The sequence below is a fragment of the Schistocerca gregaria genome, chromosome 5 (assembly GCF_023897955.1).
Source record: "Schistocerca gregaria isolate iqSchGreg1 chromosome 5, iqSchGreg1.2, whole genome shotgun sequence".
NCBI classification, from domain to species: Eukaryota; Metazoa; Arthropoda; class Insecta; order Orthoptera; family Acrididae; genus Schistocerca; species Schistocerca gregaria.
In genome coordinates this window covers 21,448,004-21,520,092 of record NC_064924.1, presented here as the reverse complement: position 1 = coordinate 21,520,092, position 72,089 = coordinate 21,448,004, and positions in this window count along the sequence as shown.

Here is a 72,089-nt window from a genome sequence, read left to right as displayed (position 1 = left end):
GTAAACTTATTGAGACATTACCCCAATGGAGGAAAGTGTGCATGGTGACTGTTGTATTCAATCCCGATGCAATTTCTGTCTTTCATCAACATTCTGATAGTCCACAGATTACAGAATGCCACCAGATGTGCATCGGAAACAACTACTGGTCTTCGAGGGAACGATCAAAGCGTAGACTGTTTGAGACATTACTCCCATGGAGGAAAGTGCGCATGGTGACTGTTGTATTCAATCCAGATGCAATTTCTGTGTTTCATCAACACTCTGATAGTCCACAGATTACAGAATGCCTCCATATGTGCATCGGAAACTACTACTGGTCTTCCAGGGAACGATCAAAGCGTAGACTGTTAGAGACATTACACCCATGGAGGAAAGTGCGCATGGTGACAGTTGTATTCAATCCTGATTCAATTACTGTGTTTCATCAACACTTTGATAGTCTACACATTACAGAATGCCACTAGATGTGCATCGGAAACTACTACTGGTCTTCCAGGAAACGATCAAATCGTACATTGTTTGAGACATAACTCCCGTGAAGGAAAGTGCGCAAGGTGAGTGTTGTATTCAATCTCGATGCAATTCCTGTGTTTCATCAACACTCTGATAGTCCACAAATTACAGAATGCCTCCAGATGTTCATCGGAAACTACTACTGGTCTTCCAGGAAACGATCAAGGCGTAGACTGTTTGAGACATAACTTTTATGGAGGAATGTGCGCATGGTGACTGTTGTATTCAATCCCGATGCAATTACTGTGTTTCATCAACACACTGATAGTCTACACATTACAAAATGCGACCAGATGTGCATCGGAAACTACTACTGGTCTTCAGGGAACGATCAAAGCATAGATGGTTTGAGACATTACTCCCGTGTAGGAGAGTGCGCATGGTGACTGTTGTATTCAATCCCGATGCAATTTCTGTGTTTCATCAACACTCTGATAGTCCACAGATAACAGAAGGCCTCCAGATGTGCATCGGATACTACTACTGGTCTTCCAGGGAACGATCAAATCGTAAACTCTTTGAGACATTACTCACATGGTTGAAAGTGCGCATGGTGACAGTAGTATTCAATCCCGATGCAATTTCTGTGTTTCACCAACACTCTGATAGTCCACAGATTACAGAATGCCACCAGATGTGCATCGGAAACTACTACTGGTCTTCCAGGGAACGATTAAAGCGTAGACTGTTTGAGAATTACTTCCATGGAGGAAAGTGCGCATGGTGACTGTTGTATTCAATCCCGATGTAATTTCAGTGTTTCATCAACACTCTGATACTCCGCAGATTACAGAATGCCTCCAGATGTGCATCGGAAACTACTACTTGTCTTCCAGGGAAAGATCAAAGCGTAGACTGTTTGAGACATTACTCCCATGGAGGAAAGTGCGCATGGTGATTGTTGTATTCAATCCGGATGCAATTTCTGTGTTTCATCAACACTCTGATAGACCACAGATTACAGAATGCCTCCAGATGGGCATCGGAAACTACTACTGGTCTTCCAGGGAACGATCAAAACGTAAACTCTTTGAGACATTACTCCCATGGAGGAAATTGCGCATCGTGACTGTTGTATTCAATCCCGATGCATTTTCTGTCTTTCATCAACACTCTCATAGTCCACAGGTTACAGAATGCCTCCAGATGTGCATCGGAACCTACTACTGGTCTTCCTGCGAACGATCAAAGCGTAGACTGTTTGAGACATTATTCCCATGGAGGAAAGTGCGCATGGTGAATGTTGTATTCAATCCTGATGCAATATCTGTGTTTCATCAACACTCTGATAGTCCACAGATAACAGAATGCATCCAGATGTGCATCGGAAACTACTACTGGTCATCCAGGGAACGATCAAAGCGTAGACTGTTTGATACATTACTCCCATGGAGGAAAGTGCGCATGGTGACTGTTGTATTCAATCCAGATGCAATTTCTGTGTTTCATCAACACTCTGATACTCAACAGATTACAGAATGCCTCCAGATGTGCATCGGAAACTACTACTGGTCTTCCAGGGAACGATCAAAGCGTAAACTCTTTGAGACATTACTCCCATGGAGGAAAGTGCGCATGGTGACTGTTGTATTCAATCCCGATGCAATTTCTGTGTTTCATCAACATTCTAATAGTCCACAGATTACAGAATGCCTCCAGATGTGCATCGGAAACTACTACTGGTCTTCCAGTGAACGGATGAAGCGTAGACTGTTTGAGACATTACCCCCATGGAGGAAAGTGCGCATGGTGACTGTTGTACTCAATCCCGATGCAATTTCTGTGTTTCATCAACACTCTGACAGTCCACAGACTTCAGAATGCCTCCAGATTTGCATCGGAAACTACTACTGGTCTTCCAGTGAACGGATGAAGCGTAGACTGTTTGAGACATTACCCCCATGGAGGAAAGTGCACATGGTGACTGTTGTATTCAATCCCGATGCAATTTCTGTGTTTCATCAACACTCTGATAGTCCACATTTTACAGAATGCCATCAGATGTGCATCGGAAACTACTACTGGTCTTCCAGGGAACGATCGAGGCGTAGACTGTTTGAGAATTACTCCCATGGAGGAAAGTGCGCATGGTGACTGTTGTATACAATCCCGATGTAATTTCAGTGTTTAATCAACACTCTGATAGTCCACAGATTACAGAATGCCTCCAGATGTGCATCGGAAACTACTACTGGTCTTCCAGGGAATGATCAAAGCGTAGACTGTTTGGGACATTACTCCTATGGAGGAACGTGCGAATGGTGATTGTTGTATTCAATCCTGATGCAATTTCTGTGTGTCATCAACACTCTGATATTCCACAGATTACAGAATGCCTCCAGATGTGCATCGGAAACTACTACTGGTCTTCCAGGGAACGATCAAAACGTAAACTCTTTGAGATATTACTCCCATGGAGGAAATTGCGCATCGTGACTGTTGTATTCAATCCAGATGCATTTTCTGTCTTTCATCAACACTCTGATAGTCCACAAGTTACAGAATGACTCCAGATGTGCATCGGAACCTACTACTGGTCTTCGTGGAACGATCAAAGCGTAAACTGTTTGAGACATTATTCCCACCGAGGAAAGTGCGCATGGTGACTGTTGTATTCAATCCCGATGCAATTTCTGTGTTTCATCAACAGTTTGATAGTCCACAGATATCAGAATACCACCAGAAGTGCATCGGAAACTACTACTGGTCTTCCAAAGAACGATCAAAGCTTAGACTGTTAGAGACATTACACCCATGGAGGAAAGTGCCCATGGTGACATTTGTATTCAATACCGATGCAATTACTGTGTTTCATCAACACTTTGATGGTCAACACATTACAGAATGCCACCAGATGTGCATCGGAAACTACTGCTGGTCTTCCAGGGAACGATCAAAGCGTAGACTGTTTGAGACATTACTTTTATGGAGGAATGTGCGCATGGTGACTGTTGTATTCGATCCCGATGCAATTTCTGTGTTTCATCAACACTCTGATTGTCCTCAGATTACAGAATGCCTCCAGATGTGCATCGGAAGCCACTACTGGTCTTCCAGTGAACGATCAAAACGTAGACTGTTTGAGATATACCTCCCGTGTAGGAAAGTGCACATGGTGACTGTTATATTCAAACCCGATGCAATTTCTGTGTTTCATCAACACTCTGATAGTCCACAGATTACAGAATGCAGCCAGATGTTCATCGGAAACTACTAATGGTCTTCCAGGGAACGATCAAAGCGTAGACTGTTTGAGACATTACTACCGTGGAGGAAAGGGCGGATAGTGACTGTTGTATTCAATACCGATGCAATTTCTGTGTCTCATCAACACTCTGATACTCCACAGATTACAGAATGCCACGAGATGATCATCGCAAACTACTACTGGTCTTCCAGGGAACGATCAAAGCGTAGACTCTTTCAGACATTACTCCCATGGAGGAAAGTGTGGATGGTGACTGTTGTATTCAATACCGATGCAATTTCTGTGTTTCGTCAACACTCTGATAGTCCACAGATTACAGAATGCCACCAGATGTGCATCGGAAACTACTACTGGTCTTCCAGGGGACGATCAAAAGCGTAGACTGTTTGAGACATATCTCCCGTGGAAGAAAGTGCGCATGGTGACTGTTGTATTCAATCCCGATGCAATTTCTGTGTTTCATCAACACTCTGATAGTCCACAGATTACAGAATGCCGTCAGATGTGCATCAGAAACTACTACTGGCCTTCCAGGGAACGATCAAAGCGTAGACTGTTTGAGAATTACTCCCATGGAGGAAAGTGCGCATGTTGACTGTTGTATTCAATCCCGATGTAATTTCAGTGTTTCATCAACACTCTGATACTCCACAGATTACAGAATGCCTCCAGATGTGCATCGGAAACTACTACTTGTCTTCCAGGGAACGATCAAAGCGTAGACTGTTTGAGACATTACTCCCATGGAGGAAAGTGCGCATCGTGATTGTTGTATTCAGTCCCGATGCAATTTCTGTGTTTCATCAACACTCTGATAGTCCACAGATTACAGAATGCCTCCAGATGTGCATCGGAAACTAATACTGGTCTTCCAGGGAACGATCAAAGCGTAGAATGTATGCGACATTACTCCCATGGAGGAAAGTGCGCATGGTGATTGTTGTATTCAATCCTGATGCAATATCTGTGTGTCATCAACACTCTGATAGTCCACAGATTACAGAATGTCTCCAGATATGCATCGGAAACTACTACTGGTCTTCCAGGGAACGATCAAAACGTAAACTCTTTGAGACATTACTCCCATGGAGGAAATTGCGCATGGTGACTGTTGAATTCAATCCCGATGCATTTTCTGTCTTTCATCAACAGTGTGATAGTCCACAGGTTACAGAAACCCTCCAGATGTGCATCGGAACCTACTACTGGTCTCCCTGGGAACGATCAAAACGTAGACTGTTTGAGGCATTATTCCCATGGAGGAAAGTGTGCATGATGACTGTTGTATTCAATCCCGATGCAATTTCTGTGTTTCATCCACACTTTGATAGTCCACAGATTACAGAATACCACCAGACGTGCATCGGAAACTACTACTGGTCTTCCAAAGAACGATCAAAGTTTAGACTGCTTGAGACATTACTCCCATGGAGGAAACTGCGCATGGTGACTGTTGTATTCAATCCCGATGCAATTTCTGTTTTTCATCAACACTCTGATAGTCCACAGATTACAGAATGCCTTGAGATGTGCATCGGAAACTACTACTGGTCTTCCAGGGAACGATCAAAGCGTAGACTGCTTGAGACATTACTCCCATGGAGGAAACTGCGCATGATGACTGTTGTATTCAATCCCGATGCAATTTCTGTGTTTCATCAACACTCTGATAGTCCACAGATAACAGAATGCCTCGAGATGTGCATCGGAAACTACTACTGGTCATCCAGGGAACGATCAAAGCGTAAACTTATTGAGACATTACTCCCATGGAGGAAAGTGCGCATGGTGACTGTTGTATTCAATCCCGATGCAATTTCTGTCTTTCATCAACATTCTGATAGTCCACAGATTACAGAATGCCTCCAGATGTGCATCGGAAACTACTACTGGTCTTCCAGGGAACGATCAAAGCGTAGACTGTTTGAGACATTACTCCCATGGAGGGAAGTGCGCATGGTGACTGTTGTATTCAATCCAGATGCAATTTCTGTGTTTCATAAACACTCTGATACTCCACAGATTACAGAATGCCTCCAGATGTGCATCGGAAACCACTACTGGTCTTCCAGGGAACGATCAAAGCGTAGACTGTTAGAGACATTACACCCATGGAGGAAATTGCGCATGGTGACAGTTGTATTCAATCCTGATTCAATTACTGTGTTTCATCAACACTTTGATAGTCTACACATTACAGAATGCCACCAGATGTGCATCGGAAACTACTACTGGTCTTCCAGGGAACGATCAAATCGTACATTGTTTGAGACATAACTCCCGTGAAGGAAAATGCGCATGGTGAGTGTTGTATTCAATCCCGATGCAATTCCTGTGTTTCATCAACACTCTGATAGTCCACAAATTACAGAATGCCTCCAGATGTTCATCGGAAACTACTACTGGTCTTCCAGGAAACGATCAAGGCATAGACTGTTTGAGACATAACTTTTATGGAGGAATGTGCGCATGGTGACTGTTGTATTCAATCCCGATGCAATTACTGTGTTTCATCAACACACTGATAGTCTACACATTACAAAATGTGACCAGATGTGCATCGGAAACTACTACTGGTCTTCCAGGGAACCATCAAAGCATAGATGGTTTGAGACATTACTCCCGTGGAGGAGAGTGCGCATTGTGACTGTTGTATTCAATCCCGATGCAATTTCTGTGTTTCATCAACACTCTGATAGTCCACAGATAACAGAAGGCCTCCAGATGTGCATCGGATACTACTACTGGTCTTCCAGGAACGATTAAAGCGTAGACTGTTTGAGAATTACTTCCATGGAGGAAAGTGCGCATGGTGACAGTTGTATTCAATCCCGATGTAATTTCAGTGTTTCATCAACACTCTGATACTCCGCTGATTACAGAATGCCTCCAGATGTGCATCGGAAACTACTACTTGTCTTCCAGGGAAAGATCAAAGCGTAGACTGTTTGAGACATTACTCCCATGGAGGAAAGTGCGCATGGTGATTGTTGTATTCAATCCCGATGCAATTTCTGTGTTTCATCAACACTCTGATAGACCACAGATTACAGAATGCCTCCAGATGGGCATCGGAAACTACCACTGCTCTTCCAGGGAACGATCAAAACGTAAACTCTTTGAGACATTACTCCCATGGAGGAAATTGCGCATCGTGACTGTTGTATTCAATCCCGATGCATATTCTGTCTTTCATCAACACTCTCATAGTCCACACGTTACAGAATGCCTCCAGATGGGCATCGGAACCTACTACTGGTCTTCCTGGGAACGATCAAAGCGTAGACTGTTTGAGACATTATTCCCATGGAGGAAAGTGCGCATGGTGACTGTTGTATTCAATCCCGATGCAATTTCTGTGATTCATCAACATTCTAATAGTCCACAGATTACAGAATGCCTCGAGATGTGCATCGGAAACTACTACTGGTCTTCCAGTGAACGGATGAAGCGTAGACTGTTTGAGACATTACCCCCATGGAGGAAAGTGCGCATGGTGACTGTTGTACTCAATCCCGATGCTATTTCTGTGTTTCATCAACACTCTGACAGTCCACAGATTACAGAATGCCTCCAGATGTGCATCGGAAACTACTACTGGTCATCCAGTGAACGGATGAAGCGTAGACTGTTTGAGACATTACCCCATGGAGGAAAGCTCGCATGGTGACTGTTGTATTCAATCCCGATGCAATTTCTGTGTTTCATCAACACTCTGATAGTCCACAGATAAGAGAATGCATCCAGATGCGCATCGGAAACTACTACTGGTCATCCAGGGAACGATCAAATCGTTGACTGTTTGAGACTTTACTCCCATGGAGGAAAGTGCGCATGGTGACTGTTTTATTCAATCCCGATGCAATTTCTGTGTTTCATCAACACTCTGATAGTCATCAGATTACAGAATGCCTCCAGATGTGCATCGGAAACTACTACTGGTCTTTCAGGGTACGATCAAAACGTAGACTCTTTCAGACATTACCTCCAAGGAGGAAAGTGCGAAAGGTGACTGTTGTATTCAATACCGATGCAATTTCTGTGTTTCATCAACACTCTGATGGTCCACAGATTACAGAATGACTCCAGATGTGCATCGGAACCTACTACTGGTCTTCGTGGGAACGATCAAAGCGTAAACTGTTTGAGACATTATTCCCACCGAGGAAAGTGCGCATGGTGACTGTTGTATTCAATCCCGATGCAATTTCTGTGTTTCATCAACAGTTTGATAGTCCACAGATATCAGAATACCACCAGAAGTGCATCGGAAACTACTACTGGTCTTCCAAAGAACGATCAAAGCTTAGACTGTTAGAGACATTACACCCATGGAGGAAAGTGCGCATGGTGACATTTGTATTCAATCCCTATGCAATTACTGTGTTTCATCAACACTTTGATGGTCAACACATTACAGAATGCCACCAGATGTGCATCGGAAACTACTACTGGTCTTCCAGGGAACGATCAAAGCGTAGACTGTTTGAGACATTACTTTTATGGAGGAATGTGCGGATGGTGACTGTTGTATTCGATCCCCATGCAATTTCTGTGTTTCATCAACACTCTGATAGTCCTCAGATTACAGAATGCCACCAGATGTGCATCGGAAACCACTACTGGTCTTCCAGTGAACGATCAAAACGTAGACTGTTTGAGATATACTTCCCGTGTAGGAAAATGCGCATGGTGACTGTTATATTCAATCCCGATGTAATTTCTGTGTTTCATCAACACTCTGATAGTCCACAGATTACAGAATGCCGCCAGATGTTCATCGGAAACTACTAATGGTCTTCCAGGGAACGATAAAAGCGTAGACTGTTTGAGACATTACTACCGTGGAGGAAAGTGCGGATTGTGACTGTTGTATTCAATACCTATGCAATTTCTGTGTCTCATCAACACTTTGATACTCCACAGATTACAGAATGCCACGAGATGATCATCGGAAACTACTACTGGTCTTCCAGGGAACGATCAAAGCGTAGACTCTTTCAGACATTACTCCCATGGAGGAAAGTGTGGATGGTGACTGTTGTATTCAATACCGATGCAATTTCTGTGTTTCATCAACACTCTGATAGTCCACAGATTACATAATGACACCAGATGTGCATCGGAAACTACTACTGGTCTTCCAGGGAACGATCAAAGCGTAGACTGTTTGAGAATTACTCCCATGGAGGAAAGTGCGCATGGTGACTGTTGTATTCAATCCCGATGTAATTTCAGTGTTTCATCAACACTCTGATACTCCACAGATTACAGAATGCCTCCAGATGTGCATCGGAAACTAATACTTATCTTCCAGGGAACGATCAAAGCGTAGAATGTTTGGGACATTACTCCCATGGAGGAAAGTGCGCATGGTGATTGTTGTATTCAATCCTGATGCAATTTCTGTGTGTCATCAACACTCTGATAGTCCGCAGATTACAGAATGTCTCCAGATATGCATCGGAAACTACTACTGGTCTTCCAGGGAACGATCAAAACGTAAACTCTTTGAGACATTACTCCCATGGAGGAAATTGCGCATGGTGACTGTTGTATTCAATCGCGATGCATTTTCTGTCTTTCATCAACACTCTGATAGTCCACAGGTTACAGAATGCCTCGAGATGTGCATCGGAAACTACTACTGGTCTTCCAGGGAACGATCAAATCGTACATTGTTTGAGACATAACTCCCGTGAAGGAAAGTGCGCATGGTGACTGTTGTATTCAATCCCGATGCAATTTCTGTGTTTCATCAACACTCTGATAGTCCACAAATTACAGAATGCCTCCAGATGTGCATCGGAAACTACTACTTGTCTTCCAGGGAAAGATCAAAGCGTAGACTGTTTGAGACATTACTCCCATGGAGGAAAGTGCTCATGGTGATTGTTGTATTCCATCCCGATGCAATTTCTGTGTTTCATCAACACTCTGATAGTCCACAGATTACAGAATGCCTCCAGATGTGCATCGGAAACTACTACTGGTCTTCCAGGGAAAGATCAAAGCGTAGACTGTTTGAGACATTACTCCCATGGAGGAGAGTGCGCATGGTGATTGTTGTATTCAATCCCGATGCAATTTCTGTGTTTCATCAACACTCTGATAGTCCACAGATAACAGAATGCATCCAGATGTACATCGGAAACTACTACTGGTCATCCAGGGAACGATCAAAACGTAGACTGTTTGAGACATTACTGCCATGCAGGGAAGTGCGCATGGTGACTGTTGTATTCAATCCAGATGCAATTTCTGTGTTTCATCAACACTCAGATACTCCACAGATTACAGAATGCCTCCAGATGTGCATCGGAAACTACTACTGGTCTTCCAGGGAACGATCAAAGCGTAAACTCTTTGAGACATTACTCCCATGGAGGAAAGTGCGCATGGTGACTGTTGTATTCAATCCCGATGCAATTTCTGTGTTTCATCAACATTCAAATAGTCCACAGATTACAGAATGCCTCCAGATATGCATCGGAAACTACTACTGGTCTTCCAGAGAACGGATGAAGCGTAGACTCTTTGAGACATTACCCCCATGGAGGAAAGTGCGCATGGTGACTGTTGTATTCAATCCCGATGCATTTTCTGTCTTTCATCAACATTCTGAAAGTCCACAGATTACAGAATGCCACCAGATGTGCATCGGAAACTACTACTGGTCTTCCAGGGAACGATCAAAGCGTAGACTGTTTGAGACATACCTCCCGTGGAAGAAAGTGCACATGGTGACTGTTGTATTCAATCCCGATGCAATTTCTGTGTTTCATCAACACTCTGATAGTCCACAGTTTACAGAATGCCATCAGATGTGCATCGGAAACTACTACTGGTCTTCCAGGGAACGATCGCGGCGTAGACTGTGTGAGAATTACTCCCATGGAGGGAAGTGCGCATGGTGACTGTTGTATTCAATCCCGATGTAATTTCAGTGTTTAATCAACACTCTGATGCTCCGCAGATTACAGAATGCCTCCAGATGTGCATCGAAAAGTACTACTTGTCTACCAGGGAACGATCAAAGCGTAGACTGTTTGAGACATTACTCCCATGGAGGAAAGTGCGCATGGTGATTGTTGTATTCAATCCCGAAGCAATTTCTGTGTTTCATCAACATTCTGATAGTCCACTGATTACAGAATGCCTCCAGATGTGCATCGGAAACTACTACTGGTCTTCCAGGGAACGATCAAAGCGTAGACTGTTTGGGACACTACTCCTATGGAGGAAAGTGCGCATGGTGATTGTTGTATTCATTCCTGATGCAATTTCTGTGTTTCATCAAAACTCTGATAGTCCACAAATTACAGAATGCCTCCAGATGTGCATCGGAAACTACATCTGGTCTTCCAGGGAACGATCAAAGCGTGGACTGTTTGAGACATTACTTTTATGGAGGAATGTGCGAATGGTGATTGTTGTATTCAATCCCGATGCAATTTCTGTGTTTCATCAACACTCTGATAGTCCACGGATAACAGAATGCCTCCAGATATGCATCGGAAACTACTACTGGTCATCCAGGGAACTATTAAAGCGTAAGCTCTTTGCGACATTACTCCCATGGAGGAAAGTGCGCATGGTGACTGTTGTATTCAATCCCGATGCAATTTCTGTCTTTCATCAACATTCTGATAGTCCACAGATAACAGAATACCTCCAGATGTGCATCGGAAACTACTACTGGTCTTCCAGGGACCGATCAAAGCGTAGACTGTTTTAGACATTACTCCCATCGAGGAAAGTGCGCATGGTGACTGTTGTATTCAATCCAGATGCAATTTCTGTGTTTCATCAACACTCCGATACTCCAAAGATTACAGAATGCCTCCAGATGTGCATCGGAAACTACTACTGGTCTTCCAGGGAACGATCAAAGCGTAGACTGTTAGAGACATTACACCCATGGAGGAAAGTGCGCATGGTGACTGTGGTATTCAATCCCGATGCTATTACTGTGTTTCATCAACACTTTGATAGTCTGCACATTACAAAATGACACCAGATGTACATCGGAAACTACAACTGGTCTTCCAGGGAACGACCAATCGTAGATTGTTTCAGACATAACTCCCGTGAAGAAAAGTGCGCATGGTGACTGTTGTATTCAATCCCGATGCAATTTCTGTGTTTCATCAACACTCTGATAGTCTACACATTACAGAATGCGACCAGATGGGCATCGGAAACTACTACTGGTCTTCCAGGGAACGATCAAATCGTACATTGTTTGAGACATAACTCCCGTGAAGGAAAGTGCGCATGGTGACTGTTGTATTCAATCCCGATGCAATTTCTGTGTTTCATCAACACTCTGATAGTCCACAAATTACAGAATGCCTCCAGATGTGCATCGGAAACTACTACTTGTCTTCCAGGGAAAGATCAAAGCGTAGACTGTTTGAGACATTACTCCCATGGAGGAAAGTGCTCATGGTGATTGTTGTATTCCATCCCGATGCAATTTCTGTGTTTCATCAACACTCTGATAGTCCACAGATTACAGAATGCCTCCAGATGTGCATCGGAAACTACTACTGGTCTTCCAGGGAAAGATCAAAGCGTAGACTGTTTGAGACATTACTCCCATGGAGGAGAGTGCGCATGGTGATTGTTGTATTCAATCCCGATGCAATTTCTGTGTTTCATCAACACTCTGATAGTCCACAGATAACAGAATGCATCCAGATGTACATCGGAAACTACTACTGGTCATCCAGGGAACGATCAAAACGTAGACTGTTTGAGACATTACTGCCATGCAGGGAAGTGCGCATGGTGACTGTTGTATTCAATCCAGATGCAATTTCTGTGTTTCATCAACACTCAGATACTCCACAGATTACAGAATGCCTCCAGATGTGCATCGGAAACTACTACTGGTCTTCCAGGGAACGATCAAAGCGTAAACTCTTTGAGACATTACTCCCATGGAGGAAAGTGCGCATGGTGACTGTTGTATTCAATCCCGATGCAATTTCTGTGTTTCATCAACATTCAAATAGTCCACAGATTACAGAATGCCTCCAGATATGCATCGGAAACTACTACTGGTCTTCCAGAGAACGGATGAAGCGTAGACTCTTTGAGACATTACCCCCATGGAGGAAAGTGCGCATGGTGACTGTTGTATTCAATCCCGATGCATTTTCTGTCTTTCATCAACATTCTGAAAGTCCACAGATTACAGAATGCCACCAGATGTGCATCGGAAACTACTACTGGTCTTCCAGGGAACGATCAAAGCGTAGACTGTTTGAGACATACCTCCCGTGGAAGAAAGTGCACATGGTGACTGTTGTATTCAATCCCGATGCAATTTCTGTGTTTCATCAACACTCTGATAGTCCACAGTTTACAGAATGCCATCAGATGTGCATCGGAAACTACTACTGGTCTTCCAGGGAACGATCGCGGCGTAGACTGTGTGAGAATTACTCCCATGGAGGGAAGTGCGCATGGTGACTGTTGTATTCAATCCCGATGTAATTTCAGTGTTTAATCAACACTCTGATGCTCCGCAGATTACAGAATGCCTCCAGATGTGCATCGAAAAGTACTACTTGTCTACCAGGGAACGATCAAAGCGTAGACTGTTTGAGACATTACTCCCATGGAGGAAAGTGCGCATGGTGATTGTTGTATTCAATCCCGAAGCAATTTCTGTGTTTCATCAACATTCTGATAGTCCACTGATTACAGAATGCCTCCAGATGTGCATCGGAAACTACTACTGGTCTTCCAGGGAACGATCAAAGCGTAGACTGTTTGGGACACTACTCCTATGGAGGAAAGTGCGCATGGTGATTGTTGTATTCATTCCTGATGCAATTTCTGTGTTTCATCAAAACTCTGATAGTCCACAAATTACAGAATGCCTCCAGATGTGCATCGGAAACTACATCTGGTCTTCCAGGGAACGATCAAAGCGTGGACTGTTTGAGACATTACTTTTATGGAGGAATGTGCGAATGGTGATTGTTGTATTCAATCCCGATGCAATTTCTGTGTTTCATCAACACTCTGATAGTCCACGGATAACAGAATGCCTCCAGATATGCATCGGAAACTACTACTGGTCATCCAGGGAACTATTAAAGCGTAAGCTCTTTGCGACATTACTCCCATGGAGGAAAGTGCGCATGGTGACTGTTGTATTCAATCCCGATGCAATTTCTGTCTTTCATCAACATTCTGATAGTCCACAGATAACAGAATACCTCCAGATGTGCATCGGAAACTACTACTGGTCTTCCAGGGACCGATCAAAGCGTAGACTGTTTTAGACATTACTCCCATCGAGGAAAGTGCGCATGGTGACTGTTGTATTCAATCCAGATGCAATTTCTGTGTTTCATCAACACTCCGATACTCCAAAGATTACAGAATGCCTCCAGATGTGCATCGGAAACTACTACTGGTCTTCCAGGGAACGATCAAAGCGTAGACTGTTAGAGACATTACACCCATGGAGGAAAGTGCGCATGGTGACTGTGGTATTCAATCCCGATGCTATTACTGTGTTTCATCAACACTTTGATAGTCTGCACATTACAAAATGCCACCAGATGTACATCGGAAACTACAACTGGTCTTCCAGGGAACGACCAATCGTAGATTGTTTCAGACATAACTCCCGTGAAGAAAAGTGCGCATGGTGACTGTTGTATTCAATCCCGATGCAATTTCTGTGTTTCATCAACACTCTGATAGTCTACACATTACAGAATGCGACCAGATGGGCATCGGAAACTACTACTGGTCTTCCAGGGAACGATCAAATCGTACATTGTTTGAGACATAACTCCCGTGAAGGAAAGTGCGCATGGTGACTGTTGTATTCAATCCCGATGCAATTTCTGTGTTTCATCAACACTCTGATAGTCCACAAATTACAGAAAGCCTCCAGATGTTCATCGGAAACTACTACTGGTCTTCCAGGAAATGATCAAGGCGTAGACTGTTTGAGACATTACTTTTATGGAGGAATGTGCGCATGTTGACTGTTGTATTCAATCCCGATGCAATTACTGTGTTTCATCAACACACTGATAGTCTACACATTATAGAATGCGACCAGATGTGCATCGGAAACTACTACTGGTCTTCCAGGGAACGATCAAAGCATAGATGGTTTGAGACATTACTCCCGTGGAAGAGAGTGGGCATGGTGACTGGTGTATTCAATCCCGATGCAATTTCTGTGTTTCATCAACACTCTGATAGTCCACAGATAACAGAATGCCTCCAGATGTGCATCGGAAACTACTACTGGTCTTCCAGGGAACGATCAAATCGTAAACTCTTTGAGACATTACTCACATGTTGGAAAGTGCGCATGGTGACGGTTGTATTCAATCCCGATGCAATTTCTGTGTTTCATCAACACTCTGATAGTCCACAGATTTCAGAACGCCATCAGATGTGCATCGGAAACTACTACTGGTCTTCCAGGGAACGATTAAAGCGTAGACTGTTTGAGAATTACCCCCATGGAGGAAAGTGCGCATGGTGACTGTTGTATTCAATCCCGATGTAATTTCAGTGTTTCATCAACACTGTGATAGACCACAGATTACAGAATACCTCCAGATGGGCATCGGAAACTACTACTGGTCTTCCAAGGAACGATCAAAACGTAAACTCTTTGGGACATTACTCCCATGGAGGAAATTGCGCATCGTGACTGTTGTATTCAATCCCGATGCATTTTCTGTCTTTCATCAACACTTTCATAGTCCACAGGTTACAGAATGCCTCCAGATGTGCATCGGAACCTACTACTGGTCTTCCTGGCCACGATCAAAGCGTAGACTGTTTGAGACATTATTCCCATGGAGGGAAGTGCGCATGGTGATTGTTGTATTCATTCCCGATGCAATTTCTGTGTTTAATCGACACTTTGATAGTCCACTGATAACAGAATGCATTCAGATGTGCATCGGAAACTACCACTGGTCATCCAGGGAACGATCAAAGCGTAGACTGTTTGAGACATTACTCCCATGGAGGAAAGTGCGCATTGTGACTGTTGTATTCAATCCAGATGCAATTTGTGTGTTCCATCAACACTCAGATACTCCACAGATTACAGAATGCCTCCAGATGTGCATCGGAAACTACTACTGGTCTTCCAGGGAACGATCAAAGCGTAAACTCTTTCAGACATTACTCCCATGGAGGAAAGTGCGCATGGTGACTGTTGTATTCAATCCCGATGCAATTTCTGTGTTTCATCAACACTATAATACTCCACAGATTGCAGGATGCCTCCAGATGTGCATCGGAAACTACTACTGGTCTTCCAGGGAACGATCAAAGCGTAGACTGTTTAAGACATTACTGCCATGGAGGAAAGTGCGCATGGTGACTGTTGTATTCAATCCCGATGCAATTTCTGTGTTTCATCAAAACTCTGATAGTCCACAGATTACAGAATGCCTCCAGATGTGCATCGGAAACTACTACTGGTCTTCCAGGGAACGATCAAAGCGTGGACTGTTTGAGACATTACTTTTATGGAGGAATGTGCGCATGGTGATTGTTGTATTCAATCCCGATGCAATTTCTGTGTTTCATCAAGACTCTGATAGTCCACAGATAACAGAATGCCTTCAGATGTGCATCGGAAACTACTACTGGTCATCCAGGGAACGATCAAAGCGTAAGCTCTTTGCGACATTACTCCCATGGAGGAAAGTGCGCATGGTGACTGTTGTATTCAATCCCGATGCAATTTCTGTGTTTCATCAACATTCTGATAGTCCACAGATAACAGAATGCCTCCAGATGTGCATCGAAAACTACTACTGGTCTTCCAGGGAACGATCAAAGCGTAGACTGTTTTAGACATTACTCCCATGTAGGAAAGTGTGCATGGTGACTGTTGTATTCAATCCAGATGCAATTTCTGTGTTTCATCAACACTCCGATACTCCACAGATTACAGAATGCCTCCAGATGTGCATTTCAAACTACTACTGGTCTTCCAGGGAACGATCAAAGCGTAGACTGTTACAGACATTACACCCATGGAGTAAAGTGCGCATGGTGACTGCTGTATTCAATCCCGATGCAATTACTGTGTTTCATCAACACTTTGATAGTCTACACATTACAAAATGCCACCAGATGTGCATCGGAAACTACTACTGGTCTTCCAGGGAACGACCAATCGTAGATGGTTTCAGACATAACTCCCGTGAAGGAAAGTGCGCATGGTGACTGTTGTATTCAATCCCGATGCAATTTCTGTGTTTCATCAACACTCTGATAGTCTACACATTACAGAATGCGACCAGATGTGCATCGGAAACTACTACTGGTCTTCTAGGGAACGATCAAAGCGTAGATGGTTTGAGACATTACTCCCGTGGAGGAAAGTGCGCATGGTGACTGTTGTATTCAATCCCTATGCTATTTCTGTGTTTCATCAACACTCTGATAGTCCACAAATAACAGAATGCCTCCAGATGTGCATCGGAAACTACTACTGGTCTTCCAGGGAACGATCAAAGCGTAAACTCTTTGAGGCATTACTCTAATGGAGGAAAGTGCGCATGGTGACTGTTGTATTCAATCCCGATGCAATTTCTGTGTTTCATCAACATTCTAATAGTCCACAGATTACAGAACGCCTCCAGATGTGCATCGGAATCTACTACTGGTCTTCCAATGAACGGATAAAGCGTAGGCTGTTTGAGACATTACTCCCATGGAGGAAAGTGCGCATGGTGACAGTTGTATTCAATCCCGAAGCAAGTTTCTGTGTTACATCAACACTCTGATAGTCCACAGATTACAGAATGCCTCCAGATGTGCATCGGGAACTACTACTGGTCTTCTAGGGAACGATCAAAGCGTAGACAGTTTGAGACATTACTCCCATGGAGGAAATTGCGCATCGTGATTGTTGTATTCAATCCAGATGCATTATCTGTCTTTCATCAACACTCTGATAGTCCACAGGTTACAGAATGCTTCCAGATGTGCATCGGAACCTACTGCTGGTCTTCCTGGGAACGATCAAAGCGTATACTGTTTAAGACATTATTCCCAAGGAGGAAAGTGCGCATGGTGACTGTTGTATTCAATCCCGAGGCAATTTCTGTGTTTCATCAACACTTTGATAGTCCACAGATTACAGAATACCACCAGACGTGCATCGGAAACTACTACTGGTCTTCCAAAGAATGATCAAAATGTAGACTGTTTGAGACATTACTCCCATGGAGGAAAGTGCTCATGGTGACTGTTGTATTCAATCCCGATGCAATTTCTATGTTTCATCAACACTGTGATCTTCCACAGATTACAGAATGCCTCCAGATGTGCATCGGAACCTACTACTGGTCTTCCAGGGAACGATCAAAGCGTAGACTGTTTGAGACATAACTGCCATGAAGGAAAGTGCGCATGGTGACTGTTGTATTCAATCCCGATGCAATTTCTGTGTTTCATCAACACTCTGATAGTCCACAGATTAAAGAATGCCTCCAGATGTGCATCGGAAACTACTACTGGTCTTCCAGGGAACAATCAAAGCGTAGACTGTTTGAGACATTACTTTTATGGAGGAATGTGCGCATGGTGATAGTTGTATTCAATCCCGATGCAATTTCTGTGTTTGATCAACACTCTGATAGTCCACAGATAACAGAATGCCTCCAGATGTGCATCGGAAAGTAATACTTGTCATCCAGGGAAAGATCAAAACGTAAACTCTTTGAGACATTACTCCCATGGAGAAAAGTGCGCATGGTGACTGTTGTATTCAATCCCGATGCAATTTCGGTCTTTCATCAACATTCTGATATTCCACAGATTACAGAATGCATCCAGATGTGCATAGGAAACTATTACTGGTCTACCAGGGAACGATCAAAGCGTAGACTGTTAGAGACATTACACCCATGGAGGAAAGTGCGAATGGTGACTGTTGTATTCTATCCCGATGCATTTACTGTGTTTCATCAACACTTTGATAGTCTACACATTACAGAATGCCACCAGATGAACATCGGAAACTACTACTGGTCTTCCTGGGAACGATCAAATCGTAGATTGTTTGAGACATGACTCCCGTGGAGGAAAGTGCGCATGGTGACTGTTGTATTCAATTCCGATGCATTTTCTGTGTTTCATCAGCACTCTGATAGTCCACAAATTACAGAATGCCTCCTGATGTTCATCGGAAACTAATACTGGTCTTCCAGGAAACCATCAAAGCGTAGACTGTTTGAGACATTTTTTTTATGGAGGAATGTGCGCATGGTGGTTGTTGTATTCAATCCCGATGCAATTTCTGTGTTTCATCAACACTCTGATAGTCCACAGATTACAGAATGCCTCCAGATGTGCATCGGAAACTACTACTGGTCTTCCAGGAAATGATCAAGGCGTAGACTGTTTGAGACATTACTTTTATGGAGGAATGTGCGCATGTTGACTGTTGTATTTAATCCTGATGCAATTACTGTGTTTCATCAACACACTGATAGTCTACACATTATAGAATGCGACCAGATGTGCATCGGAAACTACTACTGGTCTTCCAGGGAACGATCAAAGCATAGATGGTTTGAGACATTACTCCCGTGGAAGAGAGTGCGCATGGTGACTGGTGTATTCAATCCCGATGCAATTTCTGTGTTTCATCAACACTCTGATAGTCCACAGATAACAGAATGCCTCCAGATGTGCATCGGAAACTACTACTGGTCTTCCAGGGAACGATCAAATCGTAAACTCTTTGAGACATTACTCACATGGTGGAAAGTGCGCATGGTGACGGTTGTATTCAATCCCGATGCAATTTCTGTGTTTCATCAACACTCTGATAGTCCACAGATTTCAGAATGCCATCAGATGTGCATCGGAAACTACTACTGGTCTTCCAGGGAACGATTAAAGCGTAGACTGTTTGAGAATTACCCCCATGGAGGAAAGTGCGCATGGTGACTGTTGTATTCAATCCCGATGTAATTTCAGTGTTTCATCAACACTGTGATAGACCACAGATTACAGAATACCTCCAGATGGGCATCGGAAACTACTACTGGTCTTCCAGGGAACGATCAAAACGTAAACTCTTTGAGACATTACTCCCATGGAGGAAATTGCGCATCGTGACTGTTGTATTCAATCCCGATGCATTTTCTGTCTTTCATCAACACTTTCATAGTCCACAGGTTACAGAATGCTTCCAGATGTGCATCGGAACCTACTACTGGTCTTCCTGGGCACGATCAAAGCGTAGACTGTTTGAGACATTATTCCCATGGAGGAAAGTGCGCATGGTGATTGTTGTATTCAATCCCGATGCAATTTCTGTGTTTCATCAACACTCTGATAGTCCACTGATAACAGAATGCATTCAGATGTGCATCGGAAACTACTACTGGTCATCCAGGGAACGATCAAAGCGTAGACTGTTTGAGACATTACTCCCATGGAGGAAAGTGCGCATTGTGACTGTTGTATTCAATCCAGATGCAATTTGTGTGTTCCATCAACACTCAGATACTCCACAGATTACAGAATGCCTCCAGGTGTGCATCGGAAACTACTACTGGTCTTCCAGGGAACGATCAAAGCGTAAACTCTTTCAGACATTACTCCCATGGAGGAAAGTGCGCATGGTGACTGTTGTATTCAATCCCGATGTAACTTCTGTGTTTCATCAACACTCTGATAGTCCACAGATTAAAGAATGCCACCAGATGTGCATCGGAAACTACTACTGGTCTTCCAGGGAACGATCAAAACGTAGACTGTTTGAGACATACCTCCCGTGGAAGAAAGTGCGCATGGTGACTGTTGTATTCAATCCCGATGCAATATCTGTGTTTCATCAACACTCTGATAGTCCACAGTTTACAGAATGCCATCAGATGTGCATCGGAAACTACTACTGGTCTTCCAGGGAACGATTGCGGCGTAGACTGTTTCAGAATTACTCCCATGGAGGAAAGTGCGCATGGTGACTGTTGTATTCAATCCCGATGTAATTTTAGTGTTTAATCAACACTCTGATACTCCGCAGATTACAGAATGCCTCCAGATGTGCATCGGAAAGTACTACTTGTCTTCCAGGGAACGATCAAAGCGTAGACTGTTTGAGACATTACTCCCATGGAGGAAAGTGCGCATGGTGATTGTTGTATTCAATTCCGATGCATTTTCTGTCTTTCATCAACACTCTGATAGTCCACAAATTACAGAATGACTCCAGATGTGCATCGGAACCTACTACTGGTCTTCGTGGGAACGATCAAGGCGTAGACTGTTTGAGACATTATTCCCATCGAGGAAAGTGCGCATGGTGACTGTTGTATTCAATCCCGATGCAATTTCTTTGTTTCATCAACACTTTGATAGTCCACAGATATCAGAATACCACCAGACGTGCATCGGAAACTACTACTGGTCTTCTAAAGAACGATCAAAGCTTAGACTGTTTGAGACATTACTCCCATGGAGGAAAGTGCGCATGGTGACTGTTGTATTCAATCCCGATGCAATTTCTGTGTTTCATCAACACTATGATACTCCACAGATTGCAGGATGCCTCCAGATGTGCATCGGAAACTACTACTGGTCTTCCAGGGAACGATCAAAGCGTAGACTGTTTAAGACATTACTGCCATGGAGGAAAGTGCGCATGGTGACTGTTGTATTCAATCCCGATGCAATTTCTGTGTTTCATCAAAACTCTGATAGTCCACAGATTACAGAATGCCTCCAGATGTGCATCGGAAACTACTACTGGTCTTCCAGGGAACGATCAAAGCGTGGACTGTTTGAGACATTACTATTATGGAGGAATGTGCGCATGGTGATTGTTGTATTCAATCCCGATGCAATTTCTGTGTTTCATTAAGACTCTGATAGTCCACAGATAACAGAATGCCTTCAGATGTGCATCCGAAACTACTACTGGTCATCCAGGGAACGATCAAAGCGTAAGCTCTTTGCGACATTACTCCCATGGAGGAAAGTGCGCATGGTGACTGTTGTATTCAATCCCGATGCAATTTCTGTGTTTCATCAACATTCTGATAGTCCACAGATAACAGAATGCCTCCAGATGTGCATCGGAAACTACTACTGGTCTTCCAGGGAACGATCAAAGCGTAGACTGTTTTAGACACTACTCCCATGGAGGAAAGTGTGCATGGTGACTGTTGTATTCAATCCAGATGCAATTTCTGTGTTTCATCAACACTCCGATACTCCACAGATTACAGAATTCCTCCAGATGTGCATTTCAAACTACTACTGGTCTTCCAGGGAACGATCAAAGCGTAGACAGTTACAGACATTACACCCATGGAGTAAAGTGCGCATGGTGACTGCTGTATTCAATCCCGATGCAATTACTGTGTTTCATCAACACTTTGATAGTCTACACATTACAAAATGCCACCAGATGTGCATCGGAAACTACTACTGGTCTTCCAGGGAACGACCAATAGTAGATTGTTTCAGACATAACTCCCGTGAAGGAAAGTGCGCATGGTGACTGTTGTATTCAATCCCGATGCAATTTCTGTGTTTCATCAACACTCTGATAGTCTACACATTACAGAATGCGACCAGATGTGCATCGGAAACTACTACTGGTCTTCCAGGGAACGATCAAAGCGTAGATGGTTTGAGACATTACTCCCGTGGAGGAAAGTGCGCATGGTGACTGTTGTATTAAATCCCGATGCTATTTCTGTGTTTCATCAACACTCTGATAGTCCACAAATAACAGAATGCCTCCAGATGTGCATCGGAAACTACTACTGGTCTTCCAGGGAACGATCAAAGCGTAAACTCTTTGAGGCATTACTCTAATGGAGGAAAATGCGCATGGTGACTGTTGTATTCAATCCCGATGCAATTTCTGTGTTTCATCAACATTCTAATAGTCCACAGATTACAGAATGCCTCCAGATGTGCATCGGAATCTACTACTGGTCTTCCAATGAACGGATAAAGCGTAGGCTGTTTGAGACATTACTCCCATGGAGGAAAGTGCGCATGGTGACAGTTGTATTCAATCCCGAAGCAAGTTTCTGTGTTACATCAACACTCTGATAGTCCACAGATTACAGAATGCCTCCAGATGTGCATCGGGAACTACTACTGGTCTTCTAGGGAACGATCAAAGCGTAGACAGTTTGAGACATTACTCCCATGGAGGAAATTGCGCATCGTAATTGTTGTATTCAATCCAGATGCATTTTCTGTCTTTCATCAACACTCTGATAGTCCACAGGTTACAGAATGCTTCCAGATGTGCATCGGAACCTACTGCGGGTCTTCCTGGGAACGATCAAAGCGTATACTGTTTAAGACATTATTCCCAAGGAGGAAAGTGCGCATGGTGACTGTTGTATTCAATCCCGAGGCAATTTCTGTGTTTCATCAACACTTTGATAGTCCACAGATTACAGAATACCACCAGACGTGCATCGGAAACTACTACTGGTCTTCCAAAGAATGATCAAAATTTAGACTGTTTGAGACATTACTCCCATGGAAAAAAGTGCTCATGGTGACTGTTGTATTCAATCCCGATGCAATTTCTATGTTTCATCAACACTGTGATCTTCCACAGATTACAGAATGCCTCCAGATGTGCATCGGAACCTACTACTGGTCTTCCAGGGAACGATCAAAGCGTAGACCGTTTGAGACATAACTGCCATGGAGGAAAGTGCGCATGGTGACTGTTGTATTCAATCCCGATGCAATTTCTGTGTTTCATCAACACTCTGATAGTCCACAGATTAAAGAATGCCTCCACATGTGCATCGGAAACTACTACTGGTCTTCCAGGGAACAATCAAAGCGTAGACTGTTTGAGACATTACTTTTATGGAGGAATGTGCGCATGGTGATTGTTGTATTCAATCCCGATGCAATTTCTGTGTTTGATCAACACTCTGATAGTCCACAGATAAGAGAATGCCTCCAGATGTGCATCGGAAAGTAATACTTGTCATCCAGGGAAAGATCAAAACGTAAACTCTTTGAGACATTACTCCCATGGAGAAAAGTGCGCATGGTGACTGTTGTATTCAATCCCGATGCAATTTCGGTCTTTCATCAACATTCTGATATTCCACAGATTACAGAATGCATCCAGATGTGCATAGGAAACTATTACTGGTCTACCAGGGAACGACCAAAGCGTAGACTGTTAGCGACATTACACCCATGGAGGAAAGTGCGAATGATGACTGTTGTACTGTATCCTGATGCAATTACTGTGTTTCATCAACACTTTGATAGTCTACACATTACAGAATGCCACCAGATGTACATCGGAAACTACTACTGGTCTTCCTGGGAACGATCAAATCGTAGATTGTTTGAGACATGACTCCCGTGGAGGAAAGTGCGCATGGTGACTGTTGTATTCAATTCCGATGCATTTTCTGTGTTTCATCAGCACTCTGATAGTCCACAAATTACAGAATGCCTCCAGATGTTCATCGGAAACTACTACTGGTCTTCCAGGAAACCATCAAAGCGTAGACTGTTTGAGACATTACTTTTATGGAGGAATGTGCGCATGGTGGTTGTTGTATTCAATCCCGATGCAATTTCTGTGTTTCATCAACACTCTGATAGTCCACAGATTACAGAATGCCTCCAGATGTGCATCGGTAACTACTACTGGTCTACCAGGTAATGATCAAACCGTAGACGGTTAGAGACATTACTCCCATGGAGGAGAGTGTGCATGGTGACTGTTGTAATCAATCCCGATGCATTTTCTGTGTTTCATCAACACTCTGATACTCCACAGATTACAGAATGCCTCCAAATGTGCATCGGAAACTACTACTGGTCTTCCTGGGGACCATCAAATCGTAGACTGTTTGAGACATTACTCCCATGGAAGAAAGTGCGCATGGTGACTGTTGTATTCAATACGGATGCGATTTCCGTGTTTCATCAACACTCTGATAGTCCACAGATTTCAGAATGCCTCCAGATGTGCATCGGAAACTACTACTGGTCTTCCAGGGAACGATCAAACCGTAGAGTGTTTGAGACATTACTTTCATGAAGGAAAGTGAGCATGGTGACTGTTGTATTAAATCCCGATGCAATTTCTGTGTTTCATCAACACTCTGATAGTCCAAAGATAACAGAATGCCTCCAGATGTGCATCGGAAACTACCACTGGTCTTCCAGGGAACGATCAAAGCGTAAACTCTTTGAGACATTACTCCCATGGAGGAAAGTGCGCATGGTGACTGTTGTATTCAATCCCGATGCATTTTCTGTGTTTCATCAACACTCTGATAGTCCACAGATAACAGAATGCCTCCAAATGTGCATCGGAAACTACTACTGGTCTTCCTGGGAACGATCAAATCGTTGACTGTTTGAGACACTACTCCCATGGAGGAAAGTGCGCATGGTGACTGTTGTATTCATTCCCGATGCATTTTCTGTGTTTCATCAACACTCTGATGGTCCACAGATTACAGAATGCCTCCAGATGTGCATCGGAAACTACTACTGGTCTTCCAAGGGACGATCAGAGCGTAAACTCTTTGAGACATTACTCCCATGGAGGAAAGTGCGCATGGTGACTGTTGTATTCAATCCCGATGCATTTTCTGTGTTTCATCAACACTCTGACAGTCCACAGATTACAGAATGCCACGAGGTGTTTATCAGAAACTACTACTGGTCTTCCAGGGAACGATCAAAGCATAGATGGTTTGAGACATTACTCCCGTGGAGGAAAGTGCACATGGTGACTGTTGTATTCAATCCCGATGCAATTTCTGTGTTTTATCAACACTCTGATAGTCTACACATAACAGAATGCGACCAGATGTGCATCGGAAACTACTACTGGTCTTCCAGGGAACGATCAAATCATAGATGGTTTGAGACATTACCCCCGTGGAGGAGAGTGCGCATGGTGACTGTTGTATTCAATCCCGATGCAATTTCTGTGTTCCATCAACACTCTGATAGTCCACAGATAACAGAATGCCTCCAGATGTGCATCGGAAACTACTACTGGTCTTCCTGGGAACGATCAAATCCTAGACTCTTTGAGACATTAATCACATGGAAGAAAGTGCGCATGGAGACTGTTGTATTCAATCCGGATGCAATTTCCGTGTTTCATCAACACTCTGATAGTCCACAGATTACAGAATTCCTCCAGATGTGCATCGGAAACTACTACTGGTCTTCCAGGGAACGATCAAAGCTTAGAGTGTTTGAGACATTACTTTAATGAAGGAAAGTGAGCATGGTGACTGTTGTATTCAATCCCGATGCAATTTCTGTGTTTCATCAACACTCTGATAGTCCACAGATAACAGAATGCCTCCAGATGTGCATCGGAAACTACTACTGGTCTTCCAGGGAACTATCAAAGCGTAAACTCTTTGAGACATTACTCCCATGGAGGAAAGTGGGCATGGAGACTGTTGTATTCAATCCCGATGCAATTTCGGTCTTTCATCAACATTCTGATATTCCACAGATTACAGAATGCATCCAGATGTGCATAGGAAACTATTACTGGTCTACCAGGGAACGACCAAAGCGTAGACTGTTAGCGACATTACACCCATGGAGGAAAGTGCGAATGATGACTGTTGTACTGTATCCTGATGCAATTACTGTGTTTCATCAACACTTTGATAGTCTACACATTACAAAATGCCACCAGATGTACATCGGAAACTACTACTGGTCTTCCTGGGAACGATCAAATCGTAGATTGTTTGAGACATGACTCCCGTGGAGGAAAGTGCGCATGGTGACTGTTGTATTCAATTCCGATGCATTTTCTGTGTTTCATCAGCACTCTGATAGTCCACAAATTACAGAATGCCTCCAGATGTTCATCGGAAACTACTACTGGTCTTCCAGGAAACCATCAAAGCGTAGACTGTTTGAGACATTACTTTTATGGAGGAATGTGCGCATGGTGGTTGTTGTATTCAATCCCGATGCAATTTCTGTGTTTCATCAACACTCTGATAGTCCACAGATTACAGAATGCCTCCAGATGTGCATCGGTAACTACTACTGGTCTACCAGGTAATGATCAAACCGTAGACGGTTAGAGACATTACTCCCATGGAGGAGAGTGTGCATGGTGACTGTTGTAATCAATCCCGATGCATTTTCTGTGTTTCATCAACACTCTGATACTCCACAGATTACAGAATGCCTCCAAATGTGCATCGGAAACTACTACTGGTCTTCCTGGGGACCATCAAATCGTAGACTGTTTGAGACATTACTCCCATGGAAGAAAGTGCGCATGGTGACTGTTGTATTCAATACGGATGCGATTTCCGTGTTTCATCAACACTCTGATAGTCCACAGATTTCAGAATGCCTCCAGATGTGCATCGGAAACTACTACTGGTCTTCCAGGGAACGATCAAACCGTAGAGTGTTTGAGACATTACTTTCATGAAGGAAAGTGAGCATGGTGACTGTTGTATTAAATCCCGATGCAATTTCTGTGTTTCATCAACACTCTGATAGTCCAAAGATAACAGAATGCCTCCAGATGTGCATCGGAAACTACCACTGGTCTTCCAGGGAACGATCAAAGCGTAAACTCTTTGAGACATTACTCCCATGGAGGAAAGTGCGCATGGTGACTGTTGTATTCAATCCCGATGCATTTTCTGTGTTTCATCAACACTCTGATAGTCCACAGATAACAGAATGCCTCCAAATGTGCATCGGAAACTACTACTGGTCTTCCTGGGAACGATCAAATCGTTGACTGTTTGAGACACTACTCCCATGGAGGAAAGTGCGCATGGTGACTGTTGTATTCATTCCCGATGCATTTTCTGTGTTTCATCAACACTCTGATGGTCCACAGATTACAGAATGCCTCCAGATGTGCATCGGAAACTACTACTGGTCTTCCAAGGGACGATCAGAGCGTAAACTCTTTGAGACATTACTCCCATGGAGGAAAGTGCGCATGGTGACTGTTGTATTCAATCCCGATGCATTTTCTGTGTTTCATCAACACTCTGACAGTCCACAGATTACAGAATGCCACGAGGTGTTTATCAGAAACTACTACTGGTCTTCCAGGGAACGATCAAAGCATAGATGGTTTGAGACATTACTCCCGTGGAGGAAAGTGCACATGGTGACTGTTGTATTCAATCCCGATGCAATTTCTGTGTTTTATCAACACTCTGATAGTCTACACATTACAGAATGCGACCAGATGTGCATCGGAAACTACTACTGGTCTTCCAGGGAACGATCAAATCATAGATGGTTTGAGACATTACCCCCGTGGAGGAGAGTGCGCATGGTGACTGTTGTATTCAATCCCGATGCAATTTCTGTGTTCCATCAACACTCTGATAGTCCACAGATAACAGAATGCCTCCAGATGTGCATCGGAAACTACTACTGGTCTTCCTGGGAACGATCAAATCCTAGACTCTTTGAGACATTAATCACATGGAAGAAAGTGCGCATGGAGACTGTTGTATTCAATCCGGATGCAATTTCCGTGTTTCATCAACACTCTGATAGTCCACAGATTACAGAATTCCTCCAGATGTGCATCGGAAACTACTACTGGTCTTCCAGGGAACGATCAAAGCGTAGAGTGTTTGAGACATTACTTTAATGAAGGAAAGTGAGCATGGTGACTGTTGTATTCAATCCCGATGCAATTTCTGTGTTTCATCAACACTCTGATAGTCCACAGATAACAGAATGCCTCCAGATGTGCATCGGAAACTACTACTGGTCTTCCAGGGAACTATCAAAGCGTAAACTCTTTGAGACATTACTCCCATGGAGGAAAGTGGGCATGGAGACTGTTGTATTCAATCCCGATGCAATTTCTGTGTTTCATCAACATTCTGATAGTCCACAGATTACAGAATGCCTCCAGAAGTGCATCGGAAACTACTACTGGTCTTCCAGGGAACGATCAAAGCATAGACTGTTTGAGACATTACTGTTATGGAGGAATGTGCGCATGGTGATTGTTGTATTCAATCCCGATGCAATTACTGAGTTTCATCAACACTCTGATAATCCACAGATAACAGAATGCCTCGAGATGTGCATCGGAAATTACTACTTGTCATCCAGGGAAAGATCAAAACGTAAATTCTTTGAGACATTACTCCCATGGAGGAAAGTGCGCATGGTGACTGTTGTAATCAATCCCGATTCATTTTCTGTGTTTCATCAGCACTCTGATAGTCCACAAATTACAGAATGCCTGAAGATGTTCATCGGAAACTACTACCGGTCTTCCTGGAAACGATCAAATCGTAGACCGTTTGAGACATTACTTTTATGGAGGAATGTGCGCATGGTGACTGTTGTATTCAATCCCGATGCAATTTCTGTGTTTCATCAACACTATGATAGTCCATAGATTACAGAATGCCTCCAGATGTGCATCGGTAACTACTACTGGTCTTCCAGGTTTTGATCAAAGCGTAGACGGTTAGAGACATTACTCCCATGGAGGAAAGTGCGCATGGTGACTGTTGTATTCAATCCCGATACAATTTCTGTGTTTCATCAACACTCTGATAGTCCACAGATTACAGAATGCCTCCAGATGTGCATCGGTAACTACTACTGGTCTTCCAGGGAACGATCAAAGCATAGACTGTTTGAGACATTACTCCCATGGAGGAAAGTGCGCATGGTGACTGTTGTAATCAATCCCGATGCAAATTCTTTGTTTCATCAACACTCTGATACTCCATAGATTACAGAATGCCTCCAAATGTGCATCGGAAACTACTGCTGGTCTTCCTGGGAACGATCAAATCGTAGACTGTTAGAGACATTACTTCCATGGAGGAAAGTGCGCATGGTGACTGTTGTAATCAATCCCGATGCAATTTCTGGGTTTCATCAACACTCTGATAGTCCACAGATTACAGAATTCCTCCAGATGTGCATCGGAAACTACTACTGGTCTTCCAGGGAACGATCAAAGCGTAGAGTGGTTGAGACATTACCTTCATGAAGGAAAGTGAGCATGGTGACTGTTGTATTCAATCCCGATGCAATTTTTTGTGTTTCATCAACAATCTGATAGTCCACAGATAACAGAATGCCTCCAGATGTGCATCGGAAACTACTACTGGTCTTCCAGGGATCGATCAAAGCGTAAACTCTTCGAGACATTTCTCCCATGGAGGAAAGTGCGCATGGTGACTGTTATATTCAATCAAGATGCAATTTCCGTGTTTCATCAACATTCTGATAGTCCACAGATTACAGAATGCCTCCAGATGTGCATCGGAAACTACTACTGGTCTTCCAGGGAACGGATAAAGCGTAGACTGTTTGAGACATTACTCCCATGGAGGAAAGTGCGCATGGTGACTGTTGTATTCAATCCCGATGCATTTTCTGTGTTTCATCAACACTCTGATGGTCCACAGATTACAGACTGCCTCCAGATGTGAATCGGAAACTACTACTGGTCTTCCAAGGGACGATCAAAGCGTAAATTCTTTGAGACATTTCTCCCATGGAGGAAAGTGCGCATGGTGACTGTTGTATTCAATCCCTATGCATTTTCTGTGTTTCATCAACACTCTGACAGTCCACAGATTACAGAATGCCACGAGGTGTTTATCGGAAACTACTACTGGTCTACAAGGGAACGATGAAAGCGTAGACTGTTTCAGACATTACTAACATGGAGGATAGTGCGGATGGTGACTGTTGTATTCAATCCCAATGCATTTTCTGTGTTTCATCAACACTCTGATAGTCCACAGATTACAGAATGCCACCAGATGTGCATCGGAAACTACTACTGGTCTTCCAAGGGACGATCAAAGCGTAGACTGTTTGAGACATAACTCCCGTGGAGGAAAGTGCGCGTGGTGACTGTTGTATTCAATCCCGATGCAATTTCTGTGTTTCATCAACATCTAATAGTACACAGATTACAGAATGCCTCCAGATGTGCATCGGAAACTACTACTGGTCTTCCAGGGAACGGATAAAGTGTAGATTGTTTGAGACATTACTCCCATGGAGGAAAGTGCGCATGGTGACTGTTGTATTCAATCCCGATGCAATTTCGGTGTTTCATCAACACTCTGATAGTCTACACATTACAGAATGCGACCAGATGTGCATCGGAAACTACTACTGGTCTTCCAGGGAACGATCAAAGCATAGATGGTTTGAGACATTACTCCCGTGGAGCAGAGTGCGCATGGTGACTGTTGTATTCAATCCCGATGCAATTTCTGTGTTTCATCAACACTCTGATTGTCCACAGATAACAGAATGCCTCCAGATGTGCATCGGAAACTACTACTGGTCTTCCAGGGAACGATCAAAGTGTAAACTCTTTGAGACATTACTCCCATGGAGGAAAGTGCGCATGGTGACTGTTGTATTCAATCCCGATGCAATTTCTGTGTTTCATCAACATTCTGATAGACCACAGATTACAGAATGCCTCCAGAAGTGCATCGGAAACTACTACTGGTCTTCCAGGGAACGATCAAAGCGTAGACTGTTCGAGACATTACTTTTATGGCGGAATGTGCGCATGGTGATTGTTGTATTTAATCCCGATGCAATTTCTGTGTTTCATCAACACTCTGATAGTCCACAGATAACAGAATGCCTCCAGATGTGCATCGGAAACTGCTACTTGTCATCCAGGGAAAGATCAAAGCGTAAACTCTTTGAGACATTACTCCCATGGAGGAAATTGCGCATGGTGACTGTTGTATTCAATGACGATGCAATTTCTGTCTTTCATCAACATTCTGATGGTCCACAGATTACAGAATGCCTCCAGATGTGCATCGGAAACTACTACTGGTCTTCCAGGGAACGATCAAAGCGTAGACTGTTAGAGAAATTACACCCATGGAGGAAAGTGCGAATGGTGATTGTTTTATTCAATCCCGATGCAATTACTGTGTTTCATCAACACTTTGATGGTCTTCACATTACAGAATGCCACCAGATGACCATCGGAAACTACTACCAGTCTTCCAGGAAACGATCAAAGCGTAGACTGTTTGAGACATTACTTTTATGGAGGAATGTGTGCATGGTGACTGTTGTATTCAATCCCGATGCAATTTCTGTGTTTCATCAACACTCTGATAGTCCACAGATTACAGAATGCCTCCAGATGTGCATCGGTAACTACTACTGGTCTTCCAGGGAACGATCAAAGCATAGACTGTTTGAGACATTACTCCCATGGAGGAAAGTGCGCATGGTGAATGTTGTAATCAATCCCGATGCAATTTCTGTGTTTCATCAACACTCTGATACTCCACAGATTACAGAATGCCTCCAAATGTGCATCGGAAACCACTACTGGTCTTCCTGGGAACGATCAAATCGTAGACTGTTTGAGACATTACTCCCATGGAGGAAAGTGCGCATGGTGACTGTTGTAATCAATCCCGATGCAATTTCTGTGTTTCATCAACACTCTGATAGTCCACAGTTTACAGGATGCCTCCAGTTGTGCATCGGAAACTACTATTGGTCTTCCAGTGAACGATCAAAGCGTAGAGTGTTTGAGACATTACTTTCATGAAGGAAAGTGGGCATGGTGACTGTTGTATTCAATTCCGTTGCAATTTCTGTGTTTCATCAACACTCTGATAGTCCACAGATAACAGAATGCCTCCAGATGAGCATCGGAAACTACTACTGGTCTTCCAGGGAACGATCAAAGCGTAAACTCTTCGAGACATTTCTCCCGTGGAGGAAAGTGCGCATGGTGACTGTTGTATTCAATTCCGATGCAATTTCTGTTTTTCATCAACATTCTGATAGTCCACAGATTACAGAATGCCTCCAGATGTGCATCGGAAACTACTACTGGTCTTCCAGGGAACGGATAAAGCGTAGACTGTTTGAGACATTACTCCCATGGAGGAAAGTACGCATGGTGACTGTTGTATTCAATCCCGATGCATTTTCTGTGTTTCATCAACACTCTGATGGTCCACAGATTACAGAATGCCTCCAGATGTGAATCGGAAACTACTACTGGTCATCCAGGGAACGATCAAATCGTAGACTGTTTGAGACATTACTCCCATTTAAGAAAGTGCGCATGGTGACTGTTGTATTCAATCCGGATGCAATTTCTGTGTTTAATCAACACTCTGATAGTCCACAGATTACAGAATGCCTCCAGATGTGCATCGGAAACTACTACTGGTCTTCCAGGGAACGATCAAAGCGTAGAGTGTTTGAGACATTACTTTCATGAAGGAAAGTGAGCATGGTGACTGTTGAATTCAATCCCGATGCAATTTCTGTGTTTCATCAACACTCTGATAGTCCACAGATAACAGAATGCCTCCAGATGTGCATCGGAAACTACTACTGGCCTTCCAGGGAACGATCAAAGCGTAAACTCTTTGAGACATTACTCCCACGGAGGAAAGTGCGCATGGTGACTGTTGTATTCAATCCCGATGCAATTTCTGTGTTTCATCAACATTCTGATAGTCCACAGATTACGGAATGCCTCCAGATGTGCATCGGAAACTACTACTGGTCTTCCAGGGAACGGATAAAACGTAGACTGTTTGAGACATTACTCCCATGGAGGAAAGTGCGCATGGTGACTGTTGTATTCAATCCCGATGCATTTTCTGTGTTTCATCAACACTCTGATGGTCCACAGATTACAGAATGCCTCCAGATGTGAATCGGAAACTACTACTGGTCATCCAAAGGACGATCAAAGCGTAAACTCTTTGAGACATTACTCCCATGGAGGAAAGTGCGTATGGTGACTGTTGTATTCAATCCCGATGCATTTTCTGTGTTTCATCAACACTCTGACAGTCCACAGATTACAGAATGCCACGAGGTGTTTATCGGAAACTACTACTGGTCTTCCAGGGAACGATCAAAGCGTAAACTCTTTTAGACATTACTCCCATGGAGGAAAGTGCGCGTGGTGACTGTTGTATTCAATCCCGATGCAATTTCTGTGTTTCATCAACATTCTAATAGTCCACAGATTACAGAATGCGACCAGATGTGCATCGGAAACTACTACTGGTCTTCCAGGGAACGGATAAAGCGTAGACTGTCGAGACATTACTCCCATGGAGGAAAGTGCGCATGGTGACTGTTGTATTCAATCCCGATGCAATTTCTGTGTTTCATCAACACTCTGATAGTCTACACATTACAGAATGCGACCAGATGTGCATCGGAAACTACTACTGGTCTTCCAGGGAACGATCAAAGCATAGATGGTTTGAGACATTACTCCTGTTGAGGAGAGTGCGCATGGTGACTGTTGTATTCAATCCCGATGCAATTTCTGTGTTTCATCAACACTCTGATAGTCCACAGATAACAGAATGCCTCCAGATGTGCATCGGAAACTACTACTGGTCTTCCAGGGAACGATCGCGGCGTAGACTGTTTCAGAATTACTCCCATGGAGGAAAGTGCGCATGGTGACTGTTGTATTCAATCCCGATGTAATTTCAGTGTTTAATCAACACTCTGATACTCCGCAGATTACAGAATGCCTCCAGATGTGCATCGGAAAGTACTACTTGTCTTCCAGGGACCGATCAAAGCGTAGACTGTTTGAGACATTACTCCCATGGAGGAAAGTGCGCATGGTGATTGTTGTATTCAATTCCGATGCATTTTCTGTCTTTCATCAACACTCTGATAGTCCACAAATTACAGAATGACTCCAGATGTGCATCGGAACCTACTACTGGTCTTCGTGGGAACGATCAAGGCGTAGACTGTTTGAGACATTATTCCCATCGAGGAAAGTGCGCATGGTGACTGTTGTATTCAATCCCGATGCAATTTCTTTGTTTCATCAACACTTTGATAGTCCACAGATATCAGAATACCACCAGACGTGCATCGGAAACTACTACTGGTCTTCTAAAGAACGATCAAAGCTTAGACTGTTTGAGACATTACTCCCATGGAGGAAAATGCGCATGGTGACTGTTGTATTCAATCCCGATGCAATTTCTGTGTTTCATCAACACTATGATACTCCACAGATTGCAGGATGCCTCCAGATGTGCATCGGAAACTACTACTGGTCTTCCAGGGAACGATCAAAGCGTAGACTGTTTAAGACATTACTGCCATGGAGGAAAGTGCGCATGGTGACTGTTGTATTCAATCCCGATGCAATTTCTGTGTTTCATCAAAACTCTGATAGTCCACAGATTACAGAATGCCTCCAGATGTGCATCGGAAACTACTACTGGTCTTCCAGGGAACGATCAAAGCGTGGACTGTTTGAGACATTACTTTTATGAAGGAATGTGCGCATGGTGATTGTTGTATTCAATCCCGATGCAATTTCTGTGTTTCATCAAGACTCTGATAGTCCACAGATAACAGAATGCCTTCAGATGTGCATCGGAAACTACTACTGGTCATCCAGGGAACGATCAAAGCGTAAGCTCTTTGCGACATTACTCCCATGGAGGAAAGTGCGCATGGTGACTGTTGTATTCAATCCCGATGCAATTTCTGTGTTTCATCAACATTCTGATAGTCCACAGATAACAGAATGCCACCAGATGTGCATTTCAAACTACTACTGGTCTTCCAGGGAACGATCAAAGCGTAGACTGTTACAGACATTACACCCATGGAGTAAAGTGCGCATGGTGACTGCTGTATTCAATCCCGATGCAATTACTGTGTTTCATCAACACTTTGATAGTCTACACATTACAAAATGCCACCAGATGTGCATCGGAAACTACTACTGGTCTTCCAGGGAACGACCAATCGTAGATTGTTTCAGACATAACTCCCGTGAAGGAAAGTGCGCATGGTGACTGTTGTATTCAATCCCGATGCAATTTCTGTGTTTCATCAACACTCTGATAGTCTACACATTACAGAATGCGACCAGATGTGCATCGGAAACTACTACTGGTCTTCCAGGGAACGATCAAAGCGTAAACTCTTTGAGGCATTACTCTAATGGAGGAAAGTGCGCATGGTGACTGTTGTATTCAATCCCGATGCAATTTCTGTGTTTCATCAACATTCTAATAGTCCACAGATTACAGAATGCCTCCAGATGTGCATCGGAATCTACTACTGGTCTTCCAATGAACGGATAAAGCGTAGGCTGTTTGAGACATTACTCCCATGGAGGAAAGTGCGCATGGTGACAGTTGTATTCAATCCCGAAGCAAGTTTCTGTGTTACATCAACACTCTGATAGTCCACAGATTACAGAATGCCTCCAGATGTGCATCGGGAACTACTACTGGTCTTCTAGGGAACGATCAAAGCGTAGACAGTTTGAGACATTACTCCCATGGAGGAAATTGCGCATCGTGATTGTTGTATTCAATCCAGATGCATTATCTGTCTTTCATCAACACTCTGATAGTCCACAGGTTACAGAATGCTTCCAGATGTGCATCGGAACCTACTGCTGGTCTTCCTGGGAACGATCAAAGCGTATACTGTTTAAGACATTATTCCCAAGGAGGAAAGTGCGCATGGTGACTGTTGTATTCAATCCCCAGGCAGTTTCTGTGTTTCATCAACACTTTGATAGTCCACAGATTACAGAATACCACCAGACGTGCATCGGAAACTACTACTGGTCTTCCAAAGAATGATCAAAATGTAGACTGTTTGAGACATTACTCCCATGGAGGAAAGTGCTCATGGTGACTGTTGTATTCAATCCCGATGCAATTTCTATGTTTCATCAACACTGTGATCTTCCACAGATTACAGAATGCCTCCAGATGTGCATCGGAACCTACTACTGGTCTTCCAGGGAACGATCAAAGCGTAGACTGTTTGAGACATAACTGCCATGGAGGAAAGTGCGCATGGTGACTGTTGTATTCAATCCCGATGCAATTTCTGTGTTTCATCAACACTCTGATAGTCCACAGATTAAAGAATGCCTCCAGATGTGCATCGGAAACTACTACTGGTCTTCCAGGGAACAATCAAAGCGTAGACTGTTTGAGACATTACTTTTATGGAGGAATGTGCGCATGGTGATTGTTGTATTCAATCCCGATGCAATTTCTGTGTTTGATCAACACTCTGATAGTCCACAGATAACAGAATGCCTCCAGATGTGCATCGGAAAGTAATACTTGTCATCCAGGGAAAGATCAAAACGTAAACTCTTTGAGACATTACTCCCATGGAGAAAAGTGCGCATGGTGACTGTTGTATTCAATCCCGATGCAATTTCGGTCTTTCATCAACATTCTGATATTCCACAGATTACAGAATGCATCCAGATGTGCATAGGAAACTATTACTGGTCTACCAGGGAACGATCAAAGCGTAGACTGTTAGAGACATTACACCCATGGAGGAAAGTGCGAATGGTGACTGTTGTATTCTATCCCGATGCAATTACTGTGTTTCATCAACACTTTGATAGTCTACACATTACAGAATGCCACCAGATGAACATCGGAAACTACTACTGGTCTTCCTGGGAACGATCAAATCGTAGATTGTTTGAGACATGACTCCCGTGGAGGAAAGTGCGCATGGTGACTGTTGTATTCAATTCCGATGCATTTTCTGTGTTTCATCAGCACTCTGATAGTCCACAAATTACAGAATGCCTCCTGATGTTCATCGGAAACTAATACTGGTCTTCCAGGAAACCATCAAAGCGTAGACTGTTTGAGACATTTTTTTTATGGAGGAATGTGCGCATGGTGGTTGTTGTATTCAATCCCGATGCAATTTCTGTGTTTCATCAACACTCTGATAGTCCACAGATTACAGAATGCCTCCAGATGTGCATCGGAAACTACTACTGGTCTTCCAGGAAATGATCAAGGCGTAGACTGTTTGAGACATTACTTTTATGGAGGAATGTGCGCATGTTGACTGTTGTATTTAATCCCGATGCAATTACTGTGTTTCATCAACACACTGATAGTCTACACATTATAGAATGCGACCAGATGTGCATCGGAAACTACTACTGGTCTTCCAGGGAACGATCAAAGCATAGATGGTTTGAGACATTACTCCCGTGGAAGAGAGTGCGCATGGTGACTGGTGTATTCAATCCCGATGCAATTTCTGTGTTTCATCAACACTCTGATAGTCCACAGATTACAGAATGCCTCCAGATGAGCATCGGAAACTACTACTGGTCTTCCAGGGAACGATCAAATCGTAAACTCTTTGAGACATTACTCACATGGTGGAAAGTGCGCATGGTGACGGTTGTATTCAATCCCGATGCAATTTCTGTGTTTCATCAACACTCTGATAGTCCACAGATTTCAGAATGCCATCAGATGTGCATCGGAAACTACTACTGGTCTTCCAGGGAACGATTAAAGCGTAGACTGTTTGAGAATTACCCCCATGGAGGAAAGTGCGCATGGTGACTGTTGTATTCAATTCCGATGTAATTTCAGTGTTTCATCAACACTGTGATAGACCACAGATTACAGAATACCTCCAGATGGGCATCGGAAACTACTACTGGTCTTCCAGGGAACGATCAAAACGTAAACTCTTTGAGACATTACTCCCATGGAGGAAATTGCGCATCGTGACTGTTGTATTCAATCCCGATGCATTTTCTGTCTTTCATCAACACTTTCATAGTCCACAGGTTACAGAATGCTTCCAGATGTGCATCGGAACCTACTACTGGTCTTCCTGGGCACGATCAAAGCGTAGACTGTTTGAGACATTATTCCCATGGAGGAAAGTGCGCATGGTGATTGTTGTATTCAATCCCGATGCAATTTCTGTGTTTCATCAACACTCTGATAGTCCACTGATAACAGAATGCATTCAGATGTGCATCGGAAACTACTACTGGTCATCCAGGGAACGATCAAAGCGTAGACTGTTTGAGACATTACTCCCATGGAGGAAAGTGCGCATTGTGACTGTTGTATTCAATCCAGATGCAATTTGTGTGTTCCATCAACACTCAGATACTCCACAGATTACAGAATGCCTCCAGATGTGCATCGGAAACTACTACTGGTCTTCCAGGGAACGATCAAAGCGTAAACTCTTTCAGACATTACTCCCATGGAGGAAAGTGCGCATGGTGACTGTTGTATTCAATCCCGATGTAACTTCTGTGTTTCATCAACACTCTGATAGTCCACAGATTACAGAATGCCACCAGATGTGCATCGGAAACTACTACTGGTCTTCCAGGGAACGATCAAAACGTAGACTGTTTGAGACATACCTCCCGTGGAAGAAAGTGCGCATGGTGACTGTTGTATTCAATCCCGATGCAATATCTGTGTTTCATCAACACTCTGATAGTCCACAGTTTACAGAATGCCATCAGATGTGCATCGGAAACTACTACTGGTCTTCCAGGCAACGATTGCGGCGTACACTGTTTCAGAATTACTCCCATGGAGGAAAGTGCGCATGGTGACTGTTGTATTCAATCCCGATGTAATTTTAGTGTTTAATCAACACTCTGATACTCCGCAGATTACAGAATGCCTCCAGATGTGCATCGGAAAGTACTACTTGTCTTCCAGGGAACGATCAAAGCGTAGACTGTTTGAGACATTACTCCCATGGAGGAAAGTGCGCATGGTGATTGTTGTATTCAATTCCGATGCATTTTCTGTCTTTCATCAACACTCTGATAGTCCACAAATTACAGAATGACTCCAGATGTGCATCGGAACCTACTACTGGTCTTCGTGGGAACGATCAAGGCGTAGACTGTTTGAGACATTATTCCCATCGAGGAAAGTGCGCATGGTGACTGTTGTATTCAATCCCGATGCAATTTCTTTGTTTCATCAACACTTTGATAGTCCACAGATATCAGAATACCACCAGACGTGCATCGGAAACTACTACTGGTCTTCTAAAGAACGATCAAAGCTTAGACTGTTTGAGACATTACTCCCATGGAGGAAAGTGCGCATGGTGACTGTTGTATTCAATCCCGATGCAATTTCTGTGTTTCATCAACACTATGATACTCCACAGATTGCAGGATGCCTCCAGATGTGCATCGGAAACTACTACTGGTCTTCCAGGGAACGATCAAAGCGTAGACTGTTTAAGACATTACTGCCATGGAGGAAAGTGCGCATGGTGACTGTTGTATTCAATCCCGATGCAATTTCTGTGTTTCATCAAAACTCTGATAGTCCACAGATTACAGAATGCCTCCAGATGTGCATCGGAAACTACTACTGGTCTTCCAGGGAACGATCAAAGCGTGGACTGTTTGAGACATTACTATTATGGAGGAATGTGCGCATGGTGATTGTTGTATTCAATCCCGATGCAATTTCTGTGTTTCATTAAGACTCTGATAGTCCACAGATAACAGAATGCCTTCAGATGTGCATCGGAAACTACTACTGGTCATCCAGGGAACGATCAAAGCGTAAGCTCTTTGCGACATTACTCCCATGGAGGAAAGTGCGCATGGTGACTGTTGTATTCAATCCCGATGCAATTTCTGTGTTTCATCAACATTCTGATAGTCCACAGATAACAGAATGCCTCCAGATGTGCATCGGAAACTACTACTGGTCTTCCAGGGAACGATCAAAGCGTAGACTGTTTTAGACATTACTCCCATGGAGGAAAGTGTGCATGGTGACTGTTGTATTCAATCCAGATGCAATTTCTGTGTTTCATCAACACTCCGATACTCCACAGATTACAGAATGCCTCCAGATGTGCATTTCAAACTACTACTGGTCTTCCAGGGAACGATCAAAGCGTAGACAGTTACAGACATTACACCCATGGAGTAAAGTGCGCATGGTGACTGCTGTATTCAATCCCGATGCAATTACTGTGTTTCATCAACACTTTGATAGTCTACACATTACAAAATGCCACCAGATGTGCATCGGAAACTACTACTGGTCTTCCAGGGATCGACCAATAGTAGATTGTTTCAGACATAACTCCCGTGAAGGAAAGTGCGCATGGTGACTGTTGTATTCAATCCCGATGCAATTTCTGTGTTTCATCAACACTCTGATAGTCTACACATTACAGAATGCGACCAGATGTGCATCGGAAACTACTACTGGTCTTCCAGGGAACGATCAAAGCGTAGATGGTTTGAGACATTACTCCCGTGGAGGAAAGTGCGCATGGTGACTGTTGTATTCAATCCCGATGCTATTTCTGTGTTTCATCAACACTCTGATAGTCCACAAATAACAGAATGCCTCCAGATGTGCATCGGAAACTACTACTGGTCTTCCAGGGAACGATCAAAGCGTAAACTCTTTGAGGCATTACTCTAATGGAGGAAAATGCGCATGGTGACTGTTGTATTCAATCCCGATGCAACTTGTGTGTTTCATCAACATTCTAATAGTCCACAGATTACAGAATGCCTCCAGATGTGCATCGGAATCTACTACTGGTCTTCCAATGAACGGATAAAGCGTAGGCTGTTTGAGACATTACTCCCATGGAGGAAAGTGCGCATGGTGACAGTTGTATTCAATCCCGAAGCAAGTTTCTGTGTTACATCAACACTCTGATAGTCCACAGATTACAGAATGCCTCCAGATGTGCATCGGGAACTACTACTGGTCTTCTAGGGAACGATCAAAGCGTAGACAGTTTGAGACATTACTCCCATGGAGGAAATTGCGCATCGTGATTGTTGTATTCAATCCAGATGCATTTTCTGTCTTTCATCAACACTCTGATAGTCCACAGATTAAAGAATGCCTCCAGATGTGCATCGGAAACTACTACTGGTCTTCCAGGGAACAATCAAAGCGTAGACTGTTTGAGACATTACTTTTATGGAGGAATGTGCGCATGGTGATTGTTGTATTCAATCCCGATGCAATTTCTGTGTTTGATCAACACTCTGATAGTCCACAGATAAGAGAATGCCTCCAGATGTGCATCGGAAAGTAATACTTGTCATCCAGGGAAAGATCAAAACGTAAACTCTTTGAGACATTACTCCCATGGAGAAAAGTGCGCATGGTGACTGTTGTATTCAATCCCGATGCAATTTCGGTCTTTCATCAACATTCTGATATTCCACAGATTACAGAATGCATCCAGATGTGCATAGGAAACTATTACTGGTCTACCAGGGAACGATCAAAGCGTAGACTGTTAGCGACATTACACCCATGGAGGAAAGTGCGAATGATGACTGTTGTACTGTATCCCGATGCAATTACTGTGTTTCATCAACACTTTGATAGTCTACACATTACAGAATGCCACCAGATGTACATCGGAAACTACTACTGGTCTTCCTGGGAACGATCAAATCGTAGATTGTTTGAGACATGACTCCCGTGGAGGAAAGTGCGCATGGTGACTGTTGTATTCAATTCCGATGCATTTTCTGTGTTTCATCAGCACTCTGATAGTCCACAAATTACAGAATGCCTCCAGATGTTCATCGGAAACTACTACTGGTCTTCCAGGAAACCATCAAAGCGTAGACTGTTTGAGACATTACTTTTATGGAGGAATGTGCGCATGGTGGTTGTTGTATTCAATCCCGATGCAATTTCTGTATTTCATCAACACTCTGATAGTCCACAGATTACAGAATGCCTCCAGATGTGCATCGGTAACTACTACTGGTCTACCAGGTAATGATCAAACCGTAGACGGTTAGAGACACTACTCCCATGGAGGAGAGTGCGCATGGTGACTGTTGTATTCAATCCCGATAAAATTTCTGTGTTTCATCAACACTCTGATAGTCCACAGATTAAAGAATGCCACCAGATGTGCATCGGTAACTAATACTGGTCTTCCAGGGAACGATCAAAGCATAGACCGTTTGAGACATTACTCCCATGGAGGAAAGTGCGCATGGTGACTGTTGTAATCAATCCCGATGCATTTTCTGTGTTTCATCAACACTCTGATACTCCACAGATTACAGAATGCCTCCAAATGTGCATCGGAAACTACTACTGGTCTTCCTGGGGACCATCAAATCGTAGACTGTTTGAGACATTACTCCCATGGAAGAAAGTGCGCATGGTGACTGTTGTATTCAATACGGATGCGATTTCCGTGTTTCATCAACACTCTGATAGTCCACAGATTTCAGAATGCCTCCAGATGTGCATCGGAAACTACTACTGGTCTTCCAGGGAACGATCAAACCGTAGAGTGTTTGAGACATTACTTTCATGAAGGAAAGTGAGCATGGTGACTGTTGTATTAAATCCCGATGCAATTTCTGTGTTTCATCAACACTCTGATAGTCCACAGATAACAGAATGCCTCCAGATGTGCATCGGAAACTACCACTGGTCTTCCAGGGAACGATCAAAGCGTAAACTCTTTGAGACATTACTCCCATGGAGGAAAGTGCGCATGGTGACTGTTGTATTCAATCCCGATGCATTTTCTGTGTTTCATCAACACTCTGATAGTCCACAGATAACAGAATGCCTCCAAATGTGCATCGGAAACTACTACTGGTCTTCCTGGGAACGATCAAATCGTTGACTGTTTGAGACACTACTCCCATGGAGGAAAGTGCGCATGGTGACTGTTGTATTCATTCCCGATGCATTTTCTGTGTTTCATCAACACTCTGATGGTCCACAGATTACAGAATGCCTCCAGATGTGCATCGGAAACTACTACTGGTCTTCCAAGGGACGATCAGAGCGTAAACTCTTTGAGACATTACTCCCATGGAGGAAAGTGCGCATGGTGACTGTTGTATTCAATCCCGATGCATTTTCTGTGTTTCATCAACACTCTGACAGTCCACAGATTACAGAATGCCACGAGGTGTTTATCAGAAACTACTACTGGTCTTCCAGGGAACGATCAAAGCATAGATGGTTTGAGACATTACTCCCGTGGAGGAAAGTGCACATGGTGACTGTTGTATTCAATCCCGATGCAATTTCTGTGTTTTATCAACACTCTGATAGTCTACACATTACAGAATGCGACCAGATGTGCATCGGAAACTACTACTGGTCTTCCAGGGAACGATCAAATCATAGATGGTTTGAGACATTACCCCCGTGGAGGAGAGTGCGCATGGTGACTGTTGTATTCAATCCCGATGCAATTTCTGTGTTCCATCAACACTCTGATAGTCCACAGATAACAGAATGCCTCCAGATGTGCATCGGAAACTACTACTGGTCTTCCTGGGAACGATCAAATCCTAGACTCTTTGAGACATTACTCCCATGGAAGAAAGTGCGCATGGAGACTGTTGTATTCAATCCGGATGCAATTTCCGTGTTTCATCAACACTCTGATAGTCCACAGATTACAGAATTCCTCCAGATGTGCATCGGAAACTACTACTGGTCTTCCAGGGAACGATCAAAGCGTAGAGTGTTTGAGACATTACTTTAATGAAGGAAAGTGAGCATGGTGACTGTTGTATTCAATCCCGATGCAATTTCTGTGTTTCATCAACACTCTGATAGTCCACAGATAACAGAATGCCTCCAGATGTGCATCGGAAACTACTACTGGTCTTCCAGGGAACTATCAAAGCGTAAACTCTTTGAGACATTACTCCCATGGAGGAAAGTGGGCATGGAGACTGTTGTATTCAATCCCGATGCAATTTCTGTGTTTCATCAACATTCTGATAGTCCACAGATTACAGAATGCCTCCAGAAGTGCATCGGAAACTACTACTGGTCTTCCAGGGAACGATCAAAGCATAGACTGTTTGAGACATTACTGTTATGGAGGAATGTGCGCATGGTGATTGTTGTATTCAATCCCGATGCAATTACTGAGTTTCATCAACACTCTGATAATCCACAGATAACAGAATGCCTCGAGATGTGCATCGGAAATTACTACTTGTCATCCAGGGAAAGATCAAAACGTAAATTCTTTGAGACATTACTCCCATGGAGGAAAGTGCGCATGGTGACTGTTGTAATCAATCCCGATTCATTTTCTGTGTTTCATCAGCACTCTGATAGTCCACAAATTACAGAATGCCTGAAGATGTTCATCGGAAACTACTACCGGTCTTCCTGGAAACGATCATATGGTAGACCGTTTGAGACATTACTTTTATGGAGGAATGTGCGCATGGTGACTGTTGTATTCAATCCCGATGCAATTTCTGTGTTTCATCAACACTATGATAGTCCATAGATTACAGAATGCCTCCAGATGTGCATCGGTAACTACTACTGGTCTTCCAGGTTTTGATCAAAGCGTAGACGGTTAGAGACATTACTCCCATGGAGGAAAGTGCGCATGGTGACTGTTGTATTCAATCCCGATACAATTTCTGTGTTTCATCAACACTCTGATAGTCCACAGATTACAGAATGCCTCCAGATGTGCATCGGTAACTACTACTGGTCTTCCAGGGAACGATCAAAGCATAGACTGTTTGAGACATTACTCCCATGGAGGAAAGTGCGCATGGTGACTGTTGTAATCAATCCCGATGCAAATTCTTTGTTTCATCAACACTCTGATACTCCATAGATTACAGAATGCCTCCAAATGTGCATCGGAAACTACTGCTGGTCTTCCTGGGAACGATCAAATCGTAGACTGTTAGAGACATTACTTCCATGGAGGAAAGTGCGCATGGTGACTGTTGTAATCAATCCCGATGCAATATCTGGGTTTCATCAACACTCTGATAGTCCACAGATTACAGAATGCCTCCAGATGTGCATCGGAAACTACTACTGGTCTTCCAGGGAACGATCAAAGCGTAGAGTGGTTGAGACATTACTTTCATGAAGGAAAGTGAGCATGGTGACTGTTGTATTCAATCCCGATGCAATTTTTTGTGTTTCATCAACAATCTGATAGTCCACAGATAACAGAATGCCTCCAGATGTGCATCGGAAACTACTACTGGTCTTCCAGGGATCGATCAAAGCGTAAACTCTTCGAGACATTTCTCCCATGGAGGAAAGTGCGCATGGTGACTGTTATATTCAATCAAGATGCAATTTCTGTGTTTCATCAACATTCTGATAGTCCACAGATTACAGAATGCCTCCAGATGTGCATCGGAAACTACTACTGGTCTTCCAGGGAACGGATAAAGCGTAGACTGTTTGAGACATTACTCCCATGGAGGAAAGTGCGCATGGTGACTGTTGTAATCAATCCCGAATCATTTTCTGTGTTTCATCAGCACTCTGATAGTCCACAAATTACAGAATGCCTGAAGATGTTCATCGGAAACTACTACCGGTCTTCCTGGAAACGATCAAATCGTAGACCGTTTGAGACATTACTTTTATGGAGGAATGTGCGCATGGTGACTGTTGTATTCAATCCCGATGCAATTTCTGTGTTTCATCAACACTATGATAGTCCATAGATTACAGAATGCCTCCAGATGTGCATCGGTAACTACTACTGGTCTTCCAGGTTTTGATCAAAGCGTAGACGGTTAGAGACATTACTCCCATGGAGGAAAGTGCGCATGGCGACTGTTGTATTCAATCCCGATACAATTTCTGTGTTTCATCAACACTCTGATAGTCCACAGATTACAGAATGCCTCCAGATGTGCATCGGTAACTACTACTGGTCTTCCAGGGAACGATCAAAGCATAGACTGTTTGAGACATTACTCCCATGGAGGAAAGTGCGCATGGTGACTGTTGTAATCAATCCCGATGCAAATTCTTTGTTTCATCAACACTCTGATACTCCATAGATTACAGAATGCCTCCAAATGTGCATCGGAAACTACTGCTGGTCTTCCTGGGAACGATCAAATCGTAGACTGTTAGAGACATTACTTCCATGGAGGAAAGTGCGCATGGTGACTGTTGTAATCAATCCCGATGCAATATCTGGGTTTCATCAACACTCTGATAGTCCACAGATTACAGAATGCCTCCAGATGTGCATCGGAAACTACTACTGGTCTTCCAGGGAACGATCAAAGCGTAGAGTGGTTGAGACATTACTTTCATGAAGGAAAGTGAGCATGGTGACTGTTGTATTCAATCCCGATGCAATTTTTTGTGTTTCATCAACAATCTGATAGTCCACAGGTAACAGAATGCCTCCAGATGTGCATCAGAAACTACTACTGGTCTTCCAGGGATCGATCAAAGCGTAAACTCTTCGAGACATTTCTCCCATGGAGGAAAGTGCGCATGGTGACTGTTATATTCAATCAAGATGCAATTTCTGTGTTTCATCAACATTCTGATAGTCCACAGATTACAGAATGCCTCCAGATGTGCATCGGAAACTACTACTGGTCTTCCAGGGAACGGATAAAGCGTAGACTGTTTGAGACATTACTCCCATGGAGGAAAGTGCGCATGGTGACTGTTGTATTCAATCCCGATGCATTTTCTGTGTTTCATCAACACTCTGATGGTCCACAGATTACAGACTGCCTCCAGATGTGAATCGGAAACTACTACTGGTCTTCCAAGGGACGATCAAAGCGTAAATTCTTTGAGACATTTCTCCCATGGAGGAAAGTGCGCATGGTGACTGTTGTATTCAATCCCTATGCATTTTCTGTGTTTCATCAACACTCTGACAGTCCACAGATTACAGAATGCCACGAGGTGTTTATCGGAAACTACTACTGGTCTACAAGGGAACGATGAAAGCGTAGACTGTTTCAGACATTACTAACATGGAGGATAGTGCGGATGGTGACTGTTGTATTCAATCCCAATGCATTTTCTGTGTTTCATCAACACTCTGATAGTCCACAGATTACAGAATGCCACCAGATGTGCATCGGAAACTACTACTGGTCTTCCAAGGGACGATCAAAGCGTAGACTGTTTGAGACATAACTCCCGTGGAGGAAAGTGCGCGTGGTGACTGTTGTATTCAATCCCGATGCAATTTCTGTGTTTCATCAACATTCTAATAGTACACAGATTACAGAATGCCTCCAGATGTGCATCGGAAACTACTACTGGTCTTCCAGGGAACGGATAAAGTGTAGATTGTTTGAGACATTACTCCCATGGAGGAAAGTGCGCATGGTGACTGTTGTATTCAATCCCGATGCAATTTCGGTGTTTCATCAACACTCTGATAGTCTACACATTACAGAATGCGACCAGATGTGCATCGGAAACTACTACTGGTCTTCCAGGGAACGATCAAAGCATAGATGGTTTAAGACATTACTCCCGTGGAGCAGAGTGCGCATGGTGACTGTTGTATTCAATCCCGATGCAATTTCTGTGTTTCATCAACACTCTGATTGTCCACAGATAACAGAATGCCTCCAGATGTGCATCGGAAACTACTACTGGTCTTCCAGGGAAAGATCAAAGTGTAAACTCTTTGAGACATTACTCCCATGGAGGAAAGTGCGCATGGTGACTGTTGTATTCAATCCCGATGCAATTTCTGTGTTTCATCAACATTCTGATAGACCACAGATTACAGAATGCCTCCAGAAGTGCATCGGAAACTACTACTGGTCTTCCAGGGAACGATCAAAGCGTAGACTGTTCGAGACATTACTTTTATGGCGGAATGTGCGCATGGTGATTGTTGTATTTAATCCCGATGCAATTTCTGTGTTTCATCAACACTCTGATAGTCCACAGATAACAGAATGCCTCCAGATGTGCATCGGAAACTGCTACTTGTCATCCAGGGAAAGATCAAAGCGTAAACTCTTTGAGACATTACTCCCATGGAGGAAATTGCGCATGGTGACTGTTGTATTCAATGACGATGCAATTTCTGTCTTTCATCAACATTCTGATGGTCCACAGATTACAGAATGCCTCCAGATGTGCATCGGAAACTACTACTGGTCTTCCAGGGAACGATCAAAGCGTAGACTGTTAGAGAAATTACACCCATGGAGGAAAGTGCGAATGGTGACTGTTTTATTCAATCCCGATGCAATTACTGTGTTTCATCAACACTTTGATGGTCTTCACATTACAGAATGCCACCAGATGACCATCGGAAACTACTACCAGTCTTCCAGGAAACGATCAAAGCGTAGACTATTTGAGACATTACTTTTATGGAGGAATGTGCGCATGGTGACTGTTGTATTCAATCCCGATGCAATTTCTGTGTTTCATCAACACTCTGATAGTCCACAGATTACAGAATGCCTCCAGATGTGCATCGGTAACTACTACTGGTCTTCCAGGGAACGATCAAAGCATAGACTGTTTGAGACATTACTCCCATGGAGGAAAGTGCGCATGGTGAATGTTGTAATCAATCCCGATGCAATTTCTGTGTTTCATCAACACTCTGATACTCCACAGATTACAGAATGCCTCCAAATGTGCATCGGAAACCACTACTGGTCTTCCTGGGAACGATCAAATCGTAGACTGTTTGAGACATTACTCCCATGGAGGAAAGTGCGCATGGTGACTGTTGTAATCAATCCCGATGCAATTTCTGTGTTTCATCAACACTCTGATAGTCCACAGATTACAGAATGCCTCCAGTTGTGCATCGGAAACTACTATTGGTCTTCCAGTGAACGATCAAAGCGTAGAGTGTTTGAGACATTACTTTCATGAAGGAAAGTGGGCATGGTGACTGTTGTATTCAATTCCGTTGCAATTTCTGTGTTTCATCAACACTCTGATAGTCCACAGATAACAGAATGCCTCCAGATGAGCATCGGAAACTACTACTGGTCTTCCAGGGAACGATCAAAGCGTAAACTCTTCGAGACATTTCTCCCGTGGAGGAAAGTGCGCATGGTGACTGTTGTATTCAATTCCGATGCAATTTCTGTGTTTCATCAACATTCTGATAGTCCACAGATTACAGAATGCCTCCAGATGTGCATCGGAAACTACTACTGGTCTTCCAGGGAACGGATAAAGCGTAGACTGTTTGAGACATTACTCCCATGGAGGAAAGTACGCATGGTGACTGTTGTATTCAATCCCGATGCATTTTCTGTGTTTCATCAACACTCTGATGGTCCACAGATTACAGAATGCCTCCAGATGTGAATCGGAAACTACTACTGGTCATCCAGGGAACGATCAAATCGTAGACTGTTTGAGACATTACTCCCATTTAAGAAAGTGCGCATGGTGACTGTTGTATTCAATCCGGATGCAATTTCTGTGTTTAATCAACACTCTGATAGTCCACAGATTACAGAATGCCTCCAGATGTGCATCGGAAACTACTACTGGTCTTCCAGGGAACGATCAAAGCGTAGAGTGTTTGAGACATTACTTTCATGAAGGAAAGTGAGCATGGTGACTGTTGAATTCAATCCCGATGCAATTTCTGTGTTTCATCAACACTCTGATAGTCCACAGATAACAGAATGCCTCCAGATGTGCATCGGAAACTACTACTGGCCTTCCAGGGAACGATCAAAGCGTAAACTCTTTGAGACATTACTCCCACGGAGGAAAGTGCGCATGGTGACTGTTGTATTCAATCCCGATGCAATTTCTGTGTTTCATCAACATTCTGATAGTCCACAGATTACAGAATGCCTCCAGATGTGCATCGGAAACTACTACTGGTCTTCCAGGGAACGGATAAAACGTAGACTGTTTGAGACATTACTCCCATGGAGGAAAGTGCGCATGGTGACTGTTGTATTCAATCCCGATGCATTTTCTGTGTTTCATCAACACTCTGATGGTCCACAGATTACAGAATGCCTCCAGATGTGCATCGGAAACTACTACTGGTCATCCAAAGGACGATCAAAGCGTAAACTCTTTGAGACATTACTCCCATGGAGGAAAGTGCGTATGGTGACTGTTGTATTCAATCCCGATGCATTTTCTGTGTTTCATCAACACTCTGACAGTCCACAGATTACAGAATGCCACGAGGTGTTTATCGGAAACTACTACTGGTCTTCCAGGGAACGATCAAAGCGTAAACTCTTTTAGACATTACTCCCATGGAGGAAAGTGCGCGTGGTGACTGTTGTATTCAATCCCGATGCAATTTCTGTGTTTCATCAACATTCTAATAGTCCACAGATTACAGAATGCGACCAGATGTGCATCGGAAACTACTACTGGTCTTCCAGGGAACGGATAAAGCGTAGACTGTCGAGATATTACTCCCATGGAGGAAAGTGCGCATGGTGACTGTTGTATTCAATCCCGATGCAATTTCTGTGTTTCATCAACACTCTGATAGTCTACACATTACAGAATGCGACCAGATGTGCATCGGAAACTACTACTGGTCTTCCAGGGAACGATCAAAGCATAGATGGTTTGAGACATTACTCCTGTTGAGGGGAGTGCGCATGGTGACTGTTGTATTCAATCCCGATGCAATTTCTGTGTTTCATCAACACTCTGATAGTCCACAAATTACAGAATGCCTCCAGATGTGCATCGGAAACTACTACTGGTCTTCCTGGGAACGATTAAATCGTATACTGTTTGAGACATTACCCCCATGGAAGAAAGTGCGCATGGTGACTGTTGTATTCAATCCGGATGCCATTTCCGTGTTTCATCAACACTCTGATAGACCACAGATTACAGAATTCCTCCAGATGTGCATCGGAAACTACTAATGGTCTTCCAAGGAACGATCAGAGCGTAGAGTGTTTGAGACATTACTTTCATGAAGGAAAGTGCGCATGGTGACTGTTGTATTCAATCCCGATGCAATTTCTGTGTTTCATCAACACTCTGATAGTCCACAGATTACAGAATGCCTCCAGAAGTGCATCGGAAACTACTACTGGTCTTCCAGGGAACGATCAAAGCGTAGACTGTTTGAGACATTACTTTTATGGAGGAATGTGCGCATGGTGATTGTTGTATTCAATCCCGATGCAATTCCTGTGTTTCATCAACACTCTGATAGTTCACAGATAACAGAGTGCCTCCAGATGTGCATCGGAAACTACTACTTGTCATCCAGGGAAAGATCAAAACGTAAACTCTTTGAGACATTACTCCCATGGAGGAAATTGCGCATGGTGACTGTTGTATTCAATGACGATGCAATTTCTGTCTTTCATCAACATTCTGATAGTCCACAGATTACAGAATGCCGCCAGATGTGCATCGGAAACTACTACTGGTCTTCCAGGGAACGATCAAAGCGTAGACTGTTAGAGAAATTACACCCATGGAGGAAAGTGTGAATGGTGACTGTTGTATTCAATCCCGATGCATTTTCTGTGTTTCATCAGCACTCTGATAGTCCACAAATTACAAAATGCCTCCAGATGTTCATCGGAAACTACTACCGGTCTTCCAGGAAACGAACAAAGCGTAGACTGTTTGAGACATTACTTTTATGGAGGAATGTGCGCATGGTGACTGTTGTATTCAATCCAGATGCAATTTCCGTGTTTCATCAACACTCTGATAGTCCACAGATTACAGAATGGCTCCAGATGTGCATCGGTAACTACTACTGGTCTTCCAGGTTATGATCAAAGCGTAGACGTTTAGAGACATTACTCCCATGGAGGAAAGTGCGCATGGTGACTGTTGTATTCAATCCCGATACAATATCTGTGTTTCATCAACACTCTCATAGTCCACAGATTACAGAATGCCTCCAGATGTGAATCGGAAACTACTACTGGTCATCCAGGGAACGATCACATCGTAGACTGTTTGAGACATTACTCCCATTTAAGAAAGTGCACATGGTGACTGTTGTATTCAATCCTGATGCAATTTCCGTGTTTCATCAACACTCTGATAGTCCACAGATTACAGAATGCCTCCAGATGTGCATCGGAAACTACTACTGGTCTTCCAGGGAACGATCAAAGCGTAGAGTGTTTGAGACATTACTTTCATGAAGGAAAGTGAGCATGGTGACTGTCGAATTCGATCCCGATGCAATTTCTGTGTTTCATCAACACTCTGATAGTCCACAGATAACAGAATGCCTCCAGATGTGCATCGGAAACTACTACTGGTCTTCCAGGGAACGGATAAAGCGTAGACTGTTTGAGACATTACTCCCATTAAGGAAAGTGCGCATGGTGACTGTTGTATTCAATCCCGATGCATTTTCTGTGTTTCATCAACACTCTGATGGTCCACAGATTACAGAGTGCCTCCAGATGTGCATCGGAAACTACTACTGGTCTTCCAAGGGACGATCAAAGGGTAAACTCTTTGAGACATTACTCCAATGGAGGAAAGTGCGCATCGTGACTGTTGTATTCAATCCGGATGCAATTTCCGTGTTTCATCAACACTCTGATAGACCACAGATTACAGAATTCCTCCAGATGTGCATCTGAAACTAATAATGGTCTTCCAAGGAACTATCAGAGCGTAGAGTGTTTGAGACATTACTTTCATGAAGGAAAGTGCGCATGGTGACTGTTGTATTCAATCCCGATGCAATTTCTGTGTTTCATCAACACTGATAGTCCACAGATAACAGAATGCCTCCAGATGTGCATCGGAAACTACTACTGGTCTTCCAGGGAACGATCAAAGCGTAAACTCTTTGAGACATTACTCCCATGGATTAAAGTGCGCATGGTGACTGTTGTATTCAATCCCGATGCAATTTCTGTGTTTCATCAACATTCTGATAGTCCACAGATTACAGAATGCCTCCAGAAGTGCATCGGAAACTACTACTGGTCTTCCAGGGAACGATCAAAGCGTAGACTGTTTGAGACATTACTTTTATGGAGGAATGTGCGCATGGTGATTGTTGTATTCAATCCCGATGCAATTCCTGTGTTTCATCAACACTCTGGTAGTCCACAGATAACAGAATGCCTCCAGATGTGCATCGGAAACTACTACTTGTCATCCAGGGAAAGATCAAAACGTAAACTCTTTGAGACATTGCTCCCGATGGAGGAAATTGCGCATGGTGACTGTTGTATTCAATGACGAAGCAATTTCTGTCTTTCATCAACATTCTGATAGTCCACAGATTACAGAATGCCGCCAGATGTGCATCGGAAACTACTACTGGTCTTCCAGGGAACGATCAAAGCGTAGACTGTTAGAGAAATTACACCCATGGAGGAAAGTGTGAATGGTGACTGTTGTATTCAATCCCGATGCATTTTCTGTGTTTCATCAGCACTCTGATAGTCCACAAATTACAGAATGCCTCCAGATGTTCATCGGAAACTACTACCGGTCTTCCAGGAAACGAACAAAGCGTAGACTGTTTGAGACATTACTTTTATGGAGGAATGTGCTCATGTTGACTGTTGTATTCAATCCAGATGCAATTTCCGTGTTTCATCAACACTCTGATAGTCCACAGATTACAGAATGGCTCCAGATGTGCGTCGGTAACTACTACTGGTCTTCCAGGTTATGATCAAAGCGTAGACGGTTAGAGACATTACTCCCATGGAGGAAAGTGCGCATGGTCACTGTTGTATTCAATCCCGATGCAATTACTGTGTTTCATCAACACTTTGATGGTCTACACATTACAGAATGCCACCAGATGTGCATCGGAAACTACTACTGGTCTTCCAGGGAACGATCAAATCTTAGATTGTTTGAGACATAACTCCCATGGAGGAAAGTGCGCATGGTGACTGTTGTATTCAATCCCGAAGCATTTTCTGTGTTTCATCAGCACTCTGATAGTCCACAAATTACAGAATGCCTCCAGATGTTCATCGGAAACTACTACCGGTCTTCCAGGAAACGATCAAAGCGTAGACAGTTTGAGACAGTACTTTTATGGAGGAATGTGCGCATGGTGACTGTTTTATTCAATCCCGATGCAATTTCTGTGTTTCATCAACACTCTGATAGTCCATAGGTAACAGAATGCCTCCAGATGTGCATCGGAAACTACTACTGGTCTTCCAGGGAGCGATCAAAGCGTAGACTGTAAGAGACATTACTCCTAAGGAGGAAAGTGCGCATGGTGACTGTTGTATTCAATCCCGATGCAATTTCTGTGTTTCATAAACATTCTGATAGTCCACATATTACAGAATACCTCCAGATGTGCATCGGAAACTACTACTGGTCTTCCAGGGAACGGATAAAGCGTAGACTGATTGAGACATTCCTCCCATGGAGGAAAGTGCGCATGGTGACTGTTGTATTCAATCCCGATGCATTTTCTGTGTTTCATCAACACTCTGATGGTCCACAGATTACAGAATACCTCCAGATGTGCATCGGAAACTACTACTGGTCTTCCAGGGAACGATCAAAGCGTAAACTCTTTGAGACATTACTGCCATGGAGGAAAGTGCGCATGGTGACTGTTGTATTCAATCCCGATGCAATTTCTGTGTTTCATCAACACTCTGATAGTCCACAGATTACGGAATGCCTCCAGATGTGCATCGGTAACTACTACTGGTCTTCCAGGTTATGATCAAAGCGTAGACGGTTAGAGACATTACTCCCATGGAGGAAAGTGCGCATGGTGACTGTTGTATTCAATCCCGATACAATTTCTGTGTTTCATCAACACTCTGATAGTCCACAGATTACAGAATGCCTCCAGATGTGCATCGGTAACTACCACTGGTCTTCCAGGGAACGATCAAAGCGTAGATTGTTTGAGACATTACTCCCGTACAGGAAAGTGCGCATGGTGACTGTTGTATTCAATCCCGATGCAATTTCTGTGTTTCATCAACACTCTGATGGGCCACAGATTACAGAATGCCTCCAGATGTGCATCGGGAACTACTCCTGGTCTTCCAGGGAACGATCAAAGCGTAGACTGTTAGAGAAATTACACCCATGGAGGAAAGTGCGAATGGTGACTGTTGTATTCAATCCCGATGCAATTTCTGTCTTTCATCAACATTCTGATAGTCCACAGATTACGGAATGCCTCCAGATGTGCATCGGAAACTACTACTGGTCTTCCAGGGAACGATCAAAGCGTAGACTGTTAGAGAAATTACACCCATGGAGGAAAGTGCGAATGGTGACTGTTGTATTCAATCCCGATGCAATTACTGTATTTCATCAACACTTTGATGGTCTACACGTTACAGAATGCCACCAGATGTGCATCGGAAACTACTACTGGTCTTCCAGGGAACGATCAAATCGTAGAATGTTTGAGACATAACTCCCGTGGAGGAAAGTGCGCATGGTGACTGTTGTATTCAATCCCGATGCATTTTCTGTGTTTCATCAGCACTCTGATAGTCCACAAATTACAGAATGCCTCCATATGTTCATCGGAAACTACTACCGGTCTTCCAGGAAACGATCAAAGCGTTGACAGTTTGAGACATTACTTTTATGGAGGAATGTGCGCATGGTGACTGTTGTATTCAATATCGATGCAATTTCTGTGTTTCATCAACACTATGATAGTCCACAGATTACGGAATGCCTCCAGATGTGCATCGGTAACTACTACTGGTCTTCCAGGTTATGATCAAAGCGTAGACGGTTAGAGACATTACTCCCATGGAGGAAAGTGTGCATGGTGACTGTTGTAATCAATCTTGATGCAATTTCTGTGTTTCATCAACACTCTGATAGTCCACAGATTTCAGAATGCCTCCGGATGTGCATCGGAAACTGCTACTGGTCTTCCAGGTAACGATCAAAGCGTAAACTCGTTGAGACATTACTCCCATGGAGGAAAGTGCGCATGGTGACTGTTGTATTCAATCCCGATACAATTTCTGTGTTTCATCAACGCTCTGATAATCCACAGATTACAGAATGCCTCCAGATGTGCATCGGTAACTACTACTGGTCTTCCAGGGAACGATCAAAGCATAGACTGTTTGAGACATTACTCCCATGGAGGAAAGTGTGCATGGTGACTGTTGTAATCAATCCCGATGCAATTTCTGTGTTTCATCAACACTCTGATGGTCTACACATTACAGAATGAGACCAGATGTGCATCGGAAACTACTACTGGTCTTCCAGGGAACGATCAAAGCGTAGATTGTTTGAGATATTACTCCCGTACAGGAAAGTGCGCATGGTGACTGTTTTATTCAATCCCGATGCAATTTCTGTGTTTCATCAACACTCTGATATTCCATAGATAACAGAATGCCTCCAGATGTGCATCGAAACTACTACTTGTCTTCCAGGGAACGATCAAAGCGTAATTTCTTTGAGACATTACTGCCATGGTGGAAAGTGCGCATGGTGACTGTTGTATTCAATCCCGATGCAATTTCTGTGTTTCATCAACATTCTGATAGTCCACAGATTACAGAATGCCTCCAGATATGCATCGGAAACTACTACTGTTCTTCCAGGGAACGATCAAAGCGTAGATTGTTTGAGACATTACTCCCGTACAGGAAAGTGCGCATGGTGACTGTTGTATTCAATCCCGATGCAATTTCTGTGTTTCATCAACACTCTGATGGGCCACAGATTACAGAATGCCTCCAGATGTGCATCGGGAACTACTCCAGGTCTTCCAGGGAACGATCAAAGCGTAGACTGCTTGAGACATTACTTTTATGGAGTATGTGCGCATGGTGACTGTTGTATTCAAAATCGATGTAATTTCTGTGTTTCATCAACACTCTGATATTCCACAGATTTCAGAATACCTCCAGATGTGCATCGGAAACTGCTACTGGTCTTCCAGGGAACGATCGAAGCGTAAACTCGTTGAGACATTACTCCCATCGAGGAAAGTGCGCATGGTGACTGTTGTATTCAATCCCAATGCATTTTCTGTGTTTCATCAACACTCTGACAGTCCACAGATTACAGAATGCCACGAGGTGTGGATCGGAAACTACTACTGGTCTTCCAGGGAACGATGAAAGCGTAGACTGTTTCAGACATTACTCCCATGGAGGAAAGTGGGGATGGTGTTTGTTGTATTCAATCCCAATGCAATTTCTGTGTTTCATCAACACTCTGATAGTCCACAGATTACAGAATGCCACCAGATGTGCATCGGAAACTACTGCTGGTCTTCCAGGGAACGATCAAAGCGTAGAATGTTTGAGACATTACTTTTATGGAGGAATGAGCGCATGGTGACTGTTGTATTCAATCCCGATGCCATTTCTGTGTTTCATCAACACTCTGATAGTCTACATATTACAGAATGCCTCCAGATGTGCATCGGAAACTGGTACTGGTCTTCCAGGGAACGATTAAAGCGTAAACTCTTTGAGACATTACTCCCATGGAGGGAAGTGCGCATGGTGACTGTTGTATTCAATCCCGATGCATTTTCTGTGTTTCATCAACACTCTGATAGTCCACAGATTACAGAATGCCAAGAGATGTGGATCGGAAACTACTACTGGTCTTCCGGGGAACGATGGAGGCATAGACTGTTTCAGACATTACTCCCATGGAGGAAATTGCGCATCGTGACTGTTGTATTCAATCCCGATGCATTTTCTGTCTTTCATCAACACTCTGATAGTCCACAGGTTACAGAATGACTCCAGATGTGCATCGGAACCTACTACTGGTCTTCGTGGGAACGATCAAAGCGTAGACTGTTTGAGACATTATTCCCATGGAGGAAAGTGCGCATTGTGACTGTTGTATTCAATCCCGATGCAATTACTGTATTTCATCAACACTTTGATGGTCTACACGTTACAGAATGCCACCAGATGTGCATCGGAAACTACTACTGGTCTTCCAGGGAACGATCAAATCGTAGAATGTTTGAGACATAACTCCCGTGGAGGAAAGTGCGCATGGTGACTGTTGTATTCAATCCCGATGCAATTTCTGTGTTTCATCAACACTCTGATGGTCCACAGATTACAGAATGCCTCCAGATGTACATCGGGAACTACTACTGGTCTTCCAGGGAACCATCAAACCGTAGAGTGCTTGAGACATTACTTTTATGGAGTAATATGCACATGGTGACTGTTGTATTCAATCCCGATGCAATTTCTGTGTTTCATCAACACTCTGATGGGCCACAGATTACAGAATGCCTCCAGATGTGCATCGGGAACTACTCCTGGTCTTCCAGGGAACGATCAAAGCGTAGACTGTTAGAGAAATTACACCCATGGAGGAAAGTGCGAATGGTGACTGTTGTATTCAATCCCGATGCAATTACTGTATTTCATCAACACTTTGATGGTCTACACGTTACAGAATGCCACCAGATGTGCATCGGAAACTACTACTGGTCTTCCAGGGAACGATCAAATCGTAGAATGCTTGAGACATAACTCCCGTGGAGGAAAGTGCGCATGGTGACTGTTGTATTCAATCCCGATGCATTTTCTGTGTTTCATCAGCACTCTGATAGTCCATAAATTACAGAATGCCTCCATATGTTCATCGGAAACTACTACCGGTCTTCCAGGAAACGATCAAAGCGTTGACAGTTTGAGACATTACTTTTATGGAGGAATGTGCGCATGGTGACTGTTGTATTCAATATCGATGCAATTTCTGTGTTTCATCAACACTATGATAGTCCACAGATTACGGAATGCCTCCAGATGTGCATCGGTAACTACTACTGGTCTTCCAGGGAACGATGAAAGCGTAGACTGTTTCAGACATTACTCCCATGGAGGAAAGTGGGGATGGTGTTTGTTGTATTCAATCCCAATGCAATTTCTGTGTTTCATCAACACTCTGATAGTCCACAGATTACAGAATGCCACCAGATGTGCATCGGAAACTACTGCTGGTCTTCCAGGGAACGATCAAAGCGTAGAATGTTTGAGACATTACTTTTATGGAGGAATGAGCGCATGGTGACTGTTGTATTCAATCCCGATGCCATTTCTGTGTTTCATCAACACTCTGATAGTCTACATATTACAGAATGCCTCCAGATGTGCATCGGAAACTGGTACTGGTCTTCCAGGGAACGATTAAAGCGTAAACTCTTTGAGACATTACTCCCATGGAGGGAAGTGCGCATGGTGACTGTTGTATTCAATCCCGATGCATTTTCTGTGTTTCATCAACACTCTGATAGTCCACAGATTACAGAATGCCAAGAGATGTGGATCGGAAACTACTACTGGTCTTCCGGGGAACGATGGAGGCATAGACTGTTTCAGACATTACTCCCATGGAGGAAATTGCGTATCGTGACTGTTGTATTCAATCCCGATGCATTTTCTGTCTTTCATCAACACTCTGATAGTCCACAGGTTACAGAATGACTCCAGATGTGCATCGGAACCTACTACTGGTCTTCGTGGGAACGATCAAAGCGTAGACTGTTTGAGACATTATTCCCATGGAGGAAAGTGCGCATTGTGACTGTTGTATTCAATCCCGATGCATTTTCCGTGTTTCATCAACACTCTGATCGCCCACAGATTACAGAATGCCTCCAGATGTGCATCGGAAACAACTACTGGACTTCCAGAAAACGATCAAAGCGTAGACTGTTTAAGACATTGCTCCCATGGAGGAAAGTGCGCATGGTGACTGTTGTATTCAATCCCGATGCAATTTCTGTGTTTCATCAACACTCTGATGGTCCACAGATTACAGAATGCCTCCAGATGTACATCGGGAACTACTACTGGTCTTCCAGGGAACCATCAAACCGTAGAGTGCTTGAGACATTACTTTTATGGAGTAATATGCACATGGTGACTGTTGTATTCAATCTCGATGCAATTTCTGTGTTTCATCAACACTCTGATGGGCCACAGATTACAGAATGCCTCCAGATGTGCATCGGGAACTACTCCTGGTCTTCCAGGGAACGATCAAAGCGTAGACTGTTAGAGAAATTACACCCATGGAGGAAAGTGCGAATGGTGACTGTTGTATTCAATCCCGATGCAATTTCTGTCTTTCATCAACATTCTGATAGTCCACAGATTACGGAATGCCTCCAGATGTGCATCGGAAACTACTACTGGTCTTCCAGGGAACGATCAAAGCGTAGACTGTTAGAGAAATTACACCCATGGAGGAAAGTGCGAATGGTGACTGTTGTATTCAATCCCGATGCAATTACTGTATTTCATCAACACTTTGATGGTCTACACGTTACAGAATGCCACCAGATGTGCATCGGAAACTACTACTGGTCTTCCAGGGAACGATCAAATCGTAGAATGTTTGAGACATAACTCCCGTGGAGGAAAGTGCGCATGGTGACTGTTGTATTCAATCCCGATGCATTTTCTGTGTTTCATCAGCACTCTGATAGTCCACAAATTACAGAATGCCTCCATATGTTCATCGGAAACTACTACCGGTCTTCCAGGAAACGATCAAAGCGTTGACAGTTTGAGACATTACTTTTATGGAGGAATGTGCGCATGGTGACTGTTGTATTCAATATCGATGCAATTTCTGTGTTTCATCAACACTATGATAGTCCACAGATTACGGAATGCCTCCAGATGTGCATCGGTAACTACTACTGGTCTTCCAGGTTATGATCAAAGCGTAGACGGTTAGAGACATTACTCCCATGGAGGGAAGTGTGCATGGTGACTGTTGTAATCAATCCCGATGCAATTTCTGTGTTTCATCAACACTCTGATAGTCCACAGATTTCAGAATGCCTCCGGATGTGCATCGGAAACTGCTACTGGTCTTCCAGGTAACGATCAAAGCGTAAACTCGTTGAGACATTACTCCCATGGAGGAAAGTGCGCATGGTGACTGTTGTATTCAATCCCGATACAATTTCTGTGTTTCATCAACGCTCTGATAATCCACAGATTACAGAATGCCTCCAGATGTGCATCGGTAACTACTACTGGTCTTCCAGGGAACGATCAAAGCATAGACTGTTTGAGACATTACTCCCATGGAGGAAAGTGTGCATGGTGACTGTTGTAATCAATCCCGATGCAATTTCTGTGTTTCATCAACACTCTGATGGTCTACACATTACAGAATGAGACCAGATGTGCATCGGAAACTACTACTGGTCTTCCAGGGAACGATCAAAGCGTAGATTGTTTGAGATATTACTCCCGTACAGGAAAGTGCGCATGGTGACTGTTTTATTCAATCCCGATGCAATTTCTGTGTTTCATCAACACTCTGATATTCCATAGATAACAGAATGCCTCCAGATGTGCATCGAAACTACTACTTGTCTTCCAGGGAACGATCAAAGCGTAATTTCTTTGAGACATTACTGCCATGGAGGAAAGTGCGCATGGTGACTGTTGTATTCAATCCCGATGCAATTTCTGTGTTTCATCAACATTCTGATAGTCCACAGATTACAGAATGCCTCCAGATATGCATCGGAAACTACTACTGTTCTTCCAGGGAACGATCAAAGCGTAGATTGTTTGAGACATTACTCCCGTACAGGAAAGTGCGCATGGTGACTGTTGTATTCATTCCCGATGCAATTTCTGTGTTTCATCAACACTCTGATGGGCCACAGATTACAGAATGCCTCCAGATGTGCATCGGGAACTACTCCTGGTCTTCCAGGGAACGATCAAAGCGTAGACTGCTTGAGACATTACTTTTATGGAGTATGTGCGCATGGTGACTGTTGTATTCAAAATCGATGTAATTTCTGTGTTTCATCAACACTCTGATATTCCACAGATTTCAGAATACCTCCAGATGTGCATCGGAAACTGCTACTGGTCTTCCAGGGAACGATCGAAGCGTAAACTCGTTGAGACATTACTCCCATCGAGGAAAGTGCGCATGGTGACTGTTGTATTCAATCCCAATGCATTTTCTGTGTTTCATCAACACTCTGACAGTCCACAGATTACAGAATGCCACGAGGTGTGGATCGGAAACTACTACTGGTCTTCCAGGGAACGATGAAAGCGTAGACTGTTTCAGACATTACTCCCATGGAGGAAAGTGGGGATGGTGTTTGTTGTATTCAATCCCAATGCAATTTCTGTGTTTCATCAACACTCTGATAGTCCACAGATTACAGAATGCCACCAGATGTGCATCGGAAACTACTGCTGGTCTTCCAGGGAACGATCAAAGCGTAGAATGTTTGAGACATTACTTTTATGGAGGAATGAGCGCATGGTGACTGTTGTATTCAATCCCGATGCCATTTCTGTGTTTCATCAACACTCTGATAGTCTACATATTACAGAATGCCTCCAGATGTGCATCGGAAACTGGTACTGGTCTTCCAGGGAACGATTAAAGCGTAAACTCTTTGAGACATTACTCCCATGGAGGGAAGTGCGCATGGTGACTGTTGTATTCAATCCCGATGCATTTTCTGTGTTTCATCAACACTTTGATAGTCCACAGATTACAGAATGCCAAGAGATGTGGATCGGAAACTACTACTGGTCTTCCGGGGAACGATGGAGGCATAGACTGTTTCAGACATTACTCCCATGGAGGAAATTGCGCATCGTGACTGTTGTATTCAATCCCGATGCATTTTCTGTCTTTCATCAACACTCTGATAGTCCACAGGTTACAGAATGCCTCCAGATGTGCATCGGAACCTACTACTGGTCTTCGTGGGAACGATCAAAGCGTAGACTGTTTGAGACATTATTCCCATGGAGGAAAGTGCGCATTGTGAATGTTGTATTCAATCCCGATGCATTTTCCGTGTTTCATCAACACTCTGATCGCCCACAGATTACAGAATGCCTCCAGATGTGCATCGGAAACAACTACTGGACTTCCAGAAAACGATCAAAGCGTAGACTGTTTAAGACATTGCTCCCATGGAGGAAAGTGCGCATGGTGACTGTTGTATTCAATCCCGATGCAATTTCTGTGTTTCATCAACACTCTGATGGTCCACAGATTACAGAATGCCTCCAGATGTACATCGGGAACTACTACTGGTCTTCCAGGGAACCATCAAACCGTAGAGTGCTTGAGACATTACTTTTATGGAGTAATATGCACATGGTGACTGTTGTATTCAATATCGATGAAATTTCTGTGTTTCATCAACACTCTGATAGTCCACAGATTTCAGAATGAGTCCAGATGTGCATCGGAAACTGCTACTGGTCTTCCAGGGAACGATGGAAGCGTAAACTCGTTGAGACATTACTCCCATGGAGGAAAGTGCGCATGGTGACTGTTGTATTCAATCCCGATGCATTTTCTGTGTTTCATCAACACTCTGACAGTCCACAGATTACAGAATGCCACGAATTGTGGATCGGAAACTACTACTGGTCTTCCAGGGAACGATGAAAGCGTAGACTGTTTCAGACATTACTGCCATGGAGGAAAGTGCGGATGGTGACTGTTGTATTCAATCCCAATGCAATTTCTGTGTTTCATCAACACTCTGATAGTCCACAGATTACAGAATGCCACCAGATGAGCATCGGAAACTACTGCTGGTCTTCCAGGGAACGATCAAAGCGTAGACTGTTTGAGACATTACTTTTATGGAGGAATGTGCGCATGGTGACTGTTGTATTCAATCCCGATGCAATTTCTGTGTTTCATCAACACTCTGATAGTCTACATATTACAGAATGCCTCTAGATGTGCATCGGAAACTGGTACTGGTCTTCCAGGGAACGATCAAAGCGTAAACTCTTTGAGACATTACTCCCATGGAGGGAAGTGCGCATGGTGACTGTTGTATTCAATCCCGATGCATTTTCTGTGTTTCATCAACACTCTGATAGTCCACTGATTACAAAATGCCAAGAGATGTGGATCGGAAACTACTACTGGTCTTCCGGGGAACGATGGAGGCGTAGACTGTTTCAGACATTACTCCCATGAAGGAAAGTGCGGATGGTGACTGTTGTATTCAATACCAATGCAATTACTGTGTTTCATCAAAACTCTAATAGTCCACAGATTACAGAATGCCACCAGATGTGCATCGGAAACTACTACTGGTCTTTCAGGGAACGATCAAAGCGTAGACTGTTTGAGACACTACTTTTATGGAGGAATGTGCGTACGATGAATGTTGTATTCAATCCCGATGCATTTTCTTTCTTTCATCAACACTCTGATAGTCCACAGGTTACAGAATGACTCCAGATGTGCATCGGAAACTACTACTGGTCTTCCAGGGAACGATCAAAGCGTAGACTGTTTGAGAATTACTCCCATGGAGGAAAGTGCGCATGGTGACTGTTGTATTCAATCCCGATGTAATTTCAGTGTTTCATCAACACTCTGATACGCCGCAGATTACAGATTGCCTCCACATGTGCATCGGAAACTACTACTTGTCTTCCAGGGAACGATCAAAGCGTAGACTGTTTGTGACATTACTCCCATGGAGGAAAGTGCGCATGGTGATTGTTGTATTCAATCCCGATGCAATTTCTGTGTTTCATCAACACACTGAAAGTCCACAGATTACAGAATGCCTCCAGATGTGCATCGGAAACTACTACTGGTCTTCCAGGGAACGATCAAAGCGTAGACTGTTTGAGACATTACTGCCATGGAGGAAAGTGCGCATGGTGACTGTTGTATGCAATCCCGATGCAATTTCTGTGTTTCATCAACACTCTGATAGTCCACAGATTACAGAATACCTCCAGATGTGCATCGGAAACTACTACTGGTCTTCCAGGGAACGATCAAAGCGTAGACTGTTTGAGACATTACTTTTATGGAGGAATGTGCGCATGGTGATTGTTGTATTCAATCCCGATGCAATTTCTGTGTTTCATAAACACTCTGATACTCCACAGATTACAGAATGCCTCCAGATGTTCATCGGAAACTACTACTGGCCTTCCAGGGAACGATCAAAGCGTAGACTGTTAGAGACATTAAAAACATGGAGGAAAGTGCGCATGGTGACTGTTGTATTCAATCCCGATGCAATTTCTGTGTTTCATCAACACTCTGATGGTCCACAGATTACAGAATGCCTCCAGATGTACATCGGGAACTACTACTGGTCTTCCAGGGAACCATCAAAGCGTAGACTGCTTGAGACATTACTTTTATGGAGTAATATGCGCATGGTGACTGTTGTATTCAATATCGATGCAATTTCTGTGTTTCATCAACACTCTGATAGTCCACAGATTTCAGAATGAGTCCAGATGTGCATCGGAAACTGCTACTGATCTTCCAGGGAACGATCGAAGCGTAAACTCGTTGAGACATTACTCCCATGGAGGAAAGTGCGCATGGTGACTGTTGTATTCAATCCCGATGCATTTTCTGTGTTTCATCAACACTCTGACAGTCCACAGATTACAGAATGCCACGAGGTGTGGATCGGAAACTACTACTGGTCTTCCAGGGAACGATGAAAGCGTAGACTGTTTCAGACATTACTCCCATGGAGGAAAGTGCGGATGGTGACTGTTGTATTCAATCCCAATGCAATTTCTGTGTTTCATCAACACTCTGATAGTCCACAGATTACAGAATGCCACCAGATGAGCATCGGAAACTACTGCTGGTCTTCCAGGGAACGATCAAAGCGTAGACTGTTTGAGTCATTACTTTTATGGAGGAATGTGCGCATGGTGACTGTTGTATTCAATCCCGATGCAATTTCTGTGTTTCATCAACACTCTGATAGTCTACATATAACAGAATGCCTCTAGATGTGCATCGGAAACTGGTACTGGTCTTCCAGGGAACGATCAAAGCGTAAACTCTTTGAGACATTACTCCCATGGAGGGAAGTGCGCATGGTGACTGTTGTATTCAATCCCGATGCATTTTCTGTGTTTCATCAACACTCTGATAGTCCACCGATTACAAAATGCCAAGAGATGTGGATCGGAAACTACTACTGGTCTTCCGGAGAACGATGGAGGCGTAGACTGTTTCAGACATTACTCCCATGAAGGAAAGTGCGGATGGTGACTGTTGTATTCAATACCAATGCAATTACTGTGTTTCATCAAAACTCTGATAGTCCACAGATTACAGAATGCCACCAGATGTGCATCGGACACTACTACTGGTCTTTCAGGGAACGATCAAAGCGTAGACTGTTTGAGACACTACTTTTATGGAGGAATGTGCGTACGATGACTGTTGTATTCAATCCCGAAGCAATTACTGTGTTTCATCAGAACTCTGATAGTCCACAGATTACAGAATGCCTCCAGATGTGCATCGGAAACTACTACTGGTCTTCCAGGGAACGATCAAAACGTATACTCTTTGAGACATTACTCCCATGGAGGAAATTGCGCATCGTGAATGTTGTATTCAATCCCGATGCATTTTCTGTCTTTCATCAACACTCTGATAGTCCACAGGTTACAGAATGACTCCAGATGTGCATCGGAAACTACTACTGGTCTTCCAGGGAACGATCAAAGCGTAGACTGTTTGAGAATTACTCCCATGGAGGAAAGTGCGCATGGTGACTGTTGTATTCAATCCCGATGTAATGTCAGTGTTTCATCAACACTCTGATACGCCGCAGATTACAGATTGCCTCCACATGTGCATCGGAAACTACTACTTGTCTTCCAGGGAACGATCAAAGCGTAGACTGTTTGTGACATTACTCCCATGGAGGAAAGTGCGCATGGTGATTGTTGTATTCAATCCCGATGCAATTTCTGTGTTTCATCAACACACTGAAAGTCCACAGATCACAGAATGCCTCCAGATGTGCATCGGAAACTACTACTGGTCTTCCAGGGAACGATCAAAGCGTAGACTGTTTGAGACATTACTGCCATGGAGGAAAGTGCGCATGGTGACTGTTGTATGCAATCCCGATGCAATTTCTGTGTTTCATCAACACTCTGATTGTCCACAGATTACAGAATACCTCCAGATGTGCATCGGAAACTACTACTGGTCTTCCAGGGAACGATCAAAGCGTAGACTGTTTGAGACATTACTTTTATGGAGGAATGTGCGCATGGTGATTGTTGAATTCAATCCCGATGCAATTTCTGTGTTTCATAAACACTCTGATACTCCACAGATTACAGAATGCCTCCAGATGAGCATCGGAAACTACTACTGGCCTTCCAGGGAACGATCAAAGCGTAGACTGTTAGAGACATTAAAAACATGGAGGAAAGTGCGCATGGTGACTGTTGTATTCAATCCCGATGCAATTACTGTGTTTCATCAACACTTTGATAGTCTACACATTACAGAATACCACCAGATGTGCATCGGAAACTACTACTGGTCTTCCAGGGAACGATCAAATCGTAGATGTTTTGAGACATAACTCCCGTGAAGGAAAGTGCGCATGGTGACTGTTGTATTCAATCCCGATGCAATTTCTGTGTTTCATCAACACTCTGATAGTCTACACATTACAGAATGCGACCAGATGTGCATCTGAAACTACTACTGGTCTTCCAAAGAATGATCAAAGTTTAGACTGTTTGAGACATTACTGCCATGGAGGAAAGTGCGCATGGTGACTGTTGTATTCAATCCCGATGCAATTTCTGTGTTTCATAAACACTCTGATACTCCACAGATTACAGAATGCCTCCAAATGTGCATCGGAAACTACTACTGGTCTTCCTCTGAACGATCAAATCGTAGACTGTTTGAGACATTACTCCCATGGAAGAAAGTGCACATGGTGACTGTTGTATTCAATCCCGATGCAATTTCTGTGTCTCATCAACACTCTGATAGTCCACAGATAACAGAATGTCTCCAGATGTGCATCGGAAACTACTACTGGTCTTCCAGGGAACGATCAAAGCGTAAACTCTTTGAGACATTACTCCCATGGAGGAAAGTGCGCATGGTGAATGTTGTATTCAATCCCGATGCAATTTCTGTGTTTCATCAACATTCTGATAGTCCACAGAATACTGAATGCCTCCAGATGTGCATCGGAAACTACTACTGGTCTTCCAGGGAACGATCAAAGCGTAGACTGTTTGAGACATTACTCCCATGGAGGAAAGTGCGCATGGTGACTTTTGTATTCAATCCCGATGCATTTTCTGTGTTTCAACAACACTCTGATGGTCCACAAATTGCAGAATGCCTCCAAATGTGCATCGTAAACTACTACTGGTCTTCCAAGGGACGATCAAAGCGTAAACTCTTTGATACATTACTCCCATGGAGAAAAGTGCGCATGGTGACTGTTGTATTCAATCCCGATGCATTTTCTGTGTTTCATCAACACTCTGACAGTCCACAGATTACAGAATGCCACGAGGTGTTTATGGGAAACTACTACTGGTCTTCCAGGGAACGATCAAAGCGTAGATGGTTTGAGACATTACTCCATGGAGGAAAGTGCGCATGGTGACTGTTGTATTCAATCCCGATGCAATTTCTGTGTTTCATCAACACTCTGATAGTCCACAGATAACGGAATGCCTCCAGATGTGCATCGGAAACTACTACTGGTCTTAAAGCGAACGATCAAAGCGTAAACTCTTTGAGACATTACTCCCATTGAGGAAAGTGCGCATGGTGACTGTTGTATTCAATCCCGATGCAATTTCTGTGTTTCATCAACATTCTAATAGTCCACAGATTACAGAATGCCTCCAGATGTGCATCGGAAACTACTACTGGTCTTCCAGGGAACGGATAAATCGTAGACTGTTTGAGACATTACTCCCATGGAGGAAAGTGCGCATGGTGACTGTTGTATTCAATCCCGAGGCAATTTCTGTGTTTCATCAACACTTTGATAGTCCACAGATTACAGAATAACAACGGACGTGCATCGGAAACTACTACTGGTCTTCCAAAGAACGATCAAAGTTTAGACTGTTTGAGACATTACTCCCATGGAGGAAAGTGCTCATGGTGACTGTTGTATTCAATCCCGATGCAATTTCTATGTTTCACCAACACTCTGATACTCCACAGATTACAGAATGCCTCCAGATGTGCATCGCAACCTACTACTGGTCTTCCAGGGAACGATCAAAGCGTAGACTGTTTGAGACATTACTGCCATGGAGGAAAGTGCGCATGGTGACTGTTGTATTCAATCCCGATGCAATTTCTGTGTTTCATCAACACTCTGATAGTCCACAGATTACAGAATGCCTCCAGATGTGCCTCGGAAACTACTACTGGTCTTCCAGGGAACGATCAAAGCGTAGACTGTTAGAGACATTACACCCATGGAGGAAAGTGCGAATGGTGACTGTTGTATTCAATCCCGATGCAATTACTGTGTTTCATCAACACTTTGGTGGTCTACACATTACAGAATGCCACCAGATGTGCATCGGAAACTAATACTGGTCTTCCAGGGAACGATCAAATCTTAGATTGTTTGAGACATAACTCCCGTGGAGGAAAGTGCGCATGGTGACTGTTGTATTCAATCCCGATGCATTTTCTGTGTTTCATCAGCACTCTGATAGTCCACAAATTACAGAATGCCTCCAGATGTTCATCGGAAACTACTACCAGTCTTCCAGGAAACGATCAAAGCGTATACAGTTTGAGACATTACTTTTATGGAGGAATGTGCCCATGGTGACTGTTGTATTCAATCCCGATGCAATATCTGTGTTTCATCAACACTCTGATAGTCCACAGATTACAGAATGCCTCCAGATGTGCAACGGTAACTACTACTGGTCTTCCAGGGAACGATCAAAGCGTAGACTGTTAGAGACATTACACCCATGGAGGAAAGTGCGAATGGTGACTGTTGTATTCAATCACAATGCAATTTCTGTGTTTCATCAACACTCTGATAGTCCACAGATTACAGAATGCCACCAGATGTGCATCGGAAACTACTACTGGTCTTCCAAGGGACGATCAAAGCGTAGACTGTTTGAGACATAACACCCGTAGAGGAAAGTGCGCATGGAAACAGTTGTATTCAATCCCGATGCAGTTTCTGTGTTTCATAAACACTCTGATAGTCCACAGATTACAGAATGCCACCAGATGTGCATCGGAAACTACTACTGGTCTTCCAGGGAACGATCAAATCGTAGACTGTTAGAGACATTACTCCCATGGAGGAAAGTGCGCATGGTGACTGTTGTATTCAATCCCAATGCAATTTCTGTGTTTCATCAACACTCTGATAGTCCACAGATTACAGAATGCCACCAGATGTGCATCGGAAACTACTACTGGTCTTCTAAGGGACGATCAAAGCGTAGACTGTTTGAGACATTACTTTAATGGAGGAATGTGCGCATGGAAACTGTTGTATTCAATCCCTATGCAATTTCTGTGTTTCATAATCACTATGATAGTCCACAGATTACAGAATGCCACCAGATGTGCATCGGAAACTACTACTGGTCTTCCAGGGAACGCTCAAAGCGTAGACTGTTAGAGACATTACTCCCATGGAGGAAAGTGCGCATGGTGACTGTTGTATTTAATCCCGATGGAATTACTGTGTTTCATCAACACTCTGATAGTCTACACATTACAGAATGCGACCAGATGTGCATCGGAACCTACTACTGGTCTTCCAGGGAACGATCAAAGCGTAGACTGCTTGAGACATTACTTTCATGGAGGAATGTGCGCATGGTGATTGTTGTATTCAATCCCGATGCATTTTCTGTGTTTCATCAACACTCTGATAGTCCACAGATAACAGAGTGCCTCCAGATGTGCATCGGAAACTACTACTTGTCACCCAGGGAAAGATCAAAACGTAAACTCTTTGAGACATTACTCCCATGGAGGAAAGTGCGCATGGTGACTGTTGTATTCAATCCCGATGCAATTTCTGTCTTTCATCAACATTCTGATAGTCCACAGATTACAGAATGCCTCCAGATGTGCATCGGAAACTACTACTGGTCTTCCAGGGAACGATCAAAGCGTAGACTGTTAGAGACATTACACCCATGGAGGAAAGTGCGAATGGTGACTGTTGTATTCAATCCCGATGCAATTACTGTGTTTCATCAACACTTTGGTGGTCTACACATTACAGAATGCCACCAGATGTGCATCGGAAACTACTACTGGTCTTCCAGGGAACGATCAAATCTTAGATTGTTTGAGACATAACTCCCGTGGAGGAAAGTGCGCATGGTGACTGTTGTATTCAATCCCGATGCATTTTCTGTGTTTCATCAGCACTCTGATAGTCCACAAATTACAGAATGCCTCCAGATGTTCATCGGAAACTACTACCGGTCTTCCAGGAAACGATCAAAGCGTATACAGTTTGAGACATTACTTTTATGGAGGAATGTGCCCATGGTGACTGTTGTATTCAATCCCGATGCAATATCTGTGTTTCATCAACACTCTGATAGTCCACAGATTACAGAATGCCTCCAGATGTGCAACGGTAACTACTACTGGTCTTCCAGGGAACGATCAAAGCGTAGACTGTTAGAGACATTACACCCATGGAGGAAAGTGCAATTGGTGACTGTTGTATTCAATCACAATGCAATTTCTGTGTTTCATCAACACTCTGATAGTCCACAGATTACAGAATGCCACCAGATGTGCATCGGAAACTACTACTGGTCTTCCAAGGGACGATCAAAGCGTAGACTGTTTGAGACATAACACCCGTGGAGGAAAGTGCGCATGGAAACAGTTGTATTCAATCCCGATGCAGTTTCTGTGTTTCATAAACACTCTGATAGTCCACAGATTACAGAATGCCACCA